Below are 72,089 nucleotides of genomic sequence, written 5' to 3' on the forward strand. Positions count from 1 at the left end.
TTATTTTGCCTATCATTATTGGGAGAGAAAAGATATTATGCAAACAGTGGCAAGAGTATGGAGAAACTATTGCTCTTATTTGCTGCAATTGGATGTGCTAATGAGCAAACTTTTTATTTTTATTTTTTTTAAATGGTCAAACTTTTTAGAGGTCAATTTGAAAATACATGTTTAAGTTCAAATACTGCATATCCTATGACTCAGCAATTTAATCTTTATAAATGCACCTTTGCACACACACTAAGACATATGCACAAAAATAATTGCTAAGCAAGTGTTGAGCTTAATCTGGAATCAGACAGATTTGGGTTGAAATCATAGCTCCATTACTTCCTAGCTATGTGACCTTGGGGAAGTTACATAGCACATCTAGATTTCACTGCCTTTAACTACAGGATTATTTGATAATTAAATGAAATGATGTCTATAAACTGTGTCACAAAATGCCTAGCACCTCATAAGTACTTAAGAGGTGTTTATTATTCTTTGTAGTGATGATAATATTATTATAAATATTATGCAGCATCATTTATAATTGCAAAGATCTGGAAACCCATCTATCAATTGCGGTACTTAGTAGTTAAGATTAGGTTCATTCACTGGACTACAACATAGTCCTTAAAAAAAAAAAAAAAAATCAAACAATATGGAAGTAGAGCCAAGATACACTTTGAAAAACTCAAGTTTTGGTATTAATAGTATTATTCTATCTGTGTGGAAAAAATGCAATATTTTTACTAGTATGTCGAGAGAGAGGGAGAGAGATAATATGAACCAATATATTAATAGTGATTATCCCTGGGAAGTGGAACAATGGCATCCTTTAATTTTTTTCTCTAGCATAAGTTTTTGAAATAGTTTGTTTTTACAGTGAGCATATATTAATTTTATAATTAATAAAAAGTTATATTTGAAAGAGTAAAAATGAATTCAAATGTAATATAACTCTTCATATTAAATCTCGAATTAAGTAAAAGAAAATAAACTGTATATTCTTACCAACTCTTAGTAAAGAGAGCTGTCTCAAGATAAAATGCTCAGGTACAAAAGAAGCTTTATTTTCCTCCCTCTGCCTTAGTTTAGGCCTACTAGCTTGTTTCAGTGTATTGAATATGTATAGCATGGAAATAAAAAAAAAACAGGGAAGATAGATCTATATAAAACACATAGGGATATTTTTAAGTAATTCAATATGAAAAATAAGAAAGATCTTATTTTTTAAGGTGTTTTCTACTTTTCAATTAAATATATGAAGGGTTATCCAGATCATTTCCATCCTCAGATTCCTAGAACCTAGTCTACAGAAATTATTCAATAAATATTTGTTGAATGAATGAGTGAAGGCAGAGTCTTGGCTGTCGAACACACTTCTTTAAATTTCTGAGTAGCTGGACTTATGTGTCGTCTATTGCCAAAACCAGACAGCAAAGATATATGGTGGGCAAGTAAAAAGAAATGAATCCAGAGGATCTCCTGGAACAACATGAGAGAGAGTATACAGTCAGAGAACTTTAGAGCTAGAAGACAAAGGTGAAACTGTCCAATCTAACTCCTATTTCTATGTGGAAACTGAGTCCCAGAAAAGGTGAATCACTCCAGGTGGTCTCATCACTGGGTAGTGGCAGTCAGGACTTAACTCAGGTTTTCCACTTCAGTTCAATTTCCCTTCCTACCCAGGTTGTTATTCCCAAAAAGACTGTTATTACTTAGAGAAATTGGCATAGATTCTTCCTTCCCTATGAAGGAAGTGACAATGGTGGTAAGAGGGAAAAGTTTACTCCAGTAAAACTATATACGTTTGTAAGTTTACTTCATCTTAACCCATATTGTTGTTTTTTTCCCAGGGAATATTTACAAAGCAAATAGTAAACAATTGGAGCATCTCAACTATTACTGTGTCCTTTTAAAGATGTTTCTGCCTTTCCACCTTTCTTTTGATACATGATCAAAAATAGGGTTAAACCAAGGCTCTTTGATGTCTTTGTGTTAATGTTGCCTAGGAAAAAAAATGAAAAAGGCAGAATGCTTTCTCAAAATATAAACTAAAGGAGAATACCATTATGAATTTGGAAGTAATGACCCCCTCTTTGAATAAGTTCTTCAACTATCTTCTTCTATCTGTTCAAACAAATTCCTTCTCAGTTATTATTTAATAGCCCTCCTTCTGCATTAGCTAGAGCAGCACTTATCACAGGGTAGATAAAATGCCAAAGCTAAAAAAGGTAAATGGCTGGAAATGGAAGATCCAAGCAGAGGGGATATACAGGCAATGCCAATCAAGGTGAAAGTGAACTTTGAGAAGTAGAAGGAATTTTACTTAGCCAAATTTATTAACGTGGCAGCAAATGTGAGCCTGGATAATACACGAGATATTCAGGAAATCCTGTTAAAGAGCTGATATTTTATGAGTCCTAGTATTGTCCCTTAGATTCTAGTCCATCCAAATTTAAGCAGGCAGGAAGGTGATTGATTCAACAGTGTATCTTTTACTTACTCCAGCCCCAGTTAAGTTTTTCCCCCCATTACCATGTTACACAAGGGCAACCCCACACTGGCAGTTGGTTGTTAATTACATTTGATGTGCAGTAACACAAGCGAGCTAATTAACTTGCATCAAAAAAGCTTTATTTACTGTGACAAATTAAACAAACTCATAAAGTGTTCAGCCACAATGGCTCTCAATTATCATGCAGTCCAAGTAATGTGGTGCAAACATATTCCCAGGCCTCTCTCAGGTATCACTTCAGTCTCGCAGCCCTTCTGCACATGTACAATTATAAACGGATCTTTTTAATGAATAGAACTGAAAGTCAACTGCTCTTTGTTTTGCTTGTTTTTGCATGTGTGTGTGCATGTGCATGTTGAGTGTGTATATGTCCATTAAGGTACAGCTGGATACACTGGTCAGAGTCAATTTCTTAATCCTTGCTTACTTCACAATTCAACAGTTTTCCTGGCCTTTAATCAGAGACCTGCCATAAAACAAAAAGAGAAAAATGCTTATCATTCTAAAGCCCATGCTCCATGTTAAGCATGATTGTCTAAAATGGTCATCTTCAAACTCTTCTTCTAGACAGTGTTGACTCTTATTTTTAGAGAGATGGTGCATAGGGGAGGGGTAGAAAGAATCTTAAGTAGGCTCCATGCCCATCATGGAGTCCGATGTGGGGCTTGATGCCATGACTCTGAGATCATGTCCTGAGCCTAAATCAAGTCTCAGATGCTTAAATGACTGAGTCACCCAGGAGGCCTAGTGTTGACTTGAATAGAAACATCACTACCCCCTTATGACTCACATACAGAAGGTATAAAGCAGTGCCTTTCTCTTTTGGTAGAGTAAAAGGATAAGATTTTTACCCCCAGCCAGCAGAAAACACCAGCAGAACAACTGCCTGTCTTTCAAGTAACTTTTCTTGCTTTGAAGAAAACTGGTTATAATTTCTACCATTCTTTGCAAAACAAGGTCTAAAATTCACTGCCTGAGCTAAGTATTTAAGAAAATACATTACCCTTCTATTTAGGTAATTTGTAACATAACGATTTGAGGTTGGTAGTACAGTAAAATGGAAACAACACCGAACCTGAATCCAGATGAAGAATAATAACAACTAGCTCATGAAGCTATTAAGTGGCAGAACCAAGATTATCTAACTCAAAAGCTTTCTCTCAACTACTGTCAACAAAGAGGCTTTTGCCAAGTTACTGAACTTCGTTTCCTTATCTGCCAAGTATAGATAACATGAGAATGTTTATAAAGGGACTTCCAATAAATGAAACTAAACTGTTGATATCATTACGAATATTTATTGACCTCATCAAAAAGGTTCATAATCAAAGCCCCTCAAAAGTCACCTTTCACTAGTAGAGTTCTATACCAACAGGCCAATAAATGACCATGGAAAAGAAATTTCTTGGAGGACAAGAAGCTTCCTCATCTACACAATAACTTAGAATACCAGTGTGTCTTGAATGTATTAAAGAGATTGTTATTCTGAGCACTCTGAGTAGAGAGAAGAAGCACTGAGAAATGGGAACAAGGTCTAGGGAAACTGCTTACTCTTTAATAACCCCAACAGTATTCCTGAAAGTAAGCCATCCTTGAGTCCCTGATAGAACCCTCCAAGAGAAATAAAGGCAAAAGAAAGCCTCAGAATTGATTCTCTTTTAAAACTGAATCAGAAAAAAACAATAAATAAAATTAAATAAAATAAAGCTGAATCAGAGTGGCCTCCACAGATAAATCTGCTGGCTAAAGCTCAGCAGTCATGTTTGGTCATTTCCCATTAAACTTCAATTCATAAGGAAATCATGTTTCCCAGAGATGGATGGGAAGGCATCCCTGAGGACAGGATGTACTAGTCCTCACCTTTTGGCTCTTGACATTTATGAATTAGCTGCAGTTTATAGCTGAGGTCCAGAGTCACTCTGTTCCTGAAGGACTTTCATCCTCCTTCTACCTAATCAGTGTTTTTGTCTTCTGGACAGACATCAAGTTCAGGCAAAAAAGGCTCACCAATATTGCACTGTATTTGGCAATAGGTCACAGCAGGGTCTGGTAAAGGAATCACAGTAGGAAACACAGCTGAGTGTGGGCATAACAAAATGTCCTTTATTTACAGGAGCATAACCTGTAATATGCAATTTCAACATTGAGGTACACCATAGTGAGACTAAAAGACTGCTGATTCTCTAATGAAAACTTTGAGTGATTCCAAAGGTCTAGGGTCTTGTGCACTGGGTGATTATTATGTACTAACAAGGCAATGTGATTATTCCACCTCAGAATATTCACATAAATCAATGGTACACTTCTACCTCTACCACCATTTCCTGTCCAGCGCACTATAGTTCACAACTATCATGTAGGTCTCTGTATTGAAAGAATGACAAAAGACTGAACAATTTTATTTTTCACTTACTGGGTTCTTCATAAACTATATCTCACTTAAATGGCTCTCAGAGACCTATATTTCACAAGGAAAATCCATTTGCCTCCTCCTCCCTCAGGACAATTATGAAATAAAATGAAAACAAAGACTCAAAACAGAAATAAAGCCTGAAATAAATCATTTGGGCAAATGGAGAGATACAACTAGTAATATTGAAAATCTTACAGCCTTGTCTACAAGGAATAATCTTATAGTTTTCTATCCCATCAGGAAATTTAGACACATAAGAGGCTGACCAATTTATTATAAACAGGTCTTTTTATGCGAGACTGATTGCAGAGATGTTACTATAACGGAGAATTCTGAAGAGGACATTAAAATACAATGCCAAATGGAATAGTTGATTTTTTAGGGCTTTATTCAGACTGAACTTCTGCGTATAGAAGTATCCATGGGTGGCCATTAAATCAAACTGAGCATCCTACAAGCCTATTCATATTGACCAGAATATGGTGGCTCATTTAACCAATTCTGCAAGTGCATATTGCAGGGAGCTAGAGGGGATGTAAAGACCCTTCTGACACTGTACAGAGCTCTCCTTGATTACAATGATCCCTGTGGGACCACAAGAGTTACTCACCATTCCCCAGCCCCCATTTTTCATGTTAAGAAATTCTGAACCAAGCAAGTGACACTGTGTTCCTTTCTGGTTGGATCACTTCAGTGAGATTCAAAAGTAATCAAATCAATACCACTTTATCATTTCCCCCTTGTTTTTTAGAGGAGAAAACTGCATGAAGACACACAATTCTGATTCTGCCTTGCTTCTTGGCACAAAACTTGCTAGACTATTGTGAAGAAGTGCCTTGAGCTGCAGTTGACATTCCAACTTCTCAGGGTATGCGCTTGAAAAAGAACTATATGACTTCATGGATTTTTTTAACCTAAGAGCCTATGAGTCTATGAGGCTTTCTACTACTGATGAAGCAGGAGATGCCCATGTTCCTTTCCTTACAAAATCCCAAATTAGGTGATTCTCCTAGTCTGAAATACCCTTCAGGATAAGAATAAGGGTCTTACCTCTCTCACTTTTTCATCTTAATGGGCTATGATGTGTCAATCTACAATTACAATTGTACTTGTATTTCAGGTGAAGTCTATGGAGTAGGCAAGGAAACAGTTTGTTTATTTTAAGGATATTCTAGAACTCAGAAGTTTAATTGGACTACAGTCTCCATCAAGGGACCACAATGAAAGAACACAAACTCATTCCATGCCAGCTGTCACTATTGAATTCATTTTGGGAGAAGTCTTTGAATATTTTCATGAGAGCCAAGTTTTCATACATAGAGGATGGATTTTCTGAAACATTTTTAATTCATTGATCATTATTATTAATGAATTAGGTAATGAATCAATTGTCCTAAAGAATATCATTTTTATTTGGAAAAAAAGAGATGGGATTATAATATTCTAGTGCTAATTTTCTAATGTGGTTTTAGAAATGATTCTGAAAGCAGTATGAAAACTCGCTTGAGAAAAAATGGCTTACACCCACACAAAATGTCTGGTTGCTTGAAACATACTCATTTAAGGTCTTATACACTTATTAAAAATTGGCCAGTGACCAGACTGCAGAATAGTTTACAACATGCAAGACATATTGACTGTGCACCTACTACATGACAGCCAGACATTATGTTATGCTGGAGATCCACACATGATCAATATATATCAAGAGGATTATAATATAGTGAGAAGAAAGCCATGGAAACAAACAATATCATAATGCAGTTGGTATGGGAGAATTCTACAAAGTGTAGAGAATGGTGAGTAATAACAGCTAACATTTACATAGTGCTTTCTATGTGTCAGGCTCATACTAAATAAATTAATGTATTTAATACTCATAGCAACTAATATAAGGTCAGCATTATGCATATGAAAGAGGCAAGAAGAGTTATCTGAGGAGTAACATTCAAGCTGAGGCATGGTGACTTGAGTTGGTGGGACATAATTGAGAAATACAAATAATAGATCATAAATGGTGAGTAAAGTGCTGGGTATTGAATAAATGCAATTGGAGCCAGAATGAGGCTGCATACATATTCTATCTATCTATCTATCTATCTATCTATCTATCTATCTATTTATCTATCTATCTATCTATCTATAATGTAATCTATCTATCTATCTATCTATCTATCATCTATCTATCTATCTATCTATAATGTAATATATAGATAAAAGGGCCAGGTCATTGAGGGTCTTGAGTGACACCCAAAAGAGATCAGGATTATCATGTAGATGATGGGAACTCTTAGGAATTCTAAGCATTTATTTGAGCCAAATACCACCTCAACAGCCAACTAACTAATGGGGGGTAGACTTACAAAGACAAAGGTAAGAATTAAATGCTGAAATTGTCCACCAAGGCATCAACAAAATAGAGTAAGCCTGAAAGATCTCTGAACACAAATGTTTGCTTAGAAGAACACAATGAATATCTGGAGGCTTGGCTCTCCTGGGAATCTAAGATAGTCCACTTAATTCTCCAGAGAGAGCCAGGCAATGTGACCTTTGACTCAGCTTCAGTGCTCCAATGAGGGCTCTTGGCCCTAACCATGGGAACTAATTCCACTCAGAATCAAAGCTTGTTTGTACAGTGAAATGAATAAATGTTTTTAAACCTAGACTCTGACTTCTTACCAGTCTGTGTTGCTAAAATACCAAAGAATAATTATAATAGGATTGCTAGTCAATGTTTTTTTTTGTCTGCTATAACATTTAAATTAGACTAAATTCAGCTGTTTGAGTGCCCTCTGACAATATTTTTTCTCTCCACTCCATGACTGTTTTATCACTCTATACTCATTTGACCTAATCGGCACCATTCTGCACTCTCAAATGTTTATCCTGTTAAGTGAATTTTTAATCTAACTTTTGTGGCTTTCAGTTTCATCAGCCATCCACAGTGTAATATCTAATGTTTTAAAATAATCTAGACAGTTAAAAAAAAAAAAGCGGGGGGAGGGGGACGAATTGCCGTGTTATGAAGCAAATGATTAATTAAAGCAAATTAGATTCTGGCAGTTCTTGCTATCATTATCATGTGTTCCCCAAGTCGACTAATAAATCTTTGTTGAGAATGTGTGCCTTCACGAGGTTCAAAAGTCACCTGGGAAAGGACATTATTGACTAATATTTTGTATTGCTGTTAGTCTTATATTCTATTACCCTATGGAATAACAACTAATATTTTTCAAACATTTAGAGTACATTCAGGTGTCTGACTTTGCTCACTATTTAGAGGGAGGTTTGGGAGGGGAGAACTCAGCAATTTCTCTACTACTCGAGTAAATTACAATTAACCGATACAGCTAATATATCGGCAAACGCTAGAAAATCTAAAATACGCGACCCTGAGTGCCTGCCGCACAATACCGTCCTCGCTGTGGCACAGTCCCGGGATTTCAGCAGCTGCAAATATTCTCTAAACTGCACAGTACAGCGACAGCAGCACAGCTTTACCCTATTTCAGAGGTTTGCCTCCTTTCCTTTCCTAATATCTGGCACTTCACATTGAGGAAAGTAACAATGCCGAGGAAAACGGCTCTCTCTAAATCCGACCAAATGCTGCTGCCATGCAAACTAGACAGTCTGTGTCGTTTCTGAAGGCACAGAAGGGAGATATTGACAGCTATTTCAAGAAAGGGACCACGTACTTGCCTTTATTTAGACTACTCAGAGTGTTGTCACTGAAATCAACCTTTAACAATTTTTTTCTAAAATCAACTGTTGCATTTTTCAAACTTATACTCTTTACTGCCTAATTCTGAGTGTTTTTCAGTACATCCTCTACAACTTTCCCATTTGCTTTACCTCAAGCTTAGCCAGCTGTGTCCTTTTTGCCCAAAGCCAGGCAAATGCCAGGGTAGACTGTAAGCTCAGTTCTTTGCAGTCTCTAGTCATCGAATGCCACATTGTCTTAAAACGTAATCAGGAGAAGGTGCAAATTTATTTGAAGTTTATGATATTGTGACAGAAAAAAAAAACAGTTTTGAGACAATAATATAAATACCAGCAATAAACTTATCTTCCAATTTGTTAAATAAGGGGGGGGGGGAGGGATGGAACATAATCCCCAAAGGTAAAATTTTAGATTGTAATAAATAATTGCATATTATTAAATATTTGTACTGGTTTTGAAATAGCACAACCCACAAAACTCTAAGATATGGTCGAATGAAACTAATGTTGCTCCAGTCAATCCTATAATGTTTAACCTCTACCCCCTGCCATAGCTTTGTAATAATTTTCATTTCATTGGGCATGCCTAGAAAACAAAACAAAACAAAACAAAAAACCCCAACTATACATTTAAATATGTACACATAGGTATTCATTTTTTTTTGTTCCTTTAAAACTGCAGATTCTGAAATAAGCTATGATTACCCATCAAAGTCATTTCCTCTACCCACTCCCTCTCTCATCCTCCCACTCTCCACATTTGAACACGTTTCTCTTTTCCTTGGGGCTCTTTTTCTTCTTTCTGCAGCACAGCTTCCTGGTGCCTCAGCAGACTGGAAAACAGCCTACAGTGCTGCTCACTATGGCAGCACATCCTCACGGCCTGGGTGTTTTCTCAGACAGTTTAAAAATGATCCAGTATTGCATGAGTTAAAAAAAATTCCCCCTGGAAAAGCTAATTATTGCATGCAGATACTTCTTTGTGTGATCAAGGAGGGGACAATTTAATAGGCTCTGTAATACAACCAAGAACAAAATTGCTTTAAAGGAAGTCTCTTGTTGAGTGACAACTCTGTTGCCTGAGCCAATTAGGTCCCAATAAAGAGTGTTGAATTGGCTCCTGCTTTCTCATTAATTATGTTCTGTCACAGACATGGGGCTTGATTTAGCAATTTTGTATTACATTAAGATACTGAAAGGCCGGGAACAAATGGCTCACTCTGATAATAGGCATTCTCTACACGGTGTGACATTTACTATCCAGCTGTCCGTAAGGCAGCCTAGCACTTCAGTTCAGGGGTTTATTTGTCATTGCTTCAAAGGGACACTCAGCTTTTCACAAAAAAAGAAACAGAGAGGCTAATAGATAGGACAAAATGTACTGCTGATATGCTTTATTAGAGATAGGATGCTAGGGTTTTGCTAACAAGCTCATCCGTTGGGACTCAGCCGAGTTTGCTGCCAATCATCCTACACACAAAGGCACACTAGTTAACAAGGAGAAATGAATTACAGACACTTATTCTGCCGGTGGGATCACAAATACACCAATCTGTGAAAGAGGCACAAACTCCAGAGACAAACTACATATTTGTCAATAACCTCCTAGAAAGAACCCTAGTAATTCTTTGAAGACCTTTGATTTAGCTTCCCTCTAAAATACATGTATAGGAAATGTTTTCATTACCATGACATTCTTTCTTTGTTATTTGCACAAATTTTCATCACATTAAAAACAGAAAACTGAGGAGGTCTGCAAATGTTTTAGTAGGTATCTATACACTACTTTTCATTTCCCACCACAGGGAGCTACTGTCTGGTTATTTCATTAAGAATAAGAGAAAATTAAATTCTTAATCTTTAGGTTTGAGTTGTGATCTACCAATGCACTAGGATATAATCTAAAACTATATATATAAAATGTATACCAATTGTGTGTGTGTATATATGTAATATATGTATGCAATATAAGTACATATATATATATACATATATATATATCAATTTAAATAACAAGTTAGAGACAAATGCTAAATCCTTCTGGCTAAATAATTATATGACTTTCTATCATAAATGTGTATATATGTACCACTATGTATATACACACACATATCTATAAAATCTTCACATAATATACATTTATGTATAAAGGTATGACTTCATAATGCATAAACATGAACCTAAATCAATTTCTGTATATGGAATATAGTGAGAGTTTATACATTTTATGTATGAAACTAAGCAAAATCTCTGACCTTGGCATTGATCAACATTTGGCCACTTCTATTATTTAAACATTCTATTCTCCTACAAACATATCATAAAGAAGGGCCTATTGTTGATTTCAAAAAACAGTAACCTTCAACTCAAGTTTATCTACTGACCACATGAGATTAATCAAATCTGAATATGTCATGTGCAGGTTAATTACAAAACAGCTCTCCAAAATAGTTCCTACAGACAGTACACTGTTCATCTGATTGCAGCTGCAACAGTTCATTTAATTTATTCTGCTCACCATCTTGGATTGTAGCTACTCAAGGCTCAACTATGGAAGGTATAAAAGGATAAAAAGATTAAGCAAAGATTTATCAGGCTCTCTTTCCTCAGACAGAATCTTAAAGGATATGAAGATCTTGAGTGTTCAGTTTCAACCTCAGGGAGAATCCATTCCTCTGTCTTTGCTGCTTTTACTCTTTCATGGAGCTCAAAGTATCCTCTACCAATTGGTAAGGTATAATGAGAGCAGCATGCTGCCCTCATAAGGAAGCTTCTTTTGTCTTTTCCTACACAAGACAGAGATCCTAAATAATTCTTTATCTTTATTGACCTACTAATAATTCCAGGGAAAGAAGACCATGAAGCAGAGATGTAGAACAGCTAAAAGCCCCAGATGTATGTGTGATAGATCCTTTTCTTCCTCTAACCCTCATTAGCAGAAAGGGATAGGTAAAATAATTTGTTTTTAAAAAGATAAAAAAATAATAATTTGTTTAAAGAAGCAGATATTATCTAATGCAATCCCTAAACATTTTTTCTAATTTCTAAGTATTAAGAAATAATTTTTTGATAAGGCATGTTCCAAATCATCTCCATATTAAAATAATGCCTTAAAAATGGAAAAAGAGGGGGGAAATCATGTAAAAATACAATGCTGATTTTCTTTCCTTTTCTCCATTCCCCCCAAAATAATCATATGCAAGAAAGCACTTGTACATTATTTCTTGACACCAATAATATCTGTGAATTATATATATATATATATTTTTAAAGTGTGTACTGAACACAGATCTCATTGAAAGAGCTTAAGGAGTATAAGGGAACCATAAAATACTTTTTTTCCTCTCCAAAACTTGCCATGTTTCTATTTAAGAAAAGCCTTTGCAATAAATAATACACATAATAGAGTCAAGAATCATTTTATCCTCACTTAGCAGGAGCTTTGTCTTTGTTATTCAGGTATTCCACAAGGTTGAAATCTTTCAAAAAGCCTGAGCCCTCCTCAGGCTGAAGCAAAGGTATTTATATAGACATTAAGTATTTTTGTCGCAATTTATATTTTCAAAGCCCTTTGTACCCATTCATTAGTTCATCCAAATAACTTCCTTCTGAAGTAAATTAATGCTTTGTTTACCAGGCAGAGAGAATTACATTCTGGGAGGTGACTGACACATGACATGGAGGACTTAGGTCACACATAAAGAATGACTATATCTCAGAAAGGGTTTTCTAAGGGTTTTATGGAAACTTCTTCAACTCTTTAAAACTAGGTGGGACCCTTACTGAAATGCTTTAGTTATGACTTTGTTGTGGTTTACTTGCAGGCAGAAGAACTAAGTGATTCCAGCTCTTATAGCTCTAGTTTTATATACTCTTGGGACATTTTTGCTCATAGGACAGATGAGGAGCAGGCTGCAAATCAGAGGATAAAACTAATATCTAAACCTAAAGGATCATGTCTTGCTAATACGAAATATTATAAAAGGATAGTTGGGGGAACTGTGTCTTTAAAATGGTTTTCTTGGAGGGGGGCATCTGGGTGGCCTAGTCAGCTAAGCATCCAACTTTGGTTTTGGCTCAGGTCATGATCTCAGGGTTCTGGGATCCAGCCCACTCTGGGCTCTACACACAGCACTGAATCTGCCTAAGACTCTCTCTCCCTCTCCCTCTGCCCCTCCCTGTATGCTGGGATGCTGTCTGTCTGTCTGTGTCTCTCTCTCTTTAAATAAATAAATAAATAAATAAATAAATAAATAAATAAATAAATAAATAAAATTTTTTTTTTTTTTAAGGTTTTCTTGGAAATGTATTTCCCTGGTTATGCCAAGGGAAATGTACAAACAGGCCCCTTGTGTAAGACTATGTTTATCTTGAAAGATCCTACTCTGTCACACCCATTAGTTACCTCCTAATTAATATCTGATTCTACATCTATTTTATCACTTAACAGTATGGTAACTTGAGTCCAAAGATGGTTTCCACAATTCCATTCTTCCTCCTATGTTGATATGATCTCTAGTATCTGGGTTGCCTGCAACTGTTTTGACCTCAAGATATAGAATAAGTGATGCTGTGCCAGTTTCTAGCCTTTAGAAGGACTGGCAAATTCCTCATTCTCTCTCTTAGAATGTTCACTCTTGGGGCACTACTTCATCAAGCACTCAGCCACCATGTAAGAAGTCTAGGGTCCTCTGTGAGACAGACCACATGGAAAAGCACTGAAGCACAGACAAGTAAGTAAAAACAAAAAACATTTTGGACATTAACTCTGTCAAGTCTTCAGATGACTCCATCCCTAGCCATCATCTGATGGCAATCACCCAAGAGATCCCCAAATTAGACCATAGCTGAGCCTAATCAATTCCCAGAACTTTGAGAACATAATAAATTATTATTATATGCCATTAAGTTTTGGAGTGGTTGGAATCAGATAACTAGAATAACTATTATCAATGCTGTCTTCTCCATTTCCCCGGGTCTTCACAAAAGTATGCAAGAAAAATAGAAGCTGGGCTGAACTAGACTAAGCTAGAAGAACAGGGCTATTAAGAATTGGCAGCATGGTATAGAGGACTAGAATCAGTCTTGAGAAATCTTGAGCAAGTTATTTAACCTCCCCAAGTACCAATTTCCTCATCTATAAAATGGGACTAATAGTACAACCTCAAAAGATTATGAAGATTTAACGAACTATAGGCTGTTAAGCACCTAACACACTGCTAAGAGAGGCAAATCCTCCATAACATGAACTATTATCATTGTTTTCCTTATTAGTGTTGCCTAAGCATGCTAGATCTTCTGAATAATCTGCTCAAGCTTCAAGTCATTACCTTTTCCCAAAATGCTCTCAGACTAATTAAAGTGGACATCCAGAAGACATGATCCCATTCCAAGACCATTGTTAATTGGACTAGAGGAGAAGCCTGTTCATTTCTGTGTGTAGCTATAATGATACTGGGCTAAGAAAAGAGCTAGAAGATGTCTAAATTTCAGCCTGTGGACTGAGAACAGAGAAAATCACACCAGAGATATATATAAATATACATATAAGTTTCCTAGAACCCTAATGGTTTTCCAAGTTTTATAGCTGTTTCATGGCTCTTTCTGAGACCGAAATGTAATCCTTCTTTGGGGTACTGCAGGATGCATCTATATCTTTATGATGTTCCCTCTTTTCTCTTGAGCCAACTTAAATTGGTTCCTGTCCTGCATCCAAAGAACTCAAGCAAAAGAAGAGGGAAGAAAGGAGAAAATTTCTTTTTTTAAAAGAGATTTTATTCATTTATTCATGAGAGACAGGGAGAGAGGCAGAGACATAGGCAGAGGGAGAAGCAGGCTCCATGCACGGAGCCAAATGTGGGACTCGATCCCGGGGCTCCAGGATCGCGCTCTGGGCCGAAGGCAGTGCTAAACTGCTGAGCCACCCAGGCTGCCCTAAAGGAGAAAATTTCAAAGAAGGCACCGTCAGTGGCCTCCCAATACCAGAAAGCAATCAGGATCCAAGACTCGATCCACTGAAATACTGCTTAAATTTTACACTTCCTTCTATGACTAAGGCTCTATTTATCAATGGTAGAAAGGTCCAATGTTGTCGTCTTTTTTTCTCTTAGTAACAGCTTGAGATATAGTTTGCAGAACAGGCAATTCATCCATTTAAAGCATACAATTGAACCGTTTTTAGTGTATTCACAGAGTTGTGCAGCCATCATCACAATTAATTTTAGAACATATTCATCACCCCTAAAACAAATGCCATACCCATTAGCAGTCACTTTCCATTTTTCCTCTCACCACTAACTGCACACAGTCTAGGGCAAACACTAACTTTCTATAGATATGATCATTCTAGACATTCATATAAATTGAATTATACAGTATATAATTTAGTAACTGGTTTCTTTCTCTTAGCATAATGTTTCATAGCTCATCAATGTTGTAACATGTGTCAGTACTTCTTTCCTTTTTATTGAGCAACAATCGCCCATAGTATGGATATGCCACATTTTATTTATCCGTTCATCACATGATGGACATTTGGATTGTTTCCACTTTGGGCTATTATGAATAATGATGCTATGAACATTTAAGTAGTAGTTTTTGTGTGGATATATGCCTTCATTTCTCTTCAGTATATATCTAGGAGTAGAATTACTGTGTTACACAGTAATTCTATTTTTAAACAGCCAGACTATTTTTCAAAGTGGAGGCACCATTTTACATTCTCTCCAAAAATCAAGAAAGCTCCCATTGCTCCACAGTGTTTGTTATCTTCTGTTTGTTTTTAAAATATAATCTTCCTAGTGTGTGTGAAGTGGTATCTCACTGGGTTTTATTTGCATTTCCCTGATGACTAATGATGTTGAGAATATCCTCAAGTGTTTATTGGCCATTTGTTTATCATTTTTAAAGAAATATTTATTCAGATACTTTGGCTATTTTTTAATTGGGCTGTCTTTTTGTTGTCAAGTTGTTAAGAATCCCTTGTATATTCTAGCTACAAATCCCTTATCTAATAAATGATTTCTAAATATTTTCTCCCAATCACTGAGTTCTCTTTTCACTTTCTTGATGGAGTCCTCTGAAGAAAAAAGGTTTTAATTTTGATGAAGTCTGATTTATCTATTTCTTTTTGGTTGCTTGTGCTTTTGGAGTCTTATTTAAGAAAACTTTGCCAAAACCAAGATCACAAAGATTTCCCTATATTTTCTTCTAAATATTTTATAGTTTTAGCTCTGATATTTAGGTCTTTTATCCATTTTGAGTTAATTTTTTTACATGGAGGTAGGGATCCAACTTCATTCTTTTGCATGTAGATATTCAGTTGCCTAACAGTACTTGTTAAGACAACTATTCTTTCCCATGTTGGACTGTTTTGGTATCCTTGTCAAAAGTCATTTAACCATAAATGTGAGTATTTGTTTCTGGGTTTCTAATTCTATTCCACTAATTTATAGATCTATCTTTATGCCAGTATCACACTTACTTTGATTATTGTAACTTTGTAGTAAGTCTTGAAATTAAGAAGTATGAATCCTATAATTTTGATATTCTTTTTCAATAGTGTTTGGCTGTTCTACATTCCTTAAATTTCCAAAAGGAATTTTAAGGTCACTTTCTCAATTTCTGTTAAGAGCTGAACTGGGATTTTGATGATAATTGTGTTAAACCTGTAAATCAACCTAGAGAATATTGCCATCTTAACAATATTAAATCTTCCAATCTATGAACATGGGATATCTTTCCATTTATTTAAATATCCCTTAATTTCTCTCAACAGTGATTTGTGGTTCTCAGAATTTAGTTTTGCACTTATTTTGTTAAATTTATTTGTAAATGAATTTGCATTGCATCCAATGCCATTTTGATGGCATTAAAAATGGTACTGCTTTTTCGATTTTATTTTCAGATTATTTATTGCAAGTGTATAGAAATACAACTGACTTTATATATTGATCTTGTATCCTGTAACCTTACTGAGATTGCTTATTAGTCCTAATAGTTCTGTGAATTCGTTAGGATTTTCCATATACAAGATCATATCATCTGCAAATAGAAATTGTTTTACTTTTTTCTTTCCAATTTAGATGTCTTCTATTTCATTGTCCTGGCTAATTCCCCTGGCTAGAAATTCCAGCACAATGTTGAAGAGAATAACAAGAGCAGACATCTGTGTCTTGTTCCTAACCTTGGGGAAAAGCATTTAGTCTTTCACAATTAAGTATGATATTAGCTGTTGGTTACCAATGTCTTCCTGGCCAAATATTATGTTCACAACACACATTTTTGAGATCTTGAAAGCAAATCTCCATGGTTTATAAATATGACTAAATACTTTCCAATTTTTATAGTCTTAAACTGTTAGTATTCCAAATTTCACAATACTCATGTAGATATATAACAGAAACAGTTTATTGGGTTATTAGGAAAGGTATATGGAAATGAGTCTTATAACACAGTCCTGGATGTCCCTTTCATTCTTGGGTCTACTCTGAACATCACTCTTTTGCAAATTGATTCTCCTACCTGATTTCTCCTACCTCTCTGTGAGAACCTATGAGTAAATATGGTGCTTTAGAAAATGCAACAGCTTAGGCAAAAAGATTATTGTTTATTTCTCCTAAAACATACCATGCTTTTTTCATGTATATCTACCAAATGTTGTTGAAGAAATCAACTTCTTCCCTCCCATATATGTATAATCAGTGATTCTCTGATTAATGCAGAAAAGTTTTTTTTAATTTTCAAACTAGATAAATGAAAACTTTCTTCAAAACTAAGTCCCCTTATTTTTAATAAAAAACTAGAACTCAACCTCTACACATCTTTAAAAGACAAAGGTTTTTTTTTATCTAAATTAGTAGTTTTTTTTTTTTTAACTAGGCACAATTGATATATAGCATTATATTATTTTCAGGTGTACAATATAATAATCTGATATTTGTAATATATTGCCATATAGCATTATATTATTTTCAGGTGTACAATATAATAATCTGATATTTGTAATATATTGCAAAATGATCATGATAATCATTATAATTATCATCAGTCACCATACACAGTTACAAAAATCTTTTTTCTTATGATGCGGACTACTCTCAGGAACTTTTTTTTTTTTTTTTTTTTTTTTTTTTTTTTTTGTTTGTTTTTTTTTTTTTTTTTTGTTTTTTTTTTTTTTTACTCTCAGGAACTTATTTAAATATGCAATAATGTATTATTAACTAGAGTCATCATGATGTGTATTTTACCCCATGACTGATTTATTTTATAACTGGAAGTCTGTACCTTTTGATCCCTTTCACCTATATTGCCCACTCCCCTTGTTCCATCTTTGGCAACCACACACATCTGTTCTCTGTATCTATGAGCTTGAATTTTTTTTTTTAGATTTTATTTATTTATTCATGAGAGACACAGAAAAAGAGGCAGAGACATAGGCAGAGGGAAAAGCAGGCTTCCTGTGGGGAGCCCAATGCAGGACTCAATGCTATAGGACCCTGAGATCACGACCTGAGCCGAAAGCAGATGCTCAATGGCTGAGCCATCCAGATGCCCCATGCTTGAATTTTCTATACATAAGTGAGATCATACAATATTTGTCTTTCTCTGTCTGACTTATTCACTTAGCATAATTCCTTCAAGATCCACCCATGTTGTCACAAATGGCAAGATTTCATTCTTTTTAATGGCTGAGTACTATTCCAGTGCGTATATATTGCACATTTTCTTTATCCATTAATCCATCAATGGACATTTAAATTGTTTCTATGTCTTTACTATAATAAATCATGCTATAATAAACATAGTGGCACATATATCTTTTCAAATTAGTGTTTTAATTTTCTTCAGATAAATACCCAAAAGTGAAATTCCTGGATCAGATAGTTTTATTTTTAATATTTTGAGGAACTTCCATACCATTTTCTATAAAGGCTGTACCAACTTACATTCCCACCAGCAGTACATGAGGTTTCCTTTTGCTCTACCTCCTCATCAACATTCATTATTTGTCTTTTTGATACTAGCTATTCTAAAAGGGTGAGGTGATGTCTCACTGTGATTGATTTTATATTTCCCTGATGATCAGTGATATTAAACATCTTCTCATGTACCTGTTGGCCATATGTATGCCTTTTTTGGAAAAATGTCAATTTAGATCTTCTACCCATGATGTTTTTATGGATTATCTGAGTTACTTATATATTTTGGATATTAATCCCTTATTGGATATGTGATATGCAAATATTTTCTTCCATTCAATAGGCTGCTTTTTCATTTTGTTGATGAATTCCTTTGCTGTGCAGGAAATAAATTGTTAAATGACTCATCATTTATTTTTTCCGAAAAACTTTTAGATTTGTGTTATTGCTAGAAATATAACTGTTAAAATCTTCACCCTTCCAGTTTTATTATTTGTAAATTGAGAGGATTAAAGAACATAAATATAAAATTTCTTCCAATGATAAAATTCATAACTTTCAAGTTACAAAACAAGGATACATAAGGTTTTTAGGCTGATGTGAAAATTTTCTAAGGATTAATTCAAATAACTACTTTATTATATTGCCTTTCCATTTTAAATATTTTTTATTCTCCATTAAATAGTGTTATTTAATTTTTTCAGAAATCAGCACAATTTTTTCCTTTAAAGTTAAACAGTTTACTTGCTTTCCAACATTTAATTATCTCTATCATAAAAAAACCTTTTCACTTAATGGAATTATTTAAACAATTTGATATGAGTTGGGAAGCTAAGATAGTGGCAGAGTAGGAAGACCCTAGGGCTTGTCTTGTACCTCAAATACAGGTAGATAACTATCATATCATTTTAAATACTCCATAAATCAACCTGAAGATTGACAAAACAAACAACACAACTAAAGGGAAAGAAGAAGTCACATCAAGGAGGTAGGAAGTGTAGAGCTGTGGTTTGGGGGAGAAATGGATTGTGGGTGCTGTGGAGGTGAAGGAGACATGGTCATAGAGAAAGGAACAAGATAAAGGAAAAGAGAAAGAGAGAGAGAGAGAGAGAGAGAGAGAGAGAGAGAGAGAGAGAGAGAGAGGAGTACATTGGGAAGTGTACAAAAAGAACATTTCCCCAAAGCCATTGGCTGGAAAAAGAAGAAGGACTGATCTTCATGAATTCTTGCAACCAGAGGAGCTTAAAGACTAGAATTTTAAAGGTCAGCAGGCTTGGCTGGGATAGGGCTCAGAGGACATCACCCTGTTCCTGGAGAAAAGGCAGGCAACAACCTGGGGGTAGATGTATAAAAACACTGATCTGAAGAATGCCTGGGGCACACAGTGGGGAGATTATTTGCTTTTCTCAGAGGGCTTCCCTAAGAGTCAATGTTCAGGGAGAGGTCTCTCTAGGAAGAAAGGAGTCAACGCCTGCTCTTTCCCTCCCTGTGCTTCAGGATAAACACAGAGCCACCTGCAGTAAGCAGCACAGCATCAACACTGGCTGCCTAACCTGCTTACATCAAGTCCCATACACCTGCACTCTGGCAGGACTGCCCCTTTCAATCAAGCTCGCCTCAATCCCAGTGTGATGGGCCCCATCCCCAGAAGATGAGCACAAACCCCTGCCCATACCACATCGCCTGACCAGAGAGTTCTGTAGGGCTTCAGTCCAGTTCAGTTCTCTTTTAATAAGCAGACCGAACCACACCCAGTTAAAACTCACCACATTCTGACCAAGGACTAAACACTCCCCACTGCAAGTAAGGATAGCATCTGCAGATGACTGACTTAAAGGACAGAGCAACCAAAGCATAACAGCAGAGTGCACACAGCACACACCAGAGACATTCCCTGAAGCACCAGACCTTGGACAATGTATGATCTCTTCTTCATAAAACCATTACTCTCAGGGGCAGAAAACATAAGAGGTTTTTCTAACACATAGCAAAAGGCAGAGACTTAGACAAAAATGCCATGATAAGGGAATTCATCCCAAATGAAAAAACTAGATAAGGTCATGAGATCTAAGCAAACAGACATAAGTAACTTGCCTGATAGACAATTTAAAGCAACAATTATAAGGATACTCGCTGGACTTGAGGAAAGAATGGAAGACATCAGGGAGATCCTTACAACAGAGGTAAAATTTTAAAAGAATCAGAAATAAAAAAATGTAATAACTGAGATTGAAAGCAGGTTTGATGCAATGAACATAAGGCTGGGTGAAGCAGAGGAACAAATAAGTGATACAGGACACAAAACAATGGAAAATAATGAAGCTGAACAAAAGACAGAAAGAATTATACCTAACAAGAATAGACTTAGGAAACTCAGTGACTGCACCAAATATAATAACATTCATATCATAGAAGTCCCAGAAGAAGGAGAGAGGGAAAGAGGCAGAAAATTTATTTGAGGAAATAATAGCTGAAAATTTCCCTAATTTGGGAAAGGAAACAAACATCTAGATTCAGGAGGGACAGAAGACTCACATCAACATAAACAAAAGCAAGCCAACACCAAGACATATTATAATTAAATTTGCAAAATATAGAGACAGAGGAAAATTCTTAAAAGGCACCATGACAAAAGAAGTCCTTAACTTTTTACAAAGAAGACCCATAAGGCTAGCTACAGAATTTTCAACAGAAACTTGGTACATCAGAAGAGAGTGGCATGATATATTCAAAGTACTGAATGGGAAAACTCTGCAGCCAAGAATACTCTATACAGGTTATCAACCAGAAGAGGAGGATAGATAAAGAGCTTCTCAAACAAAAACAAAAGGAGTTCATGGCCATTAAACAAGCCCTATAAGAAATATTAAAGGGGATTCTTTGAGTGGAAGGAAAGACAAAACTGAAAAAAAAAGAAAGAAAGGAACAGAAAAAATCTCCAGAAAAAATGACAAAATGAGTAATAAAATGTCACTTAATACCTATCTATCAGTAATTACTCTGAATGTAAATGGACTAAACACTCCAATAAAAAAATAGAATGGATTGAAAAAAAGCAAGATCCATCTATATATTGCCTGCAAGAGACTTATATTAGACCTAGAGGCACATGCAGATGTAAAGTGAGGGGACAGAGAAACATTTATCTTGCAAACAGATGTCAAAAGAAAGCTGGAGTAGCAATATCTGTAACAGACAGACTAGACTTTAAACCAAAGAGTGTAACAAGAGATGAAAAAGAGCAGTATATCGGAATAAAAGGGACAATCCAACAAAAATATCTAATAATTGTAAATGTTTATACACCCAACATGGGAGCACAGAAATACATAAAACAATTAGTAACAAACATAGAACTTATTGATAATAATACAGTAATAGTAGGGAACTTTAACACCCCATTTACATCAGTTGACAGACCATCTAAACAGAAAATCAGCAAGGAAACAATGGTTTTAAATGACATACTGGACCTGACGGACTTAATAGAAATATTCAGAACATTTCAACTTAAAGCAATAGAAGACACATTTTTTTTTCACCAGGACATGGAACATTCTCCACAATAGATAGCATACTAGGTCACAAATCAGGCCTCAAGTACAAAAAGACTGAGATCATATCATGCATATTTTCTGACCATAACACTATGAAACCTGAAGTCAACCATAAGAAAAAATCTGGAAGGACCACAAATACATGGAGGTTAAACAACATGCTACTAAACAAGGAATGGCTCGATCAAGAAATCAAAGAAGAAATAAGAATACATGTAAACAAATGAAAATGAAAACACAGTAGTTCAAAACTTTTGGGATGCAGCAAAAGTAGCCCTGAGAGGGAAGTACATAGCAATATGGGCCTATCTCAACAAGCATGAAAAATCTCAAATAAGCACCCTAACCTTACACCTAAAGGAGGTAGAAAAAGAAGAACAAATGAAGCCTAAAGCCAGGAGGAGGGAAATAATAAAGATTAGAGCAGAAATAAATGATATAGAAGCTTAAAAAAAGAAAACAGAACAAATTGATGAAACCAGGAGCTGCTTCTTTGAAAAAAAATTAATAAAATTTATAAACTCCTAGTCAAACTTATCAAAAAAGAAAAGAGAAAGGGCCCAAATAAAATCATAAATTAGAGAGGATAAATAATAACCAACACCACCAAAATACAAGCAATTATAAGTGAATATTATGAAAAGCCATATACCAAAAAATTGGGACACCCTGGAGGAAATGTATAAATTACTAGAAAGATATAAACTACTAAAACTAAAAGAGAAGGAAATAGAGAACTTGAACAGATCAATAACCAGCAAAGAAATTCAATCAGTAATCAAAAATCTTTCAAAAAACAAAAGTCCAGGGCCAGATGGCTTCACACGGGAATTTTACCAAACATTTAAAGAAGAGTTAACATCTATTCTTCTCAAACTATTCCAAAAAATAGAAAAGGAAGGGAAATTTCCAAATTCATTTTATGAGACCAGCAATATCCTAATACCAAAACCAGATAAAGACTTCACTAAAAAGGAGAACTATCAACTGATATCCCTGATGAACATAAATGCAAAAATCCCCAATAAAATACTAGCAAATTGAATCCAATAGTACATTAAAAGAATCATTCACCACAATCAAGTGGTATTTATTCCTGGGCAGCAAGGGTTGTTCAATAGTTTCAAATAAATCAATGTGATACATCATATTAATAACAGAAAGGATAGGAATCATATGATCCTTACAACAGATCCAGAAAAAGCATTTGACAAAGCAACAGCATCCATTCATGATAAAAACCCTCAACAAAGTAGGGTTCAAGGGAACATACCTCAACATAATAAAGGCCATATATGAAAAACCTACAGTTAATATCCCCTTCAATGGGAAAAAAATAAGAGCTTTTTCTCTGCAGTCAGCAACAAGACTGGGATCTCTACTCTCACTACTATTATTTATAATAGGACTAGAAGTCCTTGCTATAGCAATCAGACAGCAAAAAGAAATAAAAAGCATCCAAACTGGCAAGGAGGAATATTTGCAGATGACATGATATTCTATACAGAAAATCCAAAACTCCACCACCAAAAACTTGCTAAACTGTTACAAAAATTGAGTAAAGTCACAGGATGCAAATTCAGTATATAGAAATCTGCTGTATTTCTACACACCAATAATGATGCAGCAGAAAGAGAAATCAAGGAATCATACCTATTTATAATTGCATCAAAAACCAAAAGATACCTAGGAATAAGCCTAACCAAAGAGGTAAAAGATCTATACTCTGAAAACTATAGAACACTAACAAAAGAAATCGAAGATGACACAAAGAAATGCAAAAACATTCCATGCTCATGCTTGGAAAAACAAATATTGTAAAAATGTCCACATTACCCAAAACAATCTGCACATTTAATGCAATCCCTATCAAAATACCAACAGTATTTTTCACAGAGCTAGATCAAACAATCCTAAAATGTGTATAGAAGCACAAAGGACTCTGAATAGCCAAAGCAACCTTGAAAAGGAAAAGCAAAGCAAAGCTGGAGTCATCAAAATTCCAGACTTCAAGCTATACTATGAAGCTGTAATGATCAAAACAGTATAGCACTGGCACAAAAATAGACATAGAGATCAAGAGTACCGAACACCCAGAAATGAACCTACAACTATATGGTCAATTAATCTTCAACAAAGCCAAGAAAGAATATCCAGTGGGAAAAAAGGCTCTTCAACAAATGGTAGTGGGAAAATTGAACAGAAACATGCAAAAGAATGAAACTGGACTACTTTCTTACACCATACACAAAAATAAGTTCAAAATAAATGAATGACGTAAATGTGAAACATGAAACCATTAAAATCCTAAAGGAGAACACAGGTGGTATCTTTTTTGACCTCAGCACTAGAAAATTCTTACTAGATATGTCTCCTGAGACAAAGGGGGGAAAAAGGCTAAAATAAACTATTGGGACTTCATTAAAATAAAAAGTTTCTGCACAGTGAATGAAATAATCAAAAAACTAAAAGGCAACCTCCTGAATGGGAGAAGATATTTGCAAATGGCATACCTGATAAGGGGCTAGTATCCAAAATATATAAACTTATAAAATCCAACTCCTAAAAAAGAAATAATCCAATTAAAAATGTACAGAAGATATGGATAGACATTTTTCCAAAGAAGACATACAAATGGCCAACAGACACATGAAAAGATGTTCAACATCAATGATCATTTGGGAAATACAATTCAAAACTACAATGAGATATCATCTCAGACTTGTCACGATGGCTAAAATCAACAACACATGAAACAATAGGTGTTGACAAGGACGTGGAGATAGAACACTTTTTAAAACTGCTGGTAAAAATGCAAACTAGTGCAGCTACTCTGGAAAACAGTGTGGAGATTCCTCAAAAAGTTAAAAACAGAAATATGACTCAGCAATTGCACTACTATTTACCCAAAGAATGCAAAAATACTAATTTGAAGGTATACATGTGCCCCAATGTTTATAGCAGTATTATCTACAATGGCCAAATTATAGAATAGCCCAAGTGTCCATAGATTGGTGAATGGATAAAGAAGAAATGAGATATATATATAGAAAATGAAATATTACTCAGCCATAAAAAGAATGAAATCTTGCCATTTGCAATGACACAGATGGAGCTAGAGAGTATTATGTTAAGCAAAATAAGTCAGTCAAAGAAAGACAAATATCATATGATTTCACTCATACGTAGAATTTAGGAAACAAAACAAATGATCTTAGAGGGAAAAAAGAGAAAACCAAGAACAGACTCTTAACTAGAGAACATACTGATGGTTGCCAGAGGGGTAGGTTGGATGGAGCTTTGGAGCTTTGAGGAGTACACTTATTGTGGTGAGCACCAGGTGTTGTAAGTGTTGAATCACTAAATTCTTCACCAGAAACTAATATTACCCTGTATCTTAGCTAACTGGAATTTAAATAAAAACTTAAAAAAATAATGTTATATTAATGGAAAACATTCTTCTCAGGATTAACTCCTAGATTACTTTGATTTTGTACTTACTTGCATTTATCATAATGCACACTGCTGTCTTATAGCACTATGATTTACAAAGTAATTATCAAATGTGGGTTTATGTTGAACATTTGCATAAGTTAAGAAATGTCAACATATCAACTTTCTCTGAGAAGCCTTCCCTGATTCATCAGCCTAGATTCGATCTCATTGACATATGTTTACAGAGTTGCATACTTTTTCTTCACAATATTACATATCTAATGTCATATTTCTCTGGTTAATAATTATTAATAGCTCTCTACCCCCTAGATTGGAGACCCATTGTTTCCCCATGCTTGGTATGAATGGATCCATGAAATAATGCATCATTATCAGAGTATATCTCTACTATGTTCCACTTATTCCTTTGTTGTTACTCTTTTTTCTATCAATAATTTAAAAACCTTAAATTTCTTAAAGATAGAACTCAGATATTTCTCTTTGGGCCCAACCTGGCACTTAAGGATTAACTGAAGAGAATGACAAGAAGTGATGAAAGAATAAAGATTTAACTGAAAATTCTGTCAGAGCCCAGATCCACAGGAACAAGGCTAATTGTTCTGAGGTTCCTGAGAGGCCTGAGCCACTGCCATAAAGGGTTCACCTGGCCACCAGCTTCAGCAACAGTTCTTCCACTTCTGTCCTATCTCCTTGCTTGTCTTGATTTCTAGAATACAGACTACTTGGTTTGGAAATTTTATGGTAACATCTTTCTCTGAACTCTGGTTCTTCTCATTTCTCTCCTTTTGGCTTCCCTAGATTACTAACTAGCTACCTTCCCATGTGAAGAAGGTTTTCCCAAGCCTTCTGGGCTCTATAACTCTCTGCTGCCCCTATCAGCAGCAATCACCTGTAGTCACCTCCAGGGAAATCCACCTGCTTAAACTTGGCCATTCTGATTTGGTTCAAGATAGAGTCCTCAATATTTCTAACTTGTTTGCATGTATAAAAGTCATATTTAACTCAAATCTCACATGTTATTTTTAAAGCCAGTTTAAGCACAGTAATAAGGGTTTTTAGAAAGAGGTCTACTGTACCTAGTGAATAGTCTAGATTTACAAGGCAAGCACTGAAGACACTTGTTTCCAACTGAGACTAATCTTTCAATCCAAGTAATGGCATGCAAGTGCTCATCAGTAAAAACAACTTATGTACATTGATGGATATGCTTGTCCTCCAACTAGAGGCACGCACACTTTAATTTTGAGTGCATTTTATTTATCTAGAAAAAAAGTTATTTGTTAAAATAACAGAATCCTTATTTGCTAAAATAACAGAAGCCATATTATTGAAATATAAATTATACACCTTGTACATTATGGTTTAAAGTAAATCACCACCAAAAAATTAATAGTTAATTTGGGAAGAAATGATTGGGAAGAAGGCTGTCACTTTTTATTTTGTACCTCTTTGATCACTCTGAAATTTCTAAACATGTACATCTACAACTTGTGTTATTCTTAAATATCAGCGGAGACTAGATGGAGAGCATATTTTCAATAAATTTTTATATTTTTGCATCTAAGAAACTAATATTCCTCTTAACGAATAAGGCATAGATTTTTTAAATTAAGGAAAATATTTGAAGGAATATGAAGCAGTAAGACTATGTAGGTATAGATCAGGCATGTCCCAATCAATTTAAAATGTGTTTATTCCCTATGTAAAGATCAAACATGGAAGACCTAGCTCACATAGTCTTCCATTGAAATCTTCCAAAGCAGAACAAGGCTTCAGTCAGCACAGAGGTCTTGCTGAGAGGTAGAGCGGCATTTAAATAAAGTTAAAGAATAATGAGGATTCTTTAGATGAAGCTAAAGAATAACAAGGAACAACTTCAAGAAAGCAGTTGTTTACTCAACAGTAAGCATTAATCCAGGTGTTGGTTTTGTGCTATCTATACAAATATGACTCAGTGGTAGTTCCTGCACCTAAGGCACCTACAGTCTAGTGGAGGGGAAAGATGCAGTAATACAAATAACTAAAATACTCTATTACAATTCCAGATAATTCTATAAATTAAAAATTCTATGTACAGTGTATCAATGGTACACAGAAGAAGAGCTATCTTCAAAGGGAGAAGACAGAAGACATTTCACTGAAAAGATGCTACCCAACATCTTATGATAAGGCTGGAAATCAAACTACCTAAACTAGAAAGAGTTCATAATGTGCTAACCTAAAAGCATGACTCTCAAAATCTTCCCCTACTACTGTCAAGCTCTGTTTGCAACCTCATCTCCTACTGCATGTGCTTATAAATACTATGCTCCCACCACATGAAAATATAAGGGTCATAAAACATGCCATGCATTTTCATGGAATTCTTTTGCTGGTACTCTTTCCTGGTGTGTTCAATGTCCTTTTTTGTTTTTTCAATCTGTCAGAATCCTTATTCTTAAATTTCATCTAAATGCCACCCTACCTGATGCTGCCAATTAGTTTCTCGCTTCTTCCTCTAATATTTGTTGATTTTACTAAGTGCCAGGCATTGTTTTAAATTCTTTACAAGTATCTAAAACAACCATTTTAGGTCAGTACCCAGGTTGTTCCCATTTCACGACTTAAGTAACTGAAACCTAGCAGGGTTAAACAACTTGTTCAAGGTTATACAGCAATAATTGCTCCTACTTGTTGAGAACCAACTGGTTTACAGAGTTGATTTATTTACTTTACTAATACCACAACTTTGTGAAGGAATTATTGCTTTATCTCTTTGTTAAGGTGAGGGAAAAAAAGTTAAGAAGTTAATGAGTTCCCACTGCTATTCGTGGGTAGAGCCAGGATTCAAATCCAGTAGGCTTCCGAACCTCAACCCCAATCAACCCCAACATCCACCTCACTCACACCACTGACATGACAGTCTCTCTTTTTACCCCATTTCCTAATCAAATTCAAAGACTTCTTGGAACAATGACTTCCTCATTATATGGATGTGAAAACTGAGGCTTAGAATCTTTTTTTTTTTTTTATTGGTGTTCAATTTACTAACATACAGAATAACCCCCAGTGCCCGTCACCCATTCACTCCCACCCCCAGCCTTCCTCCCCTTCTACCACCCCTAGTTCGTTTCCCAGAGTTAGCAGACTTTACGTTCTGTCTCCCTTTCTGATATTTCCCACACATTTCTTCTCCCTTCCCTTATATTCCCTTTCACTATTATTTATATTCCCCAAATGAATGAGAACATATAATGTTTGTCCTTCTCCGACTGGCTTACTTCACTCAGCATAATACCCTCCAGTTCCATCCACGTTGAAGCAAATGGTGGGTATTTGTCATTTCTAATAGCTGAGTAATATTCCATTGTATACATAAACCACATCTTCTTTATCCATTCATCTTTCAGTGGACACCGAGGCTCCTTCCACAGTTTGGCTATCGTGGCCATTGCTGCTATAAACATCGGGGTGCAGGTGTCCCGGCGTTTCACTGCATCTGTATCTTTGGGGTAAATCCCCAACAGTGCAATTGCTGGGTCGTAGGGCAGGTCTATTTTTAACTCTTTGAGGAACCTCCACACAGTTTTCCAGAGTGGCTGCACCAGTTCACATTCCCACCAACAGAGGCCTAGAATCTTGCTCAGGTTTTATCTCGAGGCCATGTTTCTCAGCATCATAATGCCTTGTCTCCATCAAAAGCTCAGAGGGAGTTGATAATCAGTCTCTAATTGCTGACCTCCATTATTACCTCCACATTCTGGGTGACTGCACTCTGACTATTCCTCAGGGCAATGTAAAGCCTTGTAGAAAAGAAGATAGCAGATTCTATGGCAGATGGCCAAGAATCTGAGACCTGCTATTTAAACATGCTCACAGACATGGGCTATCAGGATAATTAACTTTAATGCGTTAAAAAAATAACATACAAATTTATGATAAAGGTGAGTAAATAAAAATATTATTGAACAAATATAAAATCAAGAATATGTGCAACACAATGAAAGAAATAAGAAAAGATCATCTGCAAATGCCTCAGTTGCAAGTGAGTTGAGCTGCCAATCTAACTTATTCTGTCAACCTACACAAATTATTTTAATTTTTTACTTCTCCTTCCTCTAACATAACGCCTTATTTTTAAAATGGACATTCTTTTATGATTTCCAAAGGTAAACAAAATACCACTGTTAAACCCTCAGAAGTTCTTTAAATCTCTTTCATAGCCTTTAAATGGATTTACTGCACCTTATGGAGTGGTACTTTGCTATTTTGAAGGGGGGCTGCTTGACACCCTAATACGTCCATGAACTTGTTTTAAAATAAACATATGATACAGTGAGAATAGTTAAATCTTAGCTCCTCAAAAATTATCCAACATCACGTTTCAGTTACACAATAAAATGAATATGATGTGCTTACATGGCTCAATCAGTTAAGTGCCCAACTCTTGAATTCAGTTCAGGTCAGCATCACAAGGTCATAAGATTGAGCTCCACATCGGGTTCTAAGCTCAGTGTGGAGTGTGCTTGATTCACTCCCTCTCCCTCTGCCCCTCCTCCTACTTATATATTCACTCTAAGTAAATAATCTACAAAAATATGAATACATGGTTAGAATAAATGTAAAACTTTAATGGCCTCTTAATTTTCATAGCACCTCACAGTTTATAAAATACTTTCATAAATATTGTTTCAATTCGATTATCACAACCCTATAAGGTAGAGAAAGTAGGATTCATATTCTAATATTACATGTGTGTTTCTATAATTATTGCCCTGATTTACACAGCTAATAAAGTGGTAAGGTCACTGGAAATTGCTTTAAGTCAAATTTGTTTCCACATGCTATTTATCTTTCTAATGGCCACGAGGGATTTTAGGATTCATTTAATCCAATTCCCACATGTCAGATACGAAGAAACTGAGCCTTACAGAGGTGACTAATCCAAAGTTATTGATCAGGCAGTCATAAAGTCCTAGAAAACAAAGCCTCCTGACCTTTGGAGCATTTTTACTAAACCATATTAATTCAAGTTGGGGGCGTCCCATTATGAAAGAAAGTAGAGAATGCTACTGATTTGGTTATTCATTGCCTTAGAGTCCCACCCCAAGGACAAGTCTTTGGGTGTGACCATATTTCACAACAATCCTACAATGTCTTGTTGGGCTTCTCCTAATGATGCTAAAGATGCAAGTATACAAGGAAAGAAATAACCCTTCAACCAGCATCCACCCACCACCTCCCTTTATCACCTCCCCCATGAAATTCTAAGGCCCTATCAGCATCTCCAGATGCGGAGGGGGCTCACTTGAAGAGGTATGGCAAGAAGAAAAGATATGACAAGGCTGGGAGAAAGTTTAAAAAAAAGAAAAGCAATTGTCTTCATTATGCTAACAGAGATCTCATGTCTCCACACAGACCTGACTGCCTACAATGAGCCCTGCTTTTCAGCATTGTGCCTGAGCTCACCACCCCCACCACAACTCCTCTGTTCCCCAGTTAAATTTACACTCCTGTCCAGCACTGTGGGAACGAGACCACAGACTGTCCTGTCTGACCAGATGGGTTGAGAGTCTCTGTCAACACCAATACTATTTTGTACCACAAACTAAAATACTTTCAACATTATTCTTAGTAATTTTTTTATTACACAAGTAAAACTCTGAAAACTTTAAATAAACTGTTTCTTTAAGGTTACTGGCCTTTTTAAAAGAGTCTTATTCACTATTCTGTGTACAGTCAAGAGAATTGGCTTTGGAGTTTGACAACCCTGGATTTCAATCTTAAATCTTCCATTCACTTGCTATGGGATTTTATTTATTTTTTTAAGATTTTATTTATTTATTCATGAGAGACACATACACAGAGAGAGAGAGAGAGAGAGAGAGAGAGAGGCAAAGACACAGGCAGAGGGAGAAGCAGGCTCCATGCAGGGAGCCTGATGTGGGACTTGATCCCAGGACTCCAGGATCACGCCCTGGGCTGAAGGCAGGCGCTAAACCACTGAGCCACCCAGGGATCTCCTTGCTATGGGATTTTAGACAAGTTACTAGACTTTCCTAAATCTTATCATGTGAAAAATAACATCTGTGTTTCATGGTTATTGTGAAAATTAAATAAGACTATACATGTAAAGCTGTAACAATAGTGCCTTGTATTGGATGAACACCATTTAAATAATAACTATTGTGTTTATTTTTCTATAAAGTTTCAGGGTTCACAATGATGATTTTTGGCTTTACAAATGACTAAAGCTAAATACATCCACGGGGTAATCAACATTTGTTCATTCTCTCATTTGGCAAACACCAAGAACCAGCCATGTCCTAAACCCTATATTGGCTACAATGATGACTACTAATGCGCCCTCCATTATTAAGGGGGCTCAGAGACTAATGAATATTCACTTAAATTATATACATTGAAAACAAATTCCTCGTGCATAGCTGCTATGGTTTGCAAACATCTGTCTCTCCCACTACTGCAAAGTTGCGGACGGCAGACTACATCTTACTTGCTCAGCATCATAGACCTAATTAATATACTCTCTTACACTTAGTTGGAACTCAATAAGTATTGTTAAATTGACCTGAATGAAATGGAATATCTATTTAAAGTATTCAAATATTAAAATAGTATACTGATCATCAACCAAGTAGCATTCTGAACCAGGTATGACATTTGTCACCTACTGATGATCTAATTTGATTCTACTGACCTAGCTGGCCAAAAGGAGTCCTTTACCCAAAATATATGGTTATCACACTGCTATCAATGGACTCCACTGTAAGGCTGACTGCTTCCAGTCAGGTGGATTATTCAACAAAAAATTATTCCTGGCCATAAGTTTACTTCTTGATTCTATCTCTTATAGGTCTTGATCTTTAAAGGTCTCTCTCCCCTCTCCTGTCAATACAGAAATCAATACAATTTCAGACAAAAATTTCTGTAGCTGAGAGACTACAAGATAATATTCTATCTTATTTAAAGCTGTTTATTTAACACAACTTTTAGGAAGTACTCTATAATGAATGTTGCCTAATTCACACTATAGCCACAGTACATATATACATTCTGCTATGCAAATGGATTTTTTAAAATTAGAAATTAAAAGCCATTGATAAAAGAATATAATTCCACTAGGTACCCAAAGACTCTAGCAATTGATCTCAAGTAGATGCTGCTTGATTGCTTCTTACCTTATTGATAATGTGCTGAAATATAAACTTCAACTCATGTTAGTAGAGATCTTATTTGCATGACTGCACATCCTACATTCGTGACTATCTTCTTGGCTCACCATGCCTCTAAGGCTAACCTCATGATCCCCAAAGTGGAACATGGGACTGAGGAAACAATCTCACTGAATCTGCCAATATCCCAAAATTTGCCACTTTCACTGTAGATGATGTGATAAATATGCATATATATATGGACACTGGACATATATATGTGCATGTGTGTATATATACATACATACATTCTGGTTACCTGGGAAAACAGTTCCAGGAAGATAATTTGATAATTTTCATAATAAGAGAAATACAAGGAAAACATGGGCAGACAGGATGAAGATCTGTTTGGGGCAAATCCCACAAAATGAAGGCTTACCCTTTGGGAGATTAGTAGGAGTTCTCTTCTGAAGAACTCATTCCTGTTTCTCTGTCATTTTCTCTTTGTCCCAGACTGAGGGCTTAAACTGAAACTTAAAGACTTAGAACCCAGATTGGTAATGGGTTTGTAGGTATTTAATATATTAATGGAGAAAAAAAATAAAAAATATATATATTTATATTAATGGAGATACCTGAAATAGAAAAATAAATTTAAAACAAGTGCACATACGTTGCACTGAACTCCTTTTTAAAAATGTTCATTTCAAGGGACTAGAAGATATGAACAGGAATGGGGGTAAGCATTATGAAGCAAAGGAATGTAACACCGTGAAGCAAAGAAGAAGTGAAATGTTTAAGTAGCCAGCTTTTCCTGTAAGGGTTTCCAGGATGCTTTATTTGAAGTACAAATGAAGAGGTAAAGTTTCACAAGGGTTATCAAATCCCCCTGTTATTTTACTCAAAATTTTGAACTGTTAAATACTCTGTTACAGAATTAAAAATCAAAACATACAATGAAAAAAAAAACATACAATGAAGTCCAATGTAAAGTAATACTAAAAGATTTTCTTAAAATATGGCAACTATAGTCTATCACAAATAATTTAGAGTTTTTTTAAAAAGTGCATTAAATATTTTAGTTTATCTGACTTGGTTTCTAGGTTTGGAAATGGCTTTTTACTGTTTTCAATAACATTAATTAATTCCAATAAACATTAATTAAATATTGGACATGTCTCCTAGATACTTCAAGACATAGGGCCATGATCTCCTTGAGAGTAAGAATAGGGCCTTATTTATTTAGTTGAGGAATAAAAATAGTAGAGAAACTAAATTACCATGCATGGTATATATATAGTGGGAGAAATGCAGAAAACAAATTACTATGCTGTTCAAAGCAGGGGAAAATCACCACTATTTGTGAAGACCAAAATAGGCATCATTGAAGGCAGCACTTATATGGGCCCTGATGGATAGTGAGGATTTTGATGGGCACCGATGCATGGTTAGGAATTTGACAAAAGGAGAAGCAAAAGAACATAGTGACAAAGAGCATGGGCTCTGCCTGGATTCCAATTCAGGTTCTACTATCAATCAGCTATGCAATTTAGGGCAAGTCATTTAAACTCTCTCGCTTTGATTTCCTTATTATAAAATGGAGCTAGTAATAATACATACCTCTTGAGAAAATTGTCATAAGTTATTATAAACAAAGTGCTTAGATTATTGCCTGCAACATATTAAGTCCTGTAAAGAGTTAGTCATTATCATTCTGTGCAAAGCAAAGGCATGGTTAAAACAAACTGTGTACAGAATGATGAATAATTGGCTGAAGGGGATGGCATAAATAGAGTAGTAAGAGAAAAAAACTAGAAAATAAATTGATAGTCTATTGTAAAGATCATCAAATGCCAGAAAAGTTTATCCTAAATTGTGCAGGAAATAGGAAGCCAATGAAGTTTTGAATTTCTTTTTGTTTTTGCTTTTAACCTGAGGGCCAAGTTAAATTAGAGTTGCATTTTAGGGGGATTAATCTGGCCTTAGTGCAAAGGATGGATTAGTGGTGGGACAGACAAGATGTGAGGAAAAGCTATTGTATAAAGCTGACCAGAGTAATGAGAGACTAAGCTAGGATAGTGGCAGTAGGGATGGAAAAGAGAAAACATATTCTCTCATCTGTTCATGATAAAAATGTAAAAACTTAGATATCAGGGAGATTTTTTTTAATATTTCATATATTTATTCATGAGAGACTCACAGAGAGCAGCAGGCTCCCCATAAGGAGCCTGATGCGGAATTCAATCCCAGGACCCCAGGATCATGACCTGAGCCGTGCAAACAGATGCTCAACTACTAAGCTACCCAGGGGCCCCTCAGAGAGAATTGTTTAAAGATTACTGATGACTCTTTTTTTTTAAGCTTTATTTGGGGGAGAGAGAGAGAGAGCAGGAAGAGGGGCAGAGCGAGAGAGAATCTCAAACCAACTCTGTGCTGAGCATGGAGCCTGGCGCAGGACATGATCTCATGAGCCTGAGATCATGACCTGAGCTGAAACCAAGAGTCAGACACTCAACCAACTGGGCCACCCAAGTACCCTGATGACTCTGTTTTAAATCTAGGAGACTCTGACGTCATTAAATAAAATAGGAAAGTCAGGATAAGAAACTCTCATGCAGTGATGATGACCAACTTGTCTTTAGATACGTGGAGTTTAAGGTATCCAGAGGACATCCCCACTGGAACATAAAATAAAATATCAGGACATAATAATCTGAAATTATCTGCATAGAGATAATAGTTAAAGAAACAAGAATAGGAATGCCTGGATGGCTCAGTGGTTGAGTGTCTGCCTTTGGCTCAGGTCTTGATCCCAGGTTCCTGGGATTGAGTCCCACATCAGGTTCCCTGCAAGGACCCTGCTTCTTTATCTGCCTATGTCTCTGCCTTTCTCTCATGTCTCTAATGAATAAATAAATAAAATCTTAAAAAAAAGAAACAAGAATAGATAAGAACCCTGGCAAAGAGTAAGAAAGAAAAAGAAACTACTCAAAAGTAGGCAGGTACCAAGGGCATGAGAAAAGGACACAATCACATGAGGAGTCATCCCTGCCTGACAGATATCGATTCTTTATCACCATCTTATTTCCTGTGGAAACAAACCCACCTGAGATTTCATAGCTTTGAGAAAAAGACAAATATTCTTCCCTAAGTTGATATACTTTTCATGGTTTTTTCGCTGAATAGAAGTTATAAATATCTTCCCTGAAGGCAAAACTTAGGTTGGTTTCAGGTTCAAATCCTGAACCTATGAAAACTAAATTATAGAAGCATCTCTTACGCTTAAGGACATAGAGAGCTCTCTCTCTGCTCTGACTTGAGTTTATTACCAAATGATATTGATGATGATGATGATGATGATGATGATGATGATGATAGCAATATCTAGAGAGGTAACTATATATGGCTTACATGCATCTGTTTTTACAGTCATTGCATATAACCTTTCAAGAAGAAAGTATTTCCTATATTTAACCTTCTACCTTTTTGATATTAGGAATGTTCCCAGATCAGAGTCTATATAATTAAAGGAACCTGAAATTGAGAAAAAATCCTTTTTTCAAGGAAAGTAAATTATATGTGCCAACTCCAAACTGGCATTGGTAGCCCCTGCATTCTCCCCATCTTCTTCCTTCTACATATTCAACCATTTTTCTGACATTAAAATTGATCCCATTATATGGGCTTCTTCCTATTAACCTCTCTCCAAACCCACCAATGTCTACCTGTCATCCCAAACTACTTGTTTTCATTAACTCATTACCTCCAGCATCTCTAAAGTACTCAGCCCACAGAATTTATGCTGAAATAACCATAACTCTTATATTTTCCCCTTCCCTTTACCCCTTTTTACCATCAGAAAGAGATTTCATTTTAACGGGGCTGCTGAATTCTTTTATAAATTAAATTCTTGCTCATGCCCTATTATCCTTGATCAGTTCCTATTTGTGTGATTTTTTAAGTTACTTTTCTATGTTTACACTTTAATTTTTATTCAACTAGAATTTAACATCTATTGTAATATATATTTATTGCTTTTACATCTATTTCTTCTCTTTGGAAGAAAGGAAAGGCTCTTTGGAAAGGCCCCCTAATTTTGCTTTGAGAGAACAACTTAATTCCTACTCTTAACAGAAGCAGTTTGGATGAAGTTTCAGGGGTAGAATACATAACCTGTGCATAAGGCAATTATAACATGTCATAATCTGGAACCACAATCACTAGTACAGGGATGAGCAAATGAACCAATTCAGGAAGAGCTTATCTAAGAACTTCTGCAGTTATAGTCTCTTTGTTCAACTTAAGGGCTGAATGCTGTGATGGTAGGAATCTGAGATTTCATGGAGTAAACCCTTAGATTTTCAAGTAAATCAATATGTTTCCTTAAAAAGAGAAAAAAAGAATCTGGTTTGAGTTGGTTTTCTGTCACTTACCACCATTCTCACTAATGTGTCTACTATGGGTCAAGCACCATTGTAGGTATTACTGAAAGAGAAATGAAATAAATGTATTTCCGCCCACAAAGAACTCACGATGTAGTAGATAAAACAGACAAATGTAAAGATCATAGATCATCAAAAAACAAGGACTAGAAGGCACCTCGGACTCCAAGGTTTAAGGACTGGTTGAACTACTCTGTTTCCCAGGTAAAGATGTTGGGTTATATTCACATGCAAGGGAGCTTTTCCAATTGGTATCATTCCATCAAAAATATAAGACTAAGCAAATAAACCCCAAACTGGAGAATGTATAAAATGTAATGTAGTGATAACTGGACTATAATTCAGCAAAGAATTAAAGAATTCATAACTATGTGAGTAACAGTGAATGAAAAAATAGATCACAGAATAGAGACAGTATGATACCATTTATAACAAAATTCAAAAACAAGCAGACTAAAAATAAGTTATAGATAAATATACACATATTAAAATTATTTTTTAAGAACAATTCAAGATAGTGGTTACCTGGGTGAAGAGTGGAGAACAGCCAGAGGTTTGCAATGAACAAATAACCTAGATGGAGACTCAATAATATTGGTAATATTCCACTGTTTAAGTGTACTGGGCATCTAGTTTATACTCATGCTCTATAAATTGCACATAATATATATTTTTATGTAGCAAATATTTTTTAAATAGGCTCTTAAAAATGATCTCCCAAATATGCTGACTCCTTCCTATTTTCTTGCCACATTTATAATTTGAAAACCTATTACCAGACATGTTGACCTGTATATGCTAAGACTGTAGTAAGTATTACTATGATTAACAATCTGAATCCCTCTTTTAAATTTATGCAACTATAGTAGAGGATGACTTCAAGTTCAAATTAACATGTTTTCTTCTTGGTTCTATATTTCTACACTATGATTTATATTTCCAGGGTGATTCAATTTTGAATACTGAAGAGGAGACTCAGCAAATGACATTTACATCATTAATTCAAATATACATACAAACATCCCCAAAACACTTGTCCATGAGTTCCAGAATCTCCTGACTAAAAACAATAGAAGAATGATTTGATGACAGCCACAGCTGCAGTTATGTAGAATTCCTGGGTTTGTTTCATTTGAGTTTAATTATTTCTAATGAAACCCCTCCCTTTGTTTGGCCCTAACTAAGGTGTAGGATCACTTGAGCTATGCCGGCAGGTCTCAACTTGCAAGCACAAGTGGCCTCTTTAGCCCACAGCATGCTGCCTTACACCTGGTACAGACAGACAGGAAAGATTAGGGCCTGTGGGTGTAACTCAATTGTGTCTGTCAACATCAGTCAATGCCAAGCTGCGGGGACAATTGTTGAAAATGTAAGATCAGGTCCTGCTCATGAATTAGCTTTTTTTTCATCATTCAATCATGTTACCAAGTACCTACCACATACAAGGCACTCAACCAGGTGTTTGGAGTAATTAAAAGGATGAGACCCAGTTTCCACTTTGAGGAATTATTTCTGAGGTATATATTAGAGCAGTGGCTCTCAAACTCTAGCTTGGATCAGAATCACCTAGAGTGTTTGTTAACTACCTAGGCCCCACCATCAGAGTCTTTGATTCAACAGATCTGAGATGGGGCTCAAGAATTTGCATTTCTCATGTTCCCAAGTGATGCTGATGCTGCAGGTTCAGAGACTACATCATGAGAACCACTCTGATAGACTGTTTCAGAGGTCTAAAAAGTCTCTCAAGTTGTTGGCATAGTTGATTAAATACTGACTGAAAATTGAAAGAATTTTTCTTCCAAGTGTATAGCCAATATATTTTTAAAATATATTCTAACAATAATGATTATTACTAACACTTAACAATTCTTTATTACATGTGCCAGGCAGTGCTAGTTGCTTTACATGCAATACATCAGTAGATCTTCACAGAAACTCACTTAGGCTGATATTAGCATCTCCATCTTATAGATGAGGAAACTAAAGACCATTGACCACAGTCCCTCAATCTAAACACTGGATACTTCGACCTAGATAATTCTTTGCTGGGTTTGGAAGGGTGGGTTGGGGAGCCGTCCTGTGCAGTGTAGGCTCTTTAGCAGGGTTCCTGGTCTCTATCCATTGGATGATAATAGCACTCCCCATCAATATTACAACCAAAAATGTCCCCAGACACTGTCAACTGTTCCACCTCTGACTGAAAACTACTACCCTAGACATGTAGTTTAGGAAACATCTAGCCATTTCACATCTTCACCTATCAGGACTTGCATGTAACAGAAGCACAGACTGCTAAACTGGAAAGAAAGTTAGAGATTATCTGAACAAATTCACTCACTTTCAGATAAGGAACCCAGAGGCCTCAGAGGTATTTCAGTGCTCTGCCAGGAACAAGGAGGAATTCAGATCAATACTGACTTGTTCTACAATGCACAAACTTTTCCTCATATTGCTGCTCCATTTATTCTCAAGAAATATTCCCAGTCCATGTGCACTTATGACAAGTGTGTTTTACTCTCTGCCAGCAAACACTCAAAAAGCAAATGGCCTGGCTGTTTCTCGATGCATGCCACAGAATGGATGAGAAAACGTATTGGAATCCCTAGGGAAGTTTTGTAAAAGGGCAGGTCCAAACAGAACAAATTGAGGAGAGCCGAAGACACTTATGTAAACCTTCCTAGGTCTGCCTTTCAAAAATACAGCTCTGTCAGTGAAAATACAGAGTTTGCCCAATATGAAGAAATCTGGTAATCATATACAATTTCAAAACCTGTACATGTTAGCAAGTTGAATCACTCATCCAAGTAGTTTTCCTTGTCCAGAGTGCAAATTGTAATAATTGGATGAAGACATCTGCACTATTTTAACATGTCATGTTAAATATCTATATTTTGTAACTCATCTTGATAGCTAATTTTCATGGAAGTATGTGTTAATTGAGCAAAAAAGACATCTTTAAGATGGTTATCATAAGATAATCACACCCTAGGGTATTGTAAGGCAAGAGGTACTGCTCTGAATCTGTGATTCTCCAAGGATATGATTATCACATGATAGCTGCCACACCTCCTGAAGTGCTACCTCTCTGAGCTGACTCCATCTGACTCAGGTGGCTGGTATCCAGTCCCTTTGCTTCTCACAATATCACATCATGTCTTCCCAGGAGGTTGTGTAGTTTCTCAAAAATAGACCTTGGAGCAAGACACAGTGAAAAAAAAATGGTGCCCTTCAGAACAAGATGATCACAGGAAAAGTTAAACTTCGTTTTTTGGAAAATACACACACATACACACACACACACACACACACACACACACATACATACAGTCTGATGCCATGTCAGTGACCATCTTTACCAAACCCCAAATGGTCATTCTAGCTTTATATGCCATCATTCCTCCTAAACTTTTACCAGGTCCTTGCTACCCAAACACCCTCTGCTTATAAAAACCAGTAACTTCTTTAAATGAAAACCCTGTTTGTTTTTAATTAGCCATGTGTTTCCCATGCAACTAGCCAAGTATCAGGATTTTATTTACCCTCAACGGCTCTTGCTTAATATAGTGCATTTTTCCTATTCTAAAGCCATGATGCAAAAGACAACTTAATGGATTAAATCAAATATATCAATTTGCAATGTTGAAATGACCCTTATTTATTTATGAGAGTTAATCCTGCAACCAGTCAATTTGCATACAAAAGATTTTGAGGTGTTAACAGGTTACTGGGTTATATACTCTGATGACTAGCAACAGAAGATCTGTTCTACTGATATCAACACAGTCTTAGGAGTTCTAAAATCAACATACAAGACATAGCAATAGTTCTTAAGGTGGTGCTATAGAAGTCAATATGAAATGAAAACTACATTTTCCTTATTTAAGCCTTTCATTTTTTCAAATGAAAAGTTGCTATTATTGTAATGTTTACCTTTGAATACATAAACTGTGAGATAATGGCAAAAACACTTGAAAGATAGCCAGAAGATAGGAGGAAAAACTCCCTATCTACTCCGTTTTTTTTTTTTTTTAAAGTGAAGTGTTTTAAGGCTGTTCTTTAAAACTCCAGTTAGAGAAAGGAAGGAGACTGTCAATCTGCAGTAATGTATAAAGATTTGAGGTGCTGATGCATTTTCCTGCTTTGAGTGCATGAAGTCGCCTTTGTTTCAGGTTTCCTTGGCAACCCTTCTCAGAGTATTTACAGGAAGAGCAGGTCCTAAATGGAGTCTGGTCTGGCCTTAAAAAAGAGTTGGAGTTCCCTATTTTTATTCCTTCAGAAGTGCATGTGTGTAACGAAGGATGTACAAGAAAGGAGAACACATCATTTTCCATAGTGGTGGCTACCTATGTGAGAGTGAGATAACAATGATTTTTGAAAGCCTATATTGTATTCCTGGCTATGAGACATCTAAGGAGTCATGGACTTCTTAGAAAGTTCCTTTTAAAGACCATCTTCATCTCAGAGCTGCCTCAATAGTCAAAGATGAGTGGGAGCTATTTGCTTTTGGTGATACTCTAACTCCAAGTGATTTCATAGGAAATTTTCATGATGTCATCCTCAAGAACAAAAGCTTATTGAAAATGTTAATAACTTGCTTTGTCATTTATAAAAGCAATACTCACTGTCTACAATGTGGCCTCTACTCTCTAACCTCCCATTCAGACTTTGCCTCTACTAGACTACTGATACTGTTACCATAGTTTGCCTAGCACCAGACCCAATGACCTCTACTCAGACCCTTTCCGATGCTACGTTCTAGCATGTTGAATGCTAGAATGAACAATATGTATTTTCTTAAGACTTTCTTCTTACTTTGCTTTATGACTATGCTGTTTTCTCTCTTTCCATTTCTTTATTTTCCTGGCAGGACCAGGACCAAGGTAAGGCAGATGAGGCACTTGCCTTGGGCACAAAATTTAAGGGACTGTCAAAAAACTTGGTAATCAAATGATATTTTAATGCAGTTTCTTTAAATCAAAATTAAATGCCAAAAAAAATCAATAATGCACAAAACATCAAAATTACAAACAAAACAGAAACAATGTTGATTAGATCAAGTCATTATACATTAGGGCACTTTTACTTACCTTCCTCACCATCTCACTATGTCACACCAAAATCCTAAAGTTGGAATCATTAAGTCATATTATTTCTATCTCAAGAATCCTTACATATGATGAGATGAGCACTAGATGTTATACTATATGTTGGCAAATTGAATTTTTTGAATTTAAAAAAATAATCTTTATGTAGCATTTATATTACATGTCCCCATCATGCTAACATCATCCATTCATATACACACACAAACACTTATACATATATATCTTTTTCATTCAATTATTGTTTGAGGTTTTCTTGAATATTCTCCCCAGATTCAGTATGTAGATAATGCATTCTCTGAATTCTTATGCATCCTCAAATATTTTTCTTCTGTCCAAGCAAGTGAGGAGTAGTTTGGCTAGATTTAGGATTCTTGGATTGCCTAGTTTTCTCCTGGTAATCTTTTTTTTTTTTAAGATTTTTTTTATTTATTGAGACACACACACAGAGAGAGAGAGAGAGAGGCAGAGACATAGGCAGAGGGAGAAGCAGGCTCCACGCTGGGAGCCCAACGTGGGACTCGATCCCAGGTCTCCAGGATCACACCCCTGGCTGCAGGTGGCACTCAACCACTGCGCCACTGGGGCTGCCCTCTCTTGGTAATCTTTAGGTATCACCCAATTGTCTCTCATTTTCCAGTGTTGTGTATGAGAGGTCTGATTGCTAGCTTGATTCTTACTCTTTTTGAAAACAGTTTGTTCCTTCTCTCTGAAAGTCTATATAATCTTCCTTTTATCCTTTGAGCTCAGAGAAATTATCAGACGAGGCCTAGATTGCTTTTTCTTGACCATCATGCTTGGAGTTCAGTAAGTCCTTTGAATCTCTGGCTCAAATCTTCCTTCAACACAGGGTAATGGCCTTCTATTATATGTGTAATTATTGCTTCTTCTCCAGTGATTCCTATTTCTCCTCATGGAATTTCTAATATATTTGTATTTTGAGTGCCCTGTACCCATCATCAAAAATCACTCATCTTTTCCCTCCTGTTTTCTCTTTCTATTTTTATTCTTAGGAGTTTGGGGGGGGCGGTTCCACTTAATTTTCCAAGCCACTGATTCCAAATTCAATTTTGGAATTCAAATTCAATTCTTCTCTTTCAATTTATGTATTGACTTTATTAATTCAAAAATTATGAGTTTTAATTCCCAGAATTTCAGAGACTTTAAACTATATTTGAACCTCAAGTTCTCTTAGAAATTTTTGTTCAAGTTTTTTTCAGTTGCCCCAGCACACTTACACTTACACACACACACACACACAATTTTATGAACTACATATTGTTTATTCTGCTCTTCCTCTATCATTGCTAGATCCCCTAGTTTTCTTTGCCAACTTTTGACTCACTCTCAGATCTCACATTCAGAGCTTAGATACCCTAAACAGAAGCATTCTGCTTTCACAGGACATCCCCAAAAGCCAATTTGTCAGTTTGCTACCTGGAAGGAAAATCTTCATTTCTCCTCTCTCCCTGGCAAAGTTAGGGTTTCTGCAGCCTGCAGAGTAGGGAGCCTACCTGTTCAGCTTCCCCTCAGGTCCAAGCTAGTACAGTCATTTCCTGTCAGTGGTCAGCGGGGGTAGAGGTTGTTTTTCTTTGGGAGGCAGGTGAAGGTGACCCAAGGATGTCCATAAGCTGAGCCTTCTTCAGGATGCAATTCATTCTAGTTCTCATACCTGAGAGTTCTGTTGCAACTCACAAGACAGCAAAAAATTGCGTGTACTTGCTCCCCCATCTAATCCTAGGCCTTGCTAACACTTTCCACATCCTGCATTCAGTCTAACAATTCCTCAGTGTGGCAGAGGTGACTGGAACTGAGAATGGAGTTACACAAGGAGGCTAGTACCTATTTGTTCCTGCTCCATCTTTCTAGAACTGGCTAGGTGCTCAATTTTTCAACTCTTAAAATGCTTCTTTCCTCTCTTATTTCAGTAATTGTCATCAGGATCTTCTATTGTGCTGATGTAAAACATGAGTCATTTTTGATAGCTGCTGTAGCTTATCCTCTTTCAACTGGCTTGCAATTATTTTTTTAATTGTATCCCTATACTATCTCTTGAATTCATTTCCTCCTTGACACTTCCAGCTGCTATATCGTTTTTCAAGCATTTATTGCCCCAGCCTAAATTTCTGCGTTAACTTCATAACCTATTTATCTCACTCTAATATGCTATTGGCAGGTAATATAAGCACAATTGTAACTGAGTCATTACCATTATCTACTGAAATTAAATCATCCAAAGTTTTCTACCATGTATCTTCTTCATCACATGTGCGCACACACACAGACCTCTTTTTCCTCCTCCAAAGACGTTTTTTCTTAAAAAAAAAAAAAAAAAAAAGTGCAGAACCCAAAGAAGAGCTCAATCCTACCACCGCAAGATCATGACCTGAGCCAAAACCAAGAATTGGACACTCAATTGACTGAGCACCCAGATGCCCCCTAAGACACTTTTTAAATTATGGTCCAGCACTTTCCTAAATCCTGGCTAGGTTTATCTTGTTCCTTTCTCCTCTTTCCCATTCCATTTCCTTTCTCCTCTTTCCATTCCATTTCCTCTCCAACTTCGATTTATCCTCCAAGGCTCAGCTCAGATGTATCCTCCATGAAGCCTTTCCCTGTCCTTTGTCTTATTTAGTAACTATCATTTTCATTTCCTGCAACATTTTCTTCAAACCTTTATTATAATTTTATTTCACTCACTTGAACTTGTAAACTCTTTGACACAATGTGTGGCTTATCTTTACTTCCTCCCCATTACCTGGAACTTGGCAGGTGCTGCTTTAATAGTGAATTGAATAGAACTTTTAGGTCAACATTTATTTGGCTTCTCCAATATGCCAGGGAGCTAGTGTTTGAGATAAAAGATGAAATAAACACAGATTCTTTCCTCAGGGGTTCAAATGCCAAGTTCTATATTGCAATCAAATGGTCTGATACATATCAGTATGTGTGTGTGTGTGTGTGTGTGTGTGTGTGTGTGTGTGTATGACTATCAGATCATATATAGATATCACCATCTAAATGGAGAAATCTTGGAAACTTGGGTGGCTCGGTTGGTTAAGCCTCTGACTCTTGATTTTAGCTAAGGTCATGATCTCAGGGTCATGAGACTGAGCCCCATGTGGGGCTCTGCTCTCAGTGTGGAGTCTACTCTGTCTCCCTCCCCCTACTCACTCTCTCTCTCTCTCTCTCTCAAGTAAATACATAAAATCTTTTAAAAATGGAGAAATGGAAATTGCTGCCTGTTTTGCCTTGTTGCATAATTTGCCTTTGGAGAGCAGATGTTTACCAGGTCCAGAGATCACATCAAGGCAGAGGAAGTAGATCCACAGAGAAAACGAACATTTTGAAATTGCAAATCAGGTAAGCAACACATTTCAAGTCAATGCAAATAATTAGGCTTCAGGAAGAGAGGGCTTACTTGCTTCTAAAGAGAAGCAAGTAAGAAGAAAAATAATCTAAGGCATCTGCTTGGTGTACCTGTAGCTCCCTTAATTTGGTTCTCACTTGACTGTAAGTAATTCTGTTTGAAACTTCCCTAGAGAATGATGAGGGGGTAGAGACAGGCAACAGGTATAGGGGCTGAGGATTAAAGGCCTTTTCCAAAGAACAAATTGCTAAACTAAACTGCTCTATCAGCTCCAAACCATCCCCCTGTTATTTCAAAAAAAAAAAAAACTATGAACAAGTATAGTTCATCTTTGGCCAATTTTCCCCTCTACAACTGCCCTTTCAAAATCACCCTCAGACACAGTCTCAGTATCCTTAAGGTTCAGACACTTCTTCAACTACCTCCTTTCAGCACCTGTAGAACCTGTATGAATACTACCCAAAGCTTTCTTCCCTCTACCCCAATGAAACATTTATCTGCTTGTCCCTTGGGATCATGTACCTCTCCACTTGGCAACGTGCAAAGATGATCAGTAGGTTTCAATTCTCTTAACTTGAATGAGCAAAATATTTAAATCTTGATGTTAAGATTCTAACAAATTTTCTTATTAGATATCATAAGGCCTTAAAAGCCAGTTAAATTGTAAAAAAGAGCTTTAGGAAGGATTATTAGCATAGGAAATTTCACATCTTGGGGTTGGCTAACAGTTGGGAGGATTATTTGCCTTAGCCTCACAAATCTCACCACAGAGTATGGTCCAACACTAGCCCTGACTAAGCCTGACTGCCCTGCCTATGTTTCCAGGCAATGACCAATGTTTCTGCCAGTCTCTTTAGACTGGAAAATTGAAGATGTCTTGGGTTCCATGCCAATATCCCTATCAGTTCCTATTACCCGGATTCACTGTCTTTCATTCCAAATAAATCCATAGGGTGTATTTCTCTATGGATCATCATTGCTCTGAGTTGCTAGACTCACTGAGGGTCTGTATTGGTTCCTGATTCTGGCTTCATACTGTGACAAAAACATGCACATACTGAGATGTAGTTTCTGAGAGCTCAGATGAAAATCAGGACTCTGAAGGAGTAGGGGCAAAATATCCTCTTACTGATATTGTTGAGACAAACTATAGGCCTGGGTAATACTTAGATCTGACCCAGTATAAAACTGTTATTTTTAGGCTTGTCTAAGAAGTAATCCCATAAAGATCATAAATTCCTGCTTGAGAAGAATTCATGATATCTGAGTTCTATATTACATTACATGGCATGAGTTAAAATTACCTCCTCCTGAGCGATCTGATTTGAGGCAAAATATTTAACCTCTATAGTTTCAGTTTCCCATTTGATAAGATGGAAAACTAGAACCGATGACCTTTTAGCTATATAGAGTGATAGGCGGTGGTTCTATAATATGTTCCAGAATTAGAAAATGCTAGCTAAACATAAATCTGCTGAGGACTATAGAAGAGAAAGACAAAGGGAAGTCAAAATTCCATTTCGGAGATTTGGGAGGAACTTAACTCCAAAGTAGCTTGTTAACGGCTTACTATACAGTCATTGGAGAGAGAATTCTGGATTCTTTTATTTACCATTTACTGCCTAGTGCACTAGGCTGTTTTGTTGGACACACACGGATTATTCCTCTAACATCACTCACGTAGTCATGATTGAAGATAATTGCAAAAGTATCACAACTGCATTTGTCAAGAAAGAAAGGGGTTAATATCAAGAAGCCCCTCTTTTGAATTCCAGTATCTAAATGGCTATTGCTCCTCTCAGCATAGAATTTTCTAGAAAACAAAACACACACTAAAGCTCTAAAAAAAGAAAATATCCATTAAAGATACAAAGAAGCTGGGGCTCCACTAATGTAGTATGAAAATTCAACTTGCAAGTAAGATGCCAGAGTTGGATTGATTGCTGTGTACAACAGTGACATGAATATAAAGACTCCCTAAGGTTAAATTGGGCTCCTGCATTGAAATTCTAATTAGAAATATGAATGCCCCAACTCTGTGAAAGTACATGTGTGTTTAATTATTCTCCTTTTTCACCTTATCTCTTCCATTATTTTATACCCTTTTCCCTCCTCCTTTCTCACTGTTCTCAAGCAACCCATGCTCCTCACTTAATCTAAGTGTAGGGCTTTTCTTTAAGTTGGCATTAATTGACAAGCAGTGTTTAATTATTATTTTTCATGTCTGAAGAGGGCTAATATTAACTCTCCATGGGCCTGAAGGCGACCTCAGCCCCCTTGTTTCTGGTGGCATCACTCTGCCTTCATCACTGGCATTTCTTTAATCAGACAGACATGCCACATATTCTTCATCTTAATGGTATGTACTTATATTTGTGCTAACTAAGGCTGCTGGGGGACTTACTTGTCTTGTACCATTGTATTGGTAAAATTGGCACTTAGAACAACTAAGGATTAAATCATCTTTACAGTACCCAAGTGGTATTTGGGAGGAAAATGTAGCCTTGAGGACTACTACCTGGAGTCTTCTTAACACCAGCAATGTGCTTTGTAAGACTGGCATCCTTGGCTGGCAACCAGCAACTGATACTGTAACATATATGACTGACCGATAACTAATATCTCAAAGGATCTGCAAACCATTTGCTTATGCACTGGTGCCCTGAGTGGGGTTTGAGTGCAGACCTTAAACATTGCCACAATTATAATAATCTGGCTTTTCTCTAAATTCATCACACTAGAAATCTAGCTCATCTACCACCATAATGGTCAACTTTTGAATCAAAGCTGGAGAAGTGTTTCTGTTGATATTAAATAGGAGAATATTTGCTTTTCAAAAACAGACATTTTATTCAGTCTCCTTTACCACTCTGTGTTGAGTTTTAACCTCAAAAGAAGACTTATGTGGGGCACTTTCTGAATCCAAAATTAAAAGGCAAAGAAGTTCATGGCCTGAAATCTGTGTCTTCTCTTAAATACTTCTCAGTTATAAGAGGACCTGAATTACTAGACAAAAAGGGCAAATGAAAATTACTCCAGTAAATTAGAGGTCAAATCCAATAGGACAGCTAAAGTAGAAAAGTGTCAAAGAATAGGTATAAGGAATAAAGGAATAAGTAGGAGCTCTAGCCCAAGACCAATAGGTGCTAACCCAGGAAATTTAGGTAGGAAGAGTCAAAAACCAGAGAGGTTCAGAGGCTGGGGCTTCCATCACAGTCATATATTCCTAGAGTTTCCATGTCCTACGTGACAGAAGTGTCATAGCAAGTGGAAAGGGCATGGAGTCTAGAGTCAAAGAATCTGAATTCCAATCCAGACTCTAATCATATACTGACTGAATGACTTTATGCAGAACATATCTTTAAAGTTATTATAATGAAGACCTTCCTCATAGGATCTTTGTGAGGATTAAATGAGATACACATATGAAAGCACTTGAACATTTTAATTTGCTTTATAAATTTTAATTATTATTAACTTGAAATACATATTTCCTTAGAAGTGGTGGAAAGTAAGAGTTCAACTGATACTGTAGCTCAGACACATGGATTTAATAGGCTTTTTTTTTTCTTTTGCTAGTTAGTTCTGCCATCTGTGGAACATTCAAAAAGAGACAACAAACTTTGGAAAACAAGCCATTCACAAACCAGGAACTGCATTTGTGATTAAAAGCCTTCGACCTATTAATACTCATAAGGGGCAGAAACTTGGAAAGTGTCCTATGCTGAACATTCTTCTTTCAATCTAGACCTATTAACTTGCCTTATTAGTCATCAAGTAAATAAATCACAGACTCAATTTTTCCCTGCCAGGCTCCACAAATACCAACTTGTGTGCTAACAGCATCAAATAAAATAGTAACTGTAATCCAAAAAAAATGCATCAGTGGTTCTCAAAATGTGGTCCCAGACTTACAACAGCAACATCACCTGAAAACTTGTTAAACAAGCAAATTACTGAAGCCCATACAGAACTACTGAGTCAGAAACTCTGAGGATAGGCCCAGCAATCTGTGTTTTAATAAGCCCTCCAGATCATTCTGATGCTCTTTGGGATTTGAGAGCCATTACATTAGGCTGAGAACAGAACCAACATCCTAAGCAGTGTTTTTATTTGTAGATTTTTGTGGGGAACTAACTAGTTTTAACATGTTTTAATATAGCTGAAGCTTCAATACAACATGTGCAGTTAAAAATCACGACTAACAAATGCATGAGCAAGACCACATAGATCTTCAGTTTGTGTCCACAGGCTCATTGTTTTAAGGAAGTTCATTTTTCCATCCTTAGTCTGAACAGATGAATGTCTTGGTCAAGTTTAATTTCCTGTAATGCTTTAGCAATTCAAACACTCAAAAAAATTGAGCACATTTTTATTTGCTAAGGACTCCAATCAAGGTGAAAGATCTCACAATTAGTCTTGGTAATATAAATGTAAATTGAACTCGGTTCATTAGTTTTAGCAATACTCCTCCTTGTTTGGCTTTTAATAGTATTTAAGTCTAGCTATTACGTTAATATCTTGGCTTATAAAGTTTATAAAATAATTAAATAATATAGATAAATTTTCTCCTCTTAATCATTGTAACAAAGTCAGCTACACAAGTATCAGTGAGTATAAAAATCTAAGTACCAAACACTTCCTGTTTCATAAATTTTTAAATGTCATGTAAAAATTAAGTTTTATTGTACATATTACAACAATAGTTATTTTGCATCATATTTAGGTGTGAGGGTAACGACCAAGAGCTCCCTGCTCTAGAATTCTAGGAGCCTGCATTATACTTCTGGGTCACTGGAAACGATGCTCAGTTCCTCAGGAAGCATTGTATAAATATTTGTAGAATCAGTTCGATTTTCCTGAAAGTTCCTCATTAACAATTACCAATATTAAATGCAAACCATAGTTTGTGAAGTTAAAAATAAAAACAGACCAGACCAATCACTCCTTACCTACTCTTACCCACCCTCCTTGTGATACATGGAACCAACATCAGGGTTTCCATTTTCCTACTCCTTAGGGCCCAGGAAATCCTCTTGGGACAGCCCAGTCACACCCTTCAGCCTATCATTTTGTCTCCATTGAAACTGCAGTAGAATTTCTCACTCTTCACTATTCTACCTTAATCATAATGTTGCAGTCACACAACTTGATATGACACTTCTTGCTTAGAGAAAGTTGTTTCTTCCCAAATGAAAACTGGAAACCATAGAATAATATTTCTAGCCTTAGGGAGCCTGCTGATGAGAAAAATGGAGATCTAGGTTTTAACATGTAAATCTTAGAATTACCGTATTGAGAAAAGGGGAGTATGCTGCTAAATTTATGAGAATACCATATATCATGAATAATGTAGGCATAAAACTTAACATATCTAAATATTTTTAAATAACCCTTTATAATAGCATTTTATAATTACAGTGGGCCCCTCTGGTGTGTGAATTATGGTGTATTCATGTTTAGTTGCATTGACTGTACTCAGCTTTTAGCCATGTGCCTAGCAACATACTGGGTATGAATTAATGTGCAGTAATTCATGGCCTGTTGTGCCTTATTAAATATAGCATTGATTCAATTTTAGAACTGCAGCATAATGACTCAAATATTTTTCAGAATGCTAAGTGCCCCATACAATTTTTATTTGAGAGCCTGTTTTCACATTTCAACCCTCACTTACAATAGTAATATTTTCCTACTGCAGAGCAACAACAACAATCAAAAAAAAGCAATTGCCCACCAAAAAGTAAAATCAAACAACATAAGGAATTACCTCCTAGATGGACCTATTTCTCCCAATAAATATATCTACAAAATCTGCTTTAAATGGGAAAAAAAACATATTTTTGTTTTTCAGGCCATTTAAAAAACTACTTTAAAAGACTCTCAATTTCCTTGTTCTCCATTATTCTGTGATTCAAAGCAAAATAATAATATATCACATTTAAAGGGGACAGTGCCCAGCAGCAATTTAGGAGACCTCAGGTCCAGTTTTTATTCTACTAATTTACTATAATTTCTAATAAGTCACATAATCACTCAGTGATTCAGTTTCCTCACCTGTAAAATATTTTCCTATTTCAGGGGATGTTGTGAGAGATAAAAAATATAAGTCTGTGAAGATGCTATATAAATATAAATTAGCATAGGCAATCTGCCTAGCCCCACATTAAGTATACTTTTAGCTAAAGAGCTTTCATACCACTATCTCACTGATAACTCCCAATTATGCGATGGGTAGATAGGAACTATTATTCCCACTTCACAGCTGAGCTTCAGCCACAGAATGCTCTTCCTCTCAGTGACAGATACACATGAAGCAGTGAAACATCTAAACTGAATAAACCATGATCTCCAATTTCACAGTTAGGGTGCCCTCACATCCACCGGATAGAACAAGAAACAGAGACAGACTGGCAAATATAACTTAGTGGCAAAGTTAAAACCCAAATCCCAGTTTACAATCTTTCAGGCAGGCTACAGACTACATTTATGTTGTAAAGGTTGAACAATTACCTCTCTTTGTAATTTCTGCTTGAGCAAGTGAGAAGCCTCTCACCACAACCTCATATAGCATTGAACACAACTGAATCACTGTTTCAAAAATAATAGTGTTTAGTCAGGCCAAACCTCATTCTGCAATACATTTCCAGCCGACATCCTTCCATGTCTTCATGTTCAAAATAACATTTTTAAATGACTCTTCATTTTAAACATATTAGAAGATCTACATCTTATTAACTGAAGTTATGAAACTTTCCTTTAGTTGCTAGTTAGCTACAATATTGTTTGCTATATGTCCTACTTCTTCCAGTATTCCAATGTTCTGCAAGAACAAGCTGTTAAAAAAAAGCAATGATAAAACTGGTATCCCTTACCCAGCTCATGCTTCTAACACTGCCATTTTTACCATGAAATCACCTCTGGTTCCAATAACTACAAATAATTTTTAAATTTTAGCCCAAGACAAATTTCATTATTTCATTTGTGGTATGAGGAAATCTGAGGAAAAATATTTTTGGGTCACAACTCTCACCTTCCTGGGGCAGAATGTGCTCTACACTAGGGGTCAGTGGATCTTGGTATATCCATTCCAAATACCCATGGAACATAGTAACACGGAATTCCTTTAGAGTAAGTCAGACCCGGTTTCTAAGTCCAGCTTCATTATTACTAATACATGGCATTGGAAAAGTGGCCTAATCTCTCTGAGCACATTATTTCATTGAAGACTGGGCTAATAATAGTTTCTATCTCTACAATATGAATGGAATATTCTATAACCACTGAGGACAGAGCCTGACACATAGTAAGCACTCAAAAGTGCCAGCTAATAATAGTTTGGAGAAACTGCTGTGGTCCAAATTTCAGGTAAGATATGGATCCAATGCTAGTTATAGGCCAAATATATCTCAAGCCTCATCTTTGTTCCCCTCTTATCATGACCATTATCATGGGATTTTATTAAATATATGACTGCTCCTAGCATTCTCTTATGTTATCATTACACATAATTCCCATTGCACTCAGCATATGCCTATATTACAGTTCACAGTCCATCTTATACTAAAATTATTTGTACTTGTCTTCTCCCCTAGTCCAAAAAAGGTCAGTAGAATTGTATTGAAGATAACTAGTCTAACAAGGTATTTGATGCAAGATTTAGTGTTGAAACACCACAGAAAAAGGCATCCACCAGCCAACACTTTCTCATTATATCAAAGCAGATGCTTCGGGGTAATGCAATTATTGCTTTCTGTTATGACCAGGATCAGAGGTGCAAGTGAAGACCATCTATGAATATAAGAAACATGAGGAAAATTAGACAGCTAGCCCAATTCAACCCCCAGTAAGCAGTGAATGTTATTTTGCATCAGGCTTTTTAGAATTCCAAAAGATTCTTCTGAACCCTGGAAAGCAAAGGGTTAGGCTCTCCATGATTCTGAAAACACCAATGACTTTTTCACTCTTTAATGCAAAATAAAAGCCTATTTAGACTTCCTTTTGCAATTATCACCTATTTGAATTCTGGTAACACTTATTTAGTTAGTAATCTAGCTCTTTTCCCTGTTTTAAAAAAAAATAAGTAGCAGAGTGGGTTTTTTTTCTTTAATACACTGAGATCAGGCAGCCATGATTTTGACCTTCTTTAACATGAAAACATAGACTTGTGTAGCTGCAACAATTCTTTTGAGTCCCGATCTCCTCTCTCCACTGAATGAGCAAGGAACAAAAGGCAGGTAGACCTCTTGGCATCAGGCATAAGGAAGCAGGCCCTGCTTCTGGGAGCTCAAGTAGGTGAACTCCATCCTCCCTGGCCAGTTACAGTGAAAAGAACAAGGGATTGGACAACTGCAGAAAGGGTGATGCCAATCCTGAATACATGGATGTCCCTTGTTTCTCCCTTACAAGGAATTCCCTATCATTCCTGCCACTCTCTTATCAATCTTATCAACCAGTTGGTTTAATAACTACATCAAAATATAACCACGCAGATTTTTTGTGGACCAGGCTTAGAGATTTTCAGAAGAGAGCAAGATGGACCAAGCTGTATTATCCCTGCCTCAAAGAAACCCTTACGCATGTAACATGGAAATTCACCTGTCATCACCCTGCCTCCTTAGAGAAGCCTGTACCCTTTTCTTCAAAGCATTGGAGCACATATTAGGCAGAGCAGCTAGTAGCACTGCTAAAACACTCTGACAGGTGTGGATAGACTTTACTGCTTTCCCCACACCACACCCACATACACACCCACCCACCCACCCACACACCAATCACCACTTCAAATATCTCTATTCATTGAAAAGATTTTCCAGTGTTCTCTGTCATCAAATCTCAAAGATCTTGCTTCCACCTCCATTGCAGCTTCCACCATTCTCCTGATCTTTAACGGGATTCTCAAGCCAGTATCACTTCATGCTGCTTCTGAAAGTTATCCCATGGAGTTATCAGAGGCAATGAAACATAATGGTTATGCGTGTAGACTCGAGCTAGACAGCTAAATCTAAATCCTGGCTCAATCACTTACAAACTATTTGTTTTGAGACAAATTTCTTAATTTGTCAATGCTACAGTCTCCTCATTGGGATGAGAGTAATAGTGCCTGTATCGAATTATTGTGAATATTAAATAAATTAATATGTGCTGAGTATTTAGAAAATGCCTGACACACAGAAAGTGCTCGATAAATGTTTTCTCCTAATGATGTTCTATCCTCTATTATCTCCACATGCCACTTAATAGGACTCTGTTCTTAGTATTTTACTACCCTTATTTTAAATTCTGAACTTCAGATTTCTTTCCTTCGTGTGATATATTTCTAGAAGGACCTTCTCTTTTTTCTTTTCAGTTCAAGTTATTCAATTTGCATGGACTTCTTATGATAGAATATGAGACACAGAGAGAGAAACATAAAACTGCCCTAAAAGCTTGATTTTCAGACAAAACTCACAGAATTATAACTTTCAGGGTTAAACAGGGCCTATTATATAACAGGCTCTCAATGAACGGTAAAACAAACAAATACACTGCTCTCCCTTTCTCATTGAGCACAAAGTGGCTAATCTCAGAAGAGAAAAAGAAAAGGTTCTTCTATTCTTTCCCCAATTTCTCTACCACAGCTCTCAAGGAATGTTCCAGTCAAATGTAATTGATTTATCTCCCCAAAGAGGCACACAGACATAATACCCTATTTTAGAACTCTTTGGGTTATTTGAGTGCTTCATAGATTCTGAGACCTAATTCATTCATTCAGCTGCAAACAGAGATGATCTCTCCCTATTTCTTGGAACATTTTCTTGCCTGGGCTCCTAGCCACCAAACCCTTCTGCTATTCCTCCTACCTCCAACCACTCTTTTTCAGTCTCTTTCTGAGATCTTTCTCCTCTATTCAAACCCAAGGGCACATCTTCTCCCTTGATACTCTCCTCTTCATGTCCTCTGTATACTTCCTATACGATCACCTCCCATCCCATGGCTTCATAAGCAATCTACACCTCCAGGACAGGCCTCTTCCATGAGATCTGGACCTCTATACTCAATTGCCCTCTCCCCCCTCCATTCAAATATCAAACACACATGTCAATCTAAAATATCCAAAACAAATCTTGATTTCCTGCTCAAACCTGCTTCTCCACCAAGCTTCACACTGAGTAAATGGGAACACCACCCCCACAGTTACTTGGACCCAAAATTTAGGCCCTATTGCTGACTTCTCTATAAACATACTCCACATTCACATCACTTCATCAAGTTTTCTCCACCTTCAGTATACGTCCCAAATCTAAATTCCTCACTGCCTCCTCTTCTACCAACCTAGTCCAAGCCACCATCATATCTCATCCAAATTGATACAATGGCTCCCTAACTGCTCTCAGCTCCCACCCTTCCCTCCTGTCCCAGCCTAATATTCTACTTAATGTAGCCCCCAAAGTGGTATTTTTAAAACCAAAGTAAGATCAGGTCACATCCCTATTAAAACTTCTCAACTTTTAGATACTTCCACTTGAATAGAAGCTCCAAGAGGATAGAAATGTCTTGTTCACTGTTTCTCCCTGGAAACTAGAACAGTATCTAGCACAGGATAGGTACTTAATAAACATGTGTTGATGAATAATGACTTAACTAAACAGTGAGTGTCTACTTGGTGTTTGGGGCACATATCAAAAATATAAGAAAGAAACATGCCCCATGTCCTCATGCCTACTGAGGAATGAAAACATTCACATGCATAACCAGTAACAGATAGGATAATGTTACTTGGGTGTGATGGTTAATTTGGCTGTGCTATAGTACACAGATTTTGTTCAAACATTATTTAGGATGCTCCTGTGGCAGTATGTTTTAGACGAGATTAACATTTTAATTGGTGGACTCTGAGCAAAGTGGATTATCCTCTATAACTTGGATAGGCCTCATCCAATTTGTTTAATAAATGGAACAAAGACTGCCCTCCCCCCCCAAGCAAGAAGGAATTCTGTCAATAGATGGCTTTGGACTTGAACTACAATGGATCTTCCCTGGGTCTCCAGTCTAACAGTTTTCCTCCGCAGATTTTGGACTCTTCAGGCTTCCATAATCCTGTGAGCAAATTTCCTTATCTCTCCTCACCACACATATATCCTTCCTATTAGTCCTATTTCTCTGGAGCGCTCTAACTAATACAAAATAGCAGGGGGTCCTCCTAAGTTAGTTTGGGAAGTCTATGAAGGTGCCCTTAGTTTATGGCATTTAAATCAAGATTTCCACTGTGGATAGATGTCACACAGGACCAGTTTTACATTAGTTTCAGAGGAGCCAGAATTATTCCAGGCAAAGAAAATAATATTTTCAGTGGCCCCACAATAAAAGAAGTGCTTTCTAGGCTCTAAGAAGTTCAGCATTGGTAGGTTGACTGCCCTTATGTGAGAGGTACGACCTAGATGCTTTATTTGGCAGGCCTCATGCTTAGAAAGTCAAGCATACTGTCACACAATCCCTCTCAGCAGAGGTCGCAGTTAGCCTGATCCAAAGAAAAACACCATACATATTCATCCTTCCTGTTGGCAAAGTTCATGCCCTCCCTCTCTACACAGGGATATAATCAGAGAAGTCTGACATAACTCCAGGCTGCACACACCCAAGAAAATAGCAAAGTCCTTACAAGGAGAGACCCAATTCAGCCTCGGAGTAGTCCAGTCAGCAGTCACTCCGTTCTGAAACCTGTCAGACTGTGATGCTGCTCAAGGCTGTTGTTTTGACATTAGCTTGACACATTCACATGTCACCCTCATTGTGTGAACTCCTACTCAGTGTTTTGTAATAACAGCAAAGGCATCAATATTTAAAAACAATCAAATGTATGTTTGGTTTAAATAGGCAGTTGAGCCACAATCATTTATAAAAAGTCTTCTATGTGTATTTGCCTGTTTTATATATTTTAAATTAACCATTCATAAGGGAAGTCTCATATGCTTTAATAAATTACAAGGGGTCAATAACTTAGTGGGTCCTCTTAAAAACATTGTAATCCAAATTACTTCTCCAATTTATATGCTGCTTCCATTATCCCTTTAAAGACAATACAAATTTTGTAGATGAATGCTCTGAAAGCTACTCATAAGGTACAAATATCATAACAGACATTTCCTTCATGGAGGTAAACTGCTGAACGCATATATTTTGTTTTCCCTTTTCTCTGTGGCCAGTGGAGATGAGGACTTATATCAGGTGCTGATAAAAGTGGCTCAAAGGTCCACTCATGTCTCAAGACCTATTTCCTCAGGCCTCTGAGATAAATAAGAGGCGTATTTCAAAAGACTGATGAATAAAGACTTGTCTGGAAATTGCCACATAGGCTGAATTTGCCCACCTAGCTCACTAATGTTGGATAAAACCATTTTAATCCAATATTCTTCCTGAGGTGTCAAGACTGGAAACTTAAATGAAATGGGACATTTAGAAAGAGAGTCAGCTAAACAACCAGTCTTGTTGGTTGCTTGAAACTAGCCTTTGGATCTTTAGACAGAGTTGTGAACTACCCAAGAAATAGGTATACCCCCGTCATCCTAAGACATTGGTTGAAGGGGATCCCTGGGTGGCTCAGAGGTTTAGCGCCTGCCTTTGGCCCAGGGCGCGATCCTGAAGTCCCGGGATCGATTCTCCCGTCGGGCTCCCAGCATGGAGCCTGCTTCTCCCTCCTCCTGTGTCTCTGCCTCTCTCTCTTTCTCTCTCTATCATAAATAAATAAATAAATCTTTAAAAAAAATTTTTTTTAAATTTAAAAAAAAAGACATTGGCTGAAGCTCAAAAGCTCCTCAAGAAAAGTCTCCAAAGGCATGATGTGGCTCTCCATATATGCTCAACCCTGGGAGACTCCAGAAAGTTTTTCCATCCTGTATTCCTCAATTTGGCATTCCTCAAAGACTGAGTAAACGTAGAAACAGGCATCATTAATTATATTTATTATCTTGAAAGCCCAACAGCAAACTTACATATAACTAAAATAAATAAGCACACCAAGTTTTCTTTCATTTTGTTTTAATTTTTACAGCTTTATATCATTAATAACACTGGTTACCTGGGTATCATATGTCAATCAAAAACTTTGATTTGCAGTTATCCCTAGCTTATCTTAATAAGCAAGAAAAAACAAAGCCATTGTTACTTGATAAGTGCTGTTGGGTAAATAAAATTATTAAAATGTGAGATCCCTAAGGGAAGAAAGCCATGTTTTAAAAAGACCTTGATGATGATGAAGGGAGGAACCCTTGCCCTGACTGTGCTTATGTCTCCAACTGTCTGCACTATCTCCCTGGATTCACTTCATTGGAAATGATCCAGTTAGGCTGAGTGAGGCACACACCTCACTTAAACAAGTCTTTCCTGAACCCCACATGCCTCCTCCTCCTCCTCCCCTCCATTCCCTACAGAGGCGATCTGGACATCAAAGAAACAGATTTCAGAGAATGACTACAGTATTCCCTTAATAGTCAAAATTATAGGAATCCTCTGCAGCTCTCCTCTGACATATACCTTCAGACAAGACCTGTGCACAAAAGGTGGAAATGAATGACTTTTGAGAGATTACTGCTCATAATCAGCAGATGAGTGGTAATCAGTCTCTTTGGATGGCCATGCTCAATATTTCAAAGGTCTTGATTTAGACCCACAGTTAAAAATCCCAAATACTAAGCAGAACATGCACAATGGCAGATTCATGTGAAAATATAGGGACTTCATTTTCTTTTCATTATTTGGTCCATTTTAGCTACAGTTACCCACCTCCTTCCTGGCTTTTCTTAAATTTTGCTAATAGTGAGACTGAGCCGGGCTATCTCACTCACAGCACAACTCCAAAGTTGTCAAAACTGGTTTCAGTACCCTCAACATTGTACCCTGCCCCCCAGTCTCTTCCATCTCAGGTAACCCATATTTTCCAGCTCCTCTCCTATCCAAGCATGCTCCTACAAAAATATCTTAAAAACTCATTCATGTGAAAATACAAATGGCAGATATGACTTAATCAATTTGTCATTGTAGGGGTATTCTTCTCTGGAATGCAGCCAGGATCCAGACGCTCTTGGAAAATGGAGCTGGATGATCCTTTCTACTTTGCCAATGTTTATTTACATAAGTAAGATTCACAAGGGCTTTGTAGCAGGTCCCTAGGAGGAGTCAGATAAAGTCAATGCAGGGAATGGCAGAGTCTCTATCCTCACCTACCTTCCTGCTACCTACACAAAAACCTAGCGTATGGGCCCGATTCTGAGCTCCTATAAGAAAGAGGTTAATGTAAGAAACAGGGAGATCTATGTTTATAAGATGACTGTGAGAGAGAACTACTTTGCCAACTCTAGCCCAGACCATAGCCTACATGGTCTAGACAGCCCTCCAAGGGAAGGGGAGTTGTACTAGTAGGACAGTATTCTTATAGAGGCCACCAGGAAGGAAATAATGTTAAGGTCCTTTGAGGAGGAGACAAAGACATCTGAGGTGGTTCATTCTAGGGCACATTCAAGACACCACCTGGCCTAAGGGCTCTAGAAATAACTAAAGAGGAGTTTAGGGATGAAAGTAGGGTGAAGTTAAAAACCTACTGAAGCTTAATTAAAAATTACACCCAATGAAATTTTCCCCATAATTGTATAAGTTAGGAGAAGTATTTGGGAGCCACAATGGCCATTCTTATACCTTAAGTTCAACCCTTGTGGATCCATAACTTTTCAGGAAATCTCCATTCACTAAATGTACCTTCCAAATAAAGTATATTATTAGTAGCAGCAGCATTATCATTAGCTAATATTTATAGTTTCATGCTAGTTTCCACATCTTCTATTTTTCAGCTATGAGATAGTATGGCAATAAGTACCTTTGAAATTGGCATATCACTTTCTTTCTGCAGCAATTTAGTTGCCTGGTACCAAATTCTGAATTTAAATAAAATAACTATGACTGTACATTGGCCCTGCCCATTAATGCCAAATGAATGCACTGCTATATCAGTAAATAGCAAATTCATTATGGAGTGTTACTCAAGCTCTTACAAATGAGCCATTTGAGTCAGATCATTCCTCAATCTTTGTGCTGCCTTTGAGTTTCATCTACCTAGGAAGGAGATGCTTTGAAATCGTGTTAAGAATTTTAATCACAAATAGTCTCAGCACGCTGTATAGACAGGGAGGAAAAGGGGGCTCCTTCTTCCCCAGATTTCTGTTCAACCCCTGCAGTTTTCCTCACCTTGGATGATGTATTCAAGACTTTGATTCATTTTTCTGTATTATAACCATCTCTTTCACAGCTGGGGAGACGAGAAGGAGAAAGAGTGTTAGATAGCTACAGGGAAAGTCATAATTTAAGGGGCAGAAACCTTTTAAAACTGGTGTGCTAAGGTTTGGGGTTCTTTTCTCCTACTGTATTTAAGAGGTCTATGCTGTTGCCACCGGCCCCTTCTGTCCATCACACCAAGCAAAATCCAGCCATGTGCTAGAATCACTTAACTAAAATTGAGCTGCTTACTCTAGACTTAAGACTACCATTATCTGTTCAAAAATTATTTCCTTTAATTATTTCATTTAATCCTTTCAGCAGCAATAAGAAGCCAGGCACTATTACCAGCCCCCACTTTATATAGGAGAAAACAGGAGCTTGAAGAACATAAATAACCTCATCTGTGGTCACACCAGCAATAAAAAGGAAACTTTCAAACCCAGGTCTGTGTGCCGCCAAGACCAAGCACTAAATACCCAGCAGCTCTAACAAGGGGAATGAAATCCAGGACCCACCTAATCACCAGAGCATCACACTGACTATGCAGCAGATATGACTCTCTGCCCCAGACAGGGCCACTGGTTTAGATGCCTTCAGTTCACATTTTTATTTATTCTTTATTTTTTTTAAAGATTTTATTTATTTATTCATGAGAGACACACACACAGAGAGAGAGGGGCAGAGACATAGGCAGAGAGAGAAGCAGGCTCCGTGCAGGGAGCCTGATGTGGGACTCGATCCCAGGACTCCAGGATCACGCCCTGGGCTGAAGGCTTCCCTCAGTTCACACTTTTAAAGTAGCAGCCCCAGGACTTGTACTTAGTTTATGGATTGGCTCTCAAAATTTGAACCTTCATCTGGTGTTCCTGAGACCTGCCATTCCTCAGTCTCTCAAGAGAGGTTGATTTAAACCTATTCCTTCTCTCTCTTTCCTATGTATTCCTTATGAAAACCTTTGGGTTATGGTTTTACAAGATAGTGATTTACTAGTGGTAAAATGCCTTGCCAAGGGTTAAGCCTACAGGAAATATAAAAATTATGACAACGGTTATCAAATATATGTACTACTCCATCTAGCCTCATAATACCCCTACATAAAGTGAATACCATCACTGCCTATGCCAATGATACTTAGTCCACATATATGTGTCTACAAATTGCTATTGGTCTGTAGTATAAAACAAAATACTACAGAAATCGAGAGTAAATATTTAGAAACTTTAAAAACAATTAGAATCATTTTATGTCTGTCGAATTTAAGAATAAAAAGTTTAAGTATTTCTAGGAATTCATTTTTACTGTGTTATACTATAAATACATATATAGTCTATACGTGAACTGGTAATTTTTAAAAAAATAATCTGATCCTTCAGCCAGACAGTTTGAGAAACACTGGAATTTACAGCTAAAGGAACCAAGGTTTAATTAGGGAGGTTAGGTAACTGGCATGAAAACACACAGGATAAGGAAAGTGGAGCCATAGTCACCTTCCTCTTAAACCCTTGGGACTGAAATTGTAGAGCTCAGCAGTGTATTTCTCTCTTCGAGTGCCTTGTTAGGAGGCTATGATAAATCTCTAGGTTTGACTAGCACACAGCGGGAGGTCAGAAACCAGGAGCCCCATTCATTATTTATTCTCAGCAGCTCCTCCATAGTTCCCTCCCTCTATTCATCAGATCCTATGCAGTCAGGCCAGTTTGGAACATCAGTCCCACAATTTGCATTTACCTTGGGGTTTGGGGTCACAATTTTTCACTCCTTGAGTTTTACTCCTTGAATGGGATGGCTTCTGGCAATTGGATTCTAAAACCCAGATGTCAAATAGAGGACACCAGAGGGAATCTCTGCATGAATCACATCAACATTCTTATCCCCACCTCACCATGGGCAATTTATCAAAGACAAAACAACCTCTCCTAACTGGGTGAAATATGCTGCAGAAAGTCTGTGCCCTTTATTTTTTTATTTTTATTTTTATTTTTTATGATAGTCACACAGAGAGAGAGAGAGAGAGGCAGAGACACAGGCAGAGGGAGAAGCAGGCTCCATGCACCGGGAGCCCAACGTGGGATTCGATCCCAGGTCTCCAGGATCGCGCCCTGGGCCAAAGGCAGGCACTAAACCACTGTGCCACCCAGGGACCCCAGTGCCCTTTATAAGAGCATTCAAATCCCCACCCAATGCCTGTTTTGACAGGGTACTTTGGCAAAAGAAAGTACTAATATGGCCAATGTTATCAAACATCAGTAGAGCTACTTTTTAAGACTGTGGTACCTGTCCTCTTGATTTGAAAGTCATTAGAGAAAATCTGTCAAATCAGCCAGGAGAAATTTAAACCACCAACAGAAATCAAACTTGTAGACAGACTTGTCTATATTCAGAACCCCTGCTCCCAAACAGTGGGCAAAGCAGAAAGAACTGTGCTGTCAGGGTATAAACATGCCTGTCTCCTGCCTACTCAAGTTGACAGGATTAAGGCTCTATGCACAAAAGAGTGCCTTTTTATTTTTTTAATTAATTTATTTTTTTTTAACAAAGGCAATAGATGAAACCAAAGGAATATCTAGTGTTTCTGGGAAGGCATCATATGATTATGGGGGATGGAAGAGGGAAGAAGTTAGTCAGGTGAAGGGTGGGTCTCTCTATTCCTTCTTTAATCATAGTAGTCTTGCTTTTACCCAATTCTAATTTTAGACTTCTCTATGAGATTCAATGTGCGGAAAAGATTCCACTCTTTTAAAAAATTTTTTGAAGACTACTTATTTAACTACAATTTTGTCCCTAAACATTTTGGTTTGATTTAAATCAGCAAGTTTTAAGCCTATTTTAGAATTGAATTGGATTTTGATTTTTTTTTTATTTTTGTAACTCCAAACTTTTATTTCAGAAATATTTGGCTGTAGAAATGAGTCAGACATCTCATTTTAACTGAGACATTTTTGCCAAACAAAATGAAACAAAATATGAATATTCTGTCCTCTTGAAAGAGAAATGTTGGTACAGGATCTGATTTTCTTTTGTTGTAAGAATTTCTTGAAGACTTGTTGGGGGAAGTTTAATGCTGGAGTGGAAAGAGAGTAATGCCCTGTCTCTATTAAAATTTTCATTTGCATTTTAAAAGATTCACTGAAATACTTCATAACTGAAACTATTCTCTAACATCTTGGTCTGAAGATGAGAAAAAACGTCTAGCCATGGAAATGCTGTTCCACTGGGTTCTGCAATTAACCTAAGGCCCTATGTTGATAACACTAGGAATCCTATGAAATCCATTCAGAGACACAAGTGGAGCAAACTAACCTATGACATTCTAGATCTGCAACTAGAAGTCAATAAATCCAGGTGTGATGGAGCTATGCCCAGAGATATTTGCCCATCTTGGGTAATTCCCAAGTTGCAATTTGGAATTTGGTCAGTTTTTAAATGCTAGTACATTAAATTTATTATCATTTTTGTAGAATAAGCTGGACCCTATTAAAAGGCTACTATCTTAATAGCCTTTCCACAATAATCATAATTACTGCTCTTCATTCTTTATGTACATTATTTTTAATATTCATATTCTGGCAAGAGAAGTATTATACTTACTTTACAAAGAAGGAAGTCAAGACCCTAAAAGTTAAATGATTTGCCTAGAACCATTATAGCCAAATAAATGGTAGCTCCAAGTCCTTCTAATATGTCACAGGTCATTCCATGAGATTAGAATCCATATACACACATCATAATTACTGCTCTTCATTCTTTATGTACATTATTTTTAATATTCATATTCTGGCAAGAGAAGTATTATACTTACTTTCAAAGAAGGAAGTCAAGACCCTAAAAGTTAAATGATTTGCCTAGAACCATTATAGCCAAATAAATGGTAGCTCCAAGTCCTTCTAATATGTCACAGGTCATTCCATGAGATTAGAATCCATATACACACACACTTACACACACACACACACACACACATACACCTTGAGAGTATGAAGGAGGATATGAGTTGGTATCACTTTTATTGAATGCTTATACCGGGCACTGGGCAAAGCATTTTACATATATATACTACCCCCTTTGATCTTCACGATGCCTACTATAGTATAGTACATAACTATAATTATCTTCATTTTATGGATAAGGAAATTAACTGAGGTTTAACAGAGTTAAGCAATCCAGGTCATACATCTTGAAACATATGAAGTCGGATCTAAAGCCCAGATCTGTCTTATTCCAAAACACAAACAAACAAGGCCAAATTTATACTTCTTTATTTTTTTTTAAGATTTATTTATTTGAGAGGGCAGGGGACAGTGAATGAGTGTGTGCATGTGCTCATGAATAGGGAGAGGGATGGGGAGAAGGAGAGAAAGAAGTCAGCTCCTCACTGAGCTGGGAGCCTGATGTGGGGCTCCATCCCAGGACCCTGAGATCATGACCTGAGCTGAAATGAATAATTGGACGCTTAACCAAGCCATCTAGGTGTCCCCCAAATTTATACTTCTAAATGAAGAATTCTTCTCTAGGAAGTATATACCTAGTCCTTTGATGCTTCCATTGTTTATCCTTTTCCTAAAGCTCATATTTTACCTTCTTAGAAACAGATTATGAACCACGTGGGAAAAAAGTAGCCCCTTAAACCCACTTCATATAGCAACAGTACATTCCAGATGACTACTGGATTTGTCCATTTTTCTCTTCAATAAAGATTTGACATCCCTGAAAATTAAAAAACAAAACAAAACAATGCCCCTGACTCCAAAGTAACTCCAAGAATGTTTTGAATAATTATAGCACTATTAGATTTATAAGTTAATAGTTTCCCTGAACGCATGTTTTTTTTAATAGAGAAGACCCGTTTTATTTTTTTTTTTAGATTTTATTTATTTATTCATGATAGACAGACAGACAGAGAGAGAAAGAGAGAGAAGCAGAGACACAGGCAGAGGGAGAAGCAGGCTCCATGCTGGGAGCCCAATGTGGGACTCGATCCTGGGACTCCAGAATCATGCCCTGGGCCTAAGGCAGGCGCTGAAGCGCTGAGCCACCCAGGGATCCCCTGCCTAGATGTATACTGTAAAGGAGCAAAACTCATTTAGGGACATAATATATACATTTCTTTAAAAAAAAAATTTCACAGCTCGTGATTATGTATCCATCCCAGTGCTCAACTAGCTTTCATCCCCATTCCTACACGGTGTCTATCCCTAGGCATATTTTCTTTGCCTCTCCTCACATACTGATTCATTGAAGAAAGTCAGGCATCTCTATGAAAGGAGCACCAACCAACAGCAAGGGATCAGGGGTAGTAAATCTTTGGGAAAACTCCTAATCACCCAGAATTCTCTCCATGACAGCTCAGAAGCTTTCTGTTCCTCATCTTAGAGTTGAAAAGTCTAACATGGCAAAATCGTCCCTCATTCTCCTTGAAATGACAGATCGCTTTCAATATGAGCCTGCATTTTGTGGAAATCTTCTTAAAGGGACAAATAAAGGTTGTATATCTGTAGCTATTGAGCATTTTGATTAAAATCAATATAATTCTGAAACTCCAAATCACTCATAGGATATCACTTTTGAGCTAAAATCCTACTAAGTTGGGGAGAGATTGGCATTTAAACAGATGTCAGCAGTGTTTTGGGAAATGTAAATTGAGGTACAGATGGTGACTGCTAGGGAGTTAAGAGCATCTGTGTTCTATGAAAAAAAAAAAACTATATTTGTGAAAAAAAATTTTAAATAATAACTGAAATTCCCAACTTGATTTGAAAGAAGACAAGAAAATATTCTCGTTGGATGGCACTGTTTGATAAGTTTATCATATCAAACATGATTTGAATTTCTGGATCCTCGATATTAATTAGATTCAAGATGGAGAATTATACCCTCTATCTTTAGCAAGTCAAAATCGGAACTTTTACTTCAAAAGAAAACTATATAACCTTGGAAAAGATTGCTGATTCTTCTATTTCAGCCAATTTTGTATCTCAGTGTAAGTTCTAAGGAAAATACCAGTTATCTGCCACATACTAGTAAAGAGCAGGAGTCAGAAAGCCTGTGTTCAAATTCTGAAACTGCTGCTTTGTAGCTGTATGACCTTAGGACACACTACTTAACTTCTCTAAGCCTTAGTTTCTTGATTTGTAAAATGAAGATAAAAATAATAGTACTTTTCTTCATAGGATGGTTATAAGGATTAGAGTTACATGTAAAATGGTTGGTGCCTATGGTAAACATCAATAAATATTAGCTATTGTTATTGTAGGCTTTTTTCCTAATCCTGGCAGAACTATAAAGATCTGGGTATCACTGATGTATTATCTCCCCAGGTACCATATCCCTTTCCCCAACTAGACCCAGCATGAACAATGACCTAAAAATCCAGATCTCATGAACTGGCAGCCCACAGTTCATGCAGATCAACAATAATCTAACAAAGAACGTTTGTTCTCCTTTACAATAGGCCTGTAGACATTCTCCATCAAAGAATCAGCCACTCCAAATAAGAATACTTGCATTTTTTGATTAGGACCTTTTGTGATATGCAGAATCCTTTTCAGGTCACCACGATCATTCAAAAAGTTACATTCCCTTTAATGTGATTAGCATTCTAGGAACCTGAGTATGCTAAAACAGTTTTCCATGAAAAATCTGGAAGAAGTTAAATCAGCATCTCTCTATTCTGTGTACTGATTTGTTTGTTCATTTATTTGTTTGCCTTTAAGGATTCTTATTCTCAGCTGCTTGTATTAATCAGTTTTTTAATGAGTTTTCTCCTTTATGACAAATCGAGGACAAAAAGTTAATCAATTAAGTCATATTAGGAAACACTGTAGAAACCATATAGGAATCCAGACTCCCAGGTTAGAGATTAATGTGCTATACACTCTGCCTGATTGGAATGAGTTTATGAATTAGATCCATACACAAATGGATGCATTTATCTTCGTTCACAGCATATCCGCAAACTCATTTACCAGATCCATAAGCACTTGTAAACATTGCTAATGGAGTTTGCTAAATGAATATTATAAACGTAATCCAAATGAGCTCTCTACGGAAATTGCAAATCATATGAAAAATATAGTGCATTTGGTTATAGCACATTTCAGGAACGGTATATTTTAGTTAATTGTTTTAGTACATTATACATGGCTAAATGTCAGTGCTAGTACCTAGAAAAAAATTAGCTCTTTCTGCTTGCTTTATAACATTCAACGTAGGATACTGAACATTATTTAATCCATCAATCAAGGTTCTTTATTGCCAAAGCAGATCTTCCTGGTTCACTCTGTACCCTTCAGAGGAAACTAGGGCACTTGAGAAGCTGTGTAAGCTCCTTCAGTTAGTTAGAATATTAATAAGATCCCTGAAACAGTTTCTAAAGTGGTACCTTGGTGGCAACTTTCACTACAGCCTTATGTACAATGAGATTTGACTCAAAAGTTATACTTTTTAATTAATAAAAGTACAGAGGAAGTTGTAAACATGTGATAGTTTTTTTTCTTGTTCAAATACAGTGATATTTTCAACTACATATTCTATAATTTCAGAATTATTTTATTTGAAAGAAAATTGTGTACTTAAGTCACTTCTTATCCAAAGCACAAGCAAGCCATAATCTGAGACTTCCAAAGGTTTTCTTACTTGGTAATGATTTATTTCAGGTATTAGAAAACTAAAATCTATTCAAAAATCAAAGTCTGATGCTTTCAAGAGTTCTCTAAAAATGTAAACTTCATTTTTTATTTTATGCAGTGAGAAACCGAATATACAAATGGACAATGATCAGGCCATATATAAAAAAAGAACTTTGCCCCACAACCTGAAGCAACTTGCCAAGGAATTATCTACAATACCCAGCCTCCTACAAATCAAGATTTGTAGGAAGTCAGACTGCTATCTCTAATTACAATCCAGGAAGCTAAACAATGAACCCTGAAACAGTCAGCCCCAAACATCCAGGTCTTATGTGAAAGCTTCTTTAATTTTTATTCCTGCTACCAACTTAGGACCAACCAGGAAAAGACAGATATGTGCCTCTAATCAATCACATAGGAAGCCCCACTTCTAGTTAGCTTACCTACAGCTTCTCCATGCTAACAGCCTCTAAATAGAGCACATTCTGAAGCCTTCCCTTTTTTCTACTAGAAAGTTTTCTCATTCCCCTGCCTGTCATTAAGTCTTTGCCGAAATACAAATGACATAAATAGCTGATTCCCTCGCAATAATAATCTCTGAATAAATGGACTTTGCTACTACTCATTTGGTTGGTCTTCATTACTTGTACAAGAGCAACACAGATGATGTTTTAGAGACAAAAAATAAATGTTGAAATACATTTCATCTAGTTTATGGAAAGGGCTGTTGAGGTTTGTATCCTGACAGAGATTATCCTTTGAAACAGTAAAGGGTCTTTGTCATTCTGGAAGAAACCATTCCCAAGATGTTACTTGTTATAAAAATAGTTTTCCTAGGAAATAAAAGTATGAGCAGAGCTAATATAGACATCATGAAACTGATTTCTCAGTGGCTAATGTTTCTTGAATCAATACTCAGGCCAACTTTATTATTATTCTTGCTACCACATACTTACTAGATTAAGCTCTTTTTGAGCTCATCTTGCACATTTTTTCTCAGTCCTCCTTCCAAATAAATTCAAACAGTCCAGGGCTATGTGTATACATACAAAAATAATAATGGAAATAGAAATCATCACTCCCACCCCCCCTCCATTCCCAGCCCACAAGACCACAAGACCCCAGGCAACAAGACAGAAGAGCAGAAGTGCCTGAGGACCTTTCCTCTTTTTAGTCTCATTTGCTGTTTTATCTTTTTATATATATATATATATATATATATATATATATATATATATATATATATATATAATTTATTTATTTATTTATTCATGAGAGACAGAGAGAGAGAGAGAGGCTGAGACACAGGCAGAGGGAGAAGCAGGCTCCATGCAGGGAGCCTGACACAGGACTCCATCCCAGGACTCCAGGATCACACCCTGGGCCGAAGGCAGACGCTCAACCGCTGAGCCACCCAGGCATCCCTGCTGTTTTATCTTTAAAAAAAAAAAAAGAAAAGAAAAGAAAAGAAAGATTTTATTTATTTATTCATGAGAGAGAGAGAGAGAGAGAGAGAGAGATGGGCAGGCTCCCTGCATGGAGTCCAACATGGGACTCGATCCCTGGACAGGGATCATGCCCTGAACCCTGAGCCAAAGGCAGATGGTCAACTGCTGAGCCATCCAGGCATCCCATGCTGTTTTATCTTAATCTCATTTTTATTCTTTGTTAAATTGCATGGAATTTGGAGGCTAAACAGAGACTAGAAAAAATGATAAAAATTTATCTTTGGTGGCCAAGGATGGAATGTGCTAAGTATATAAACATTGTGATTAATAAGTTAGTGGACCAAAAATCAATGCCTAAGTTTTAGGAAAATAGTCAAATGTTATTTATTCAGCTATATTGAATACAATGCGTTTGTATTTTTTGTTTGTTTAGGTTTTTTCTGGTTTGGGGAGTGTTTTAAAATCATGCAGTGACTTAGATATCATTGTGAATACCAATAATTACAAAAAACTGAAACACAGACAAGCATCAGATATGACCCAGATAAGAGGCATTTTTAAAGAAGATATTTTTTTTTCCTCAATAGATGCCACCAACTTACACTACTTTCAATAGATTCAGGACACTACTTAAGGATAAAAATGTCTTGATTACCCAAGTCTAGAAACTACAGTGCAAAATGTGAGTGCTTACTTTCTCTTTAATAGGCATACCTGATGCTGAGAGTCAGAAATTCCTTTTATATCACTATAGGATTTTTGCAACAGGATATCTTTAAGTGCGACATAAAAATATACCCTTCATAATGAAGCTTATCCTATATTTCTAATCAGTTTAGCTGGCCTTCAGCACATTTTTCTGTTTCTTCCATTCCATTTTTATGATGAGGTGACAAAAACTCAACATAATATTCTAGACAAGGATATGCTGTCAATTTATATAATGGCACCTTAATATTTTCCACATTATTCTCACTTCTCTTCCAGTGACTTATTTTTAGCACTGTTGCACATTGAGCAAAGCTCATGATCTTTTTCTTGGAAGGTTATGGCTAATTCAATATCCATCACTGTGTATGATTAGCTTAAATTGTTCTTTCAGATGTGCATCACCTCACACTTGCCTGTTTCAAATTTCATCTTCATCATATTGTCCAATTACCTAGTTTTGTTAAGTCTTGCTGGAGTCCCTTGTGGTCCTTATTGGACTGAAAATTTAGGGTCATTGAATAATATTCTCCTTTATTCACCTTATCTTATAAATGGTTAATAAATATATTCAACAACCAAAATCTTTTCTGGTACAGATCTCCAGGGCATTCTGCTATTAACCTCATTCTGCATCCAACTGGACCTGACCCCCATTCACTCAGGGCTCTTTTCTGGTCTTTTTAGTTCCTGGTCTGGCTTTTACCTCTAAGGCTACAATAACAAAGTTTTCTTATCAGGTATTTGGAAGGTAATTTATCAAAATTCCTGTGCAGGTCAAAAAAGCTCATATGTACTCCTGGCAGTGTTCCTGCGATCAAAACTTAAGTAGCAACCAGTGTACACAATATTGCAGCCAAAGTTATGCGGATGAGCCATTTTGTTTTCTCCATTTATTCCTTCTTTATTTTTTCTATTATATGGATGTTTACTTTCTTTAGTTATTTATAAGCTCTCCGGGCAACTCGTATTAAAGGTTTTATAGTCTTTGGACCTACCCTCTGCCTACCCTATCACTTTATCTGTTTAGAATAGTAACTGGATTTGACTTGAAATTCACATGGCTTTCATTTGGTTTATAATTCATACAGAGTGCATTATTTACTTCTTCTATGGACACAACGCATCCTAAAAAAGAATAAAGTTTCAATGATAACCTGACAAAAGAACAGGTTTATGCTGTTAAATGATTCAATATGAAAAGTTACTCCAAAATGCACATTAACCAAGTAAGGCAATAAAAAGTTTCAAATAACTGCTTATTCAAATCCAAGTCATAGTTTGACTTATATATAACTTTCTAACAAGATGCCTTTAACCACAGAGAAATAGGAGCATCTCTTGATATGTCTTTGACTCTCTATAAATGGGAACTCTTAATTCAGATTCACGGGCATTACAGCCTTGTCATTCTGACTGTGCAGA

General features: G+C 36.5%; 2 long non-coding RNA genes across 2 annotated transcripts; one reads left to right on the forward strand and one right to left on the reverse strand.

The window, feature by feature from the left end:
• Positions 1–2,621: 2,621 nt before the first annotated feature.
• On the reverse strand, positions 2,622–6,079 carry LOC102154425. Its single transcript, XR_005362830.1, has 3 exons — positions 5,970–6,079; positions 4,367–4,552; positions 2,622–2,972 (listed from the first exon to the last, which is right to left on the reverse strand). It is a non-coding gene; the product is annotated as an uncharacterized LOC102154425 (long non-coding RNA).
• Positions 6,080–6,156: 77 nt separating this feature from the next.
• LOC111097205 lies at positions 6,157–31,167 on the forward strand. Its single transcript, XR_005362831.1, has 3 exons — positions 6,157–6,718; positions 13,266–13,372; positions 30,970–31,167. It is a non-coding gene; the product is annotated as an uncharacterized LOC111097205 (long non-coding RNA).
• The last annotated feature ends 40,922 nt before the right edge of the window (positions 31,168–72,089 follow it).

This window comes from Canis lupus, chromosome 8 (assembly GCF_011100685.1).
Source record: "Canis lupus familiaris isolate Mischka breed German Shepherd chromosome 8, alternate assembly UU_Cfam_GSD_1.0, whole genome shotgun sequence".
Taxonomy (NCBI): Eukaryota; Metazoa; Chordata; class Mammalia; order Carnivora; family Canidae; genus Canis; species Canis lupus.